Genomic DNA, 72,089 nt, shown 5'->3' with positions numbered 1-72,089 from the left:
GATGTTTTTTTTTTTTCCAGTTATGGTGCTGTTGCATATGCACATGTTTCCGAAGGATTGCAGATAGCAAATAGTGCTCTTGATTGTTTTTATTGGAATGTTGCTCACATTTTAGTGTAAATTGCGATTTGTACAGTTTTCCTAATTGGAAAAAGTGCAGATAATATAACTCCATTGTACATCAAACTAGTGTTTTCTCGTGAGATGTGTTCATGTGGAGGCAGTAACTCCGCCTGTAGGGACTTTTGTTGGGAACCGGAGGGTTGCAGGTTCAAACCGCTGTGAGGACCAAGTCTGTAAATTTGGTTCCTGGAGATGCCTGAGCACTACAGAGGTGCCCCTGAACAAGACACAGAACACTACCCCACCTTGCTGTGGGGCGGCCCCCTCACTGTGACAGCTCTCCATTAGTGCAGGTCCATAGGATCGGAGGCGCTGCGTGTCAACAGGCAAGGCAGGCAACTGTTTGGGCCCCAGGCCAGTAGGGGGCCCCCTGAGGGCTGACAAACTTAAACCGAAGTAGTTTCCCAAAATGTGCACATTTTCCAGGAAACCTCCCTAAGGGCGCCCCATCTAACAGCACACACTCTTGTTACCTTGCTTTGAGTTAAATGCATTATTGCTGCGAAAACTTAAGCTTTTCAGTGAAAGTCAACAAATCAAATTGAAGAGAAATGATCCGTCAAGTAATCGTCTGGGACACTGGCAGACATGACTGTGATAAATGCTGGTTGGAGGGGCCCACAAAGGGTTTTTGCCTATGGGCCCCAACAAACTCTAGAATCGCCACTGCATACTATCCAGTGTGTGCATGTGGGTGTATTTCAATTTATGCATGTTCAACAACAGAGCGTAACATTGAATTTCACCTGCTGGGATTAATAGGATATCTTCTTCTTCTAATCATCCTGAAAAGGTAATCGCTCAACAAGTTGATTTCATTACCCGTCGTGCATTTGCTGCTTCCCACACTCTTTAATTTTTTGCTTTTTTTCTTCTTCTACCGACATTGTAAATGTGAACGTTTATTCCAAAAATTAAATAAGGGCACAACGATTTTCAAAGGTTGGAGGGTAATAAAGTTTCACTTTAGTGATTTATGATACTTCTCTTTCTGGAACATCTAAGAGGATTAATCTTATTTTAGTTTTGGAAAGAAAAACTGACCTCTTCCAACCTCACTGGCATATTGGAAGAATTCCCTTCTTTTAAGCTCATTACCTCTGCCCTGAAAAGGTTTGAACACCACTGGGCACTTGCAAAAATATGATTTCAATGTCACCTGTTACACATGTAAAACTCCTGCAAAGAAACAAAAAAGGAAGTGGAAAGAAAACACACATACAGTATTACAGTGATATTGCAGCATGCAGTAGCAATCACAAGGTGAATTTTCCCACACTGAGGAAAAAAATGTAATCACAAGAGGGAAAAAAAACAAGCTCTCATATCCAAAGAGGGTGTTTATTACAGATCTGCAAGGAAAAAAAAATTGATTTACAACAGCCACAGCTGAATGTGTATGCTAATTTGTCTCAGGGCTTAGCATAGAGGCATTCCATCAGATACCATGAGACAAACGTTCCACTCCTGATATCCTTGATTTACAGTCTACACACTACTTCACATACAGACAACATTTCATGTGTAGGACATTTGAAGACACATATATAAATAGTTATAGACAAATACAGCGTGACAGAGAATTACCTCATAGTGACTGAAGTGAATTCCTTTGATTAAAATGTTTTTAGTTTTGGTTACAACTGTCATGTCTTTTTAAGAATGCAGGGTATGTTGTTTTTAGTGACAATAAGTTAGCAAAAAGAAGTTTAAAGTTCAAGTTCACAGAAATTAATGTTCAACATTGTCTCAAATCACAGAGAACTTCAATCATTTCTTTGCCATTTTTTTTCAAGGATGTGAAATGCACACCCTAGAATTAGGCCCTGTGTCCACCTAGCGCTTTATTTTCTCAGCCCCACTGTCTTTTTTCAATTGTTTTCAATGGGTAGAAAACTGCCGCCTGGATGAAAAGCGCAGCATCCAATATCTTTTTTGTGCGGCTGCTCCGAGCGCTCAAGTTGAAAATCGTGTAACTTTTTAGAAAGGCGCTGTGGAGGTCACCAGCGCTCTTTTTAAAATTTTAGCCTCCGAAAGATTGTTTCTTGTCCTGCATCCTCTTCGCTCCGTGTCTACTGGGGTAAAAAACTCAAATAAAAAACATGCAGTTACATGTCATGGAGCAGTGTCAGTCATACAGTGGCTGTTGCAGACTGTTGTCAGGCAGACAGGACGGACGTGCACTTTTCTTCTCCATGTAAAGAGCTTAAAGCCAGTGCTCTTCTAGCCAGGGGTCATTGCATTTAAAGAGACACACACAAAAGCACAGTTTTCTGAGAGAATTTTCAGGGTCACAAACCTCCTCTGGTGCTTGATTCATGTTATACTTTATCTTAATATATTTATGTTTTATTTAGACCTCAGGGAACTGTTTGAAAAGGTGGAAAGTGGGATAATATGTCCTGTTTAAAAAATATAATTTTCCAGTAGCTACAGTCATATTTTCACATCAATAATTCAATTTGTATACCACTTAATTCCGACCACATTTCTCATGCTGCTCTACGTGATTGCTGTCAAATGACGCTTTATTGTATTCTTGCATACAATGACAATAAGTGCCTGTCCTATTCAAATAATCAATACATGACTTTTGCTACATCCTTTCAAAAGGATCCACGCATTTGTGTGTGGTGAGGGTTTGTTTGCCCTAAGCTCAGGCTTACAGGCTTACTGCAGCTTACTTTCATCCACCAAGTCTCACTGGTCACTTGTTGGAGTGAATGGAGTTTCAATCAAACCAGCACCCCACAAGGATTGAGGCTGAAAAGCTGTTAAAAAGTGGCACCAGTCTCCTGGTAAACGTTCACAGATGTCCCAGTATGCTTTACACAGCGAATGGGCCGCTTGCCATAGATGATAAATGGGGGTGAATTCACTCACCCATTATTACGCCTTCAGTGTGATGTTTGAATCTGGAAATATTTTTACCTATTTGGGGATCTGTGTATGAATTTGTGGATCTACGTACACAGCTATGAAGACTTATGCATGGACAATATCTGCATACAAATAGACGACAAAGACATGCTAACTCAGAGGTAAGTAAGATCTATTTCTTTGTCATTTGGGTGGGTTGACCCTTTACCCACAGGTCAGTTGCTTTCTAATTCCTAATGCATTGATCGTCAGCATTATTATAAAGCTCAGGTGCAAAATGACAAATGAGTGATTACACCCCTCAGATACATTTGGAACAACAAAGACTGAAAGAAATGTATTGCCTTTAGAATAACACTGATTGGCAGACTTATTAAAAAGCTCAGGTGCAGGGTGGTAGTGTTATAATAAATGGGTCCGAGTGGTGTCAGATGCCCATCAGGGTACAATAGAGGGGGGTGACAGGGCTGGGCTGTCCCATCACTCACTGTGTGGCGGGGGGTCAGAGGTGACCCTGGCACCCCATCTGGTTCAGACAACATGTATAGGGAACAGAGGGGGTGTTTTTTCTTCTTTTTTTTTTTTTTTTCTTTTGTAAAAGTGGATGAATTTCATGATATTGGGGGTCAATCTGGCCTTTTGTTTTTTTTGTTACATTTGTTAAAGTTGCAAACACACAAAAGTATGTATCTGTTACTAAATAATAATCCACATAGACACACACACAAGCATAGACACAGTGTCTCTCTGGGTTGGGTCAGGGGTGATCTGTCACACAGCGCTCCTCAATTTTAACAGATGGATAGATGCACACACACACACACGCACACACACACCTACACACACACACACACAACACACACACACACACACTCTTGTATTCCAGTGAGGCTGGCAGGGTCCTGACCTGTGTGACCAGGCTTACAGGCCAGGCAGGCATATGGGCCAGGGCCCTGGGGGCAGTGAGATAGACAAAGAGCTGTTTGGCACTGCTCGAGGATAAACACACGTGGTTTGCCCAGCTTTTAAGGCTGAAAATGAAATTTACACATCCTTATTAACAGCATGCTTTTAAGACAAGTTCTTGGTCATTGTCATGTTTGCTTCATACTATCATAGTTCTCTTCAAAATAAAAATCCAAGCATGACCTGATAAAGATATGAAAGTGTTGTTGTTTGTTCAGGCAGGAGCTGGGACAAAGCAGGTGTTGCTGGTAGTTGGCATTGCAAGCTTGGACGAGGAAGGACATACATGGATAAACATGGCTGGGTCCAAATTAACGTGGGACGCCTCACCTGCTGCAAACTGTGTAATTTATATCCCACATCAGTGAGTTTAATTCCTTTGTACCTATTTTTATGTATAGCCATTTTGTTTTTGCCGCGGGGCGTTAAAACTGGCAGATGGCTGAAAATAATCTGAGCCTGTTTCTCTTTCAGAGGTGCATATGCATGCACACAAAGAGCAGCACAGGAGCATTTGAATTTCAATTTGAACACATTTTGATGTGTCCCCTTAAACATTAAAGTGACAAGATTGTAATTCACAGTCCTGGAATAAAACAACAGTTCAACCTGTCTCACCAACTACTCTTCTTCTAGAGCTCTTTTTGTCAATAAAACGTATTGATTGGCCCAGATTTTAAAAAAAAGAGCTGTGATTACCTTACAATGTCTGAGACTGTTAATTATAAAACCAACACAATTATTTGCAGAATAGTACAGTAGATCATGTAGATAGTAATGAGTACAGTCTTGACTTTGGACACGCAGCGTCTTTGGTAGTTAGAATCTGTCATGATGACTTCATGCACTCTGAGGCAAGGCCTACAGCAGGATAGGATGCCCCCCCGACTGAGTCCAGACTCTGCTGGTGGTGATGAAAGAATTCAGTGTGTTATGAGGAGTGGGCTTCAGAGGTTGTATCTGAACTCTGTTGAGCTGTGAGGTGGCGGAAGGTCACAAGTGATCCCACTGAAATGAGAAACTGACGGTGGAAGACAGAGAGCAGATTTTGAAATTTGACAACAGCAGGATGATTAGTTGAGAGAGGTTGTGGCAGAATCTAAGAGTAAACGTCGACAATCAGCTGATCACAACAGCAGTGAGACAAAGAGAGTGGAAGACAGGTAGTGGCTATGTTGAATGAAGGGAAAAAGAATTAATATGGGAGAGGATAAAAACTTCTTGAATTTAAGCAGTGATCCATTTATTTCAACATTTTGTTTTAAGCTTCTAAAACACAAGTTCCCTAATTAACTTAACCTCTCATTCAATAGATTCCTAAAACTCATACAACATTTTAATTTATTTGTTTCCTCATTTGAATACAACGTATGGGAATGTTTCCTTCATGATCACACATTCATAAGTCAGGTTAACCTTTATATCTGTTTTTACAGTAAAAAGTTGTTGAACATGTTGATAGAATTGTGGAGTTCTGGTCACAGCATTTTATGACCCAATTTTCTGGTATACTAACAGCCGTATAGCTTCTTTGTAAGAATTCCGACTGACTTCTTCAAACCTCTAAACATGGACCATGCTGACTGTTATCAACCGTGCATAACACACAAACTGTTGTTTTTTCAGGTACTAAAAAAACAACTTGGTTCTATTAGGCCCAAAAACCCTTGGCTTATTGGATAAAAAAGATAATGCCTCGGGATGTGTCTTTTGTTATCTTCTCTCATTAGGATGTTTGGTGACTGTGTGACAGTGGTGCAGTTGGTTGTCTATCAACTGGAAGGTTGGAGGTTTGATCGCCAGCTCCTGCAGGCACATGTTTCATGTGTCCTTGGGTAAAGCCTGGTTCACACGGCAGGATAATTACGTCGATTTTGGCCCTGAATCTCCCCTTCCAATAATCTTAAAGATGCCCCAATCATCATATGATAATCTTATAAGATCATCCTGCCGTTTGTGGTGTGTTAAGGTTGCTCTCGTCTGGTCGAAAGAATGTCGGGACAGCTCCGATCTTAAATCAGGAATATTCAACATTGGATTGTTTTGGCCCGATTTCTCATCGTGTGTGGTGTCCCCGGAGGGGAAAACGAGGACGAGCTTGTTGACTGTGATACGTAGCCAATCATAAAGCGAGGTGACGTAGTGGCGAGGAAACACCGGTAGTTAAAAAACAACTACTCACCTCTATATCATCAAGTAGCAAGTACAGTTCATGCCCCCGTTGTCTCCACTCCTTCGACCGACGCCTCTTTTTAAAGCTTTTTTTTTCTCCAGATAAACACACAACACAAACGATCCCTATTACATTCTCTTCGTCCATTTGTTGACTCTGGAATCTCGTTTGATCTCGAGAGGTTTTGCGAGATTATCTGTCTGATCGAGGGACGTTCACGAGTGAAATCGGTTATGTGTGGTGTGTTGATGTCGCCGTGTGGCCGCACACCACACACTGTACGACCAAAACTGTGAAACCTCCGATTATTTATCGCCATGTGTGTGGTCTCTAAAGTTTGGATTATCGGCCGACAATTTTAAAATCCTGCCGTGTGAACCGGCCTTAAGATACTAAACACCTATTTGCTCGAACAGCTTCAATGGTGGCGTAAAAATGTGTATGAATGGGATTAGCTCATTCTTATGAACACTTTACATATCGCCTGTGACATTAGTGTGTGTATGTTTTCCTTTAGGAAACATTTTCACTTGATTTGCTGTGTGAGGGAGAGGACTGACGGAGAATAACACAGACTTATAGTTTTATGAACAACCTGAAAGATTCTGGAATTTTAAGAAAACATTCGAGGATTCAGCCCACTGGGGTGGCCATTGATATACCAGGTCATGCCCCCCCCCCCCCCCCCCCCCTTGATGTCCCCACGGATGAAGGGCCTATAGACTCAGTTCAGCTCAGTGTCTTCAGCTTGGTATACCAATGACAAGTAGGGGGAAAACAACACCCTTTGATTCGAAACCAATATATTGTATAAAAGTTGAAAGGTGTTGGTATTTGATTTGTGAACTTGCACTCAGTAAGCACAAACGGGGATTTATACTGTTTATTATTATTAAATCATAAAATGATCTTACTATATCATCAGGCATGAAGGAAACATGCTATACCAAGTGCTGGTTTCTCTGACAAAAATGCAGTTGTCCTCCTCCAAAATTCCAGCGTGTAACGGTGTTCCCAAACCAACAGGCATTGCAGCAGTGGAACTGAAGGGAACTGGTTGAGATATAACTAAATCCAACAAAGCTCATCTGTCTGTCTGTCTGTCTGTCTGTCTGTCTGTCTGTCTGTCTGTCTGTCTGTCTGTCTGTCTGTCTGTCTGTCTGTCTGTCTGTCTGTCTGTCTGTCTGTCTGTCTGTCTTTCTATTCAATAATAATCAGCTGCAATATGTCATGCAACTTCAAATCATTTATGAGTTTGAATGTGAGATGAATCTTGGGACAGAAACTGATCAAACATAACTAATTAAACGTTGTCAAAATCCCATACAGTTTGGAACCACGTTTTTAACTAATAATGGGCCTTGTGTTGAATCTGCAAAAGTGTTGGATCCAGTGATTTGGAGCGTGACAATAAATTAAAGTCTAGACTGGTTGGTCGGTATACTCTTGAGTCTTAATGTTCGAAAGCAAAACAAGCATTCACACATTTTTGTTTAACACTCTGCCCGACCATGAGGTTCACCTTTTCTGGTTTCATTTGTAACTTGCATTCCCAAAGTCCTTCATCTGCATTCTCTTGATCAGCAACCTTCACCTGTGATCTTTCCTCTCTCATCAATAGAGATTAGCCTTCTCCTCCCATTTACCCATCTATCACTTCATCTATTCTCTGTATCTCTATCTCTCACACATACACACACACACATGCAAAGATACAAACCTATCGCTCCGTGGGATATACACTCAGTCGATCAGCTTGAGCTGAAATCTCTTCACTCCCCATTTACTCCTGACTCCGTGTGTATGCATGCATGCAGACACTCGTGCACACACTTACATGCAGAGGGATCTGGGAGATGTGCACAGGAACAAATCACCAGCTGCCAGCGATAAATGAAGATATAACCACTGCTGGCTGCTACGTACCTTCAGCAGTGCCATTTAATCCTGCCATAAGATCTAATGTGGATGGACTCTCCGTGATGGAGAAAGACATGCACTAACAAACACATCCACTCCAGTTAACAGTGATTGACACAAGCCTGCACATCACTCCTCCTGTCTTTTAGGAGGAGTCAGTCACAAACACAGGAAACAGAAACAAACAAGCATGAGGATAACCAGTGCACACAAGCCTTCATCCACAAATGACACATCTCCACATCTACTGTACACAACATTTACAGAAAGACTTTCCACACCTACAGTACATAGATGAAAGATGCATTACTCTATTCTTCAACTGCTCATGAGTCTTTGAAGCTAGAGACTTAGATGTAACTTAGAAAACAAGACTTTTTTAAAAGATTTATTTTGGGACGTTTTGTCTTTGTTTGATATTACAGTCAAATCGCGTAGGAAATCAGGAGAGAGTGGGGAATGACATGCAGTAAGGGAGCCACAAGTCAGACTTGAACCCGGGCCATTTCACAATTTAGCTGTTAAAAATAATTTTTGTTTAGTTTACGTTATTATTTTGCTGATAGTCCCTGTTTACAATAAAAGGAGCAGCTTTAGCCTTTGTGTCTAATTTACAGTGGTAGTCTCCGGCCAGTTGTAAGTTGGCCACCAAAAATTCATCATTAAAATACAATAAATTACACATTAGATCCAGGATATAAGTCGCACTGGTATATATACAACAAGGTCTGTTTTTAAGGGGTCTCCCAGAGGGACAAAAAAGGTTTTCATTGTCTTCCTGTGTGACGATTTTCAAAGCTTGAAACAAAGTCCAACTGTATTGTGCAGTTTCTAGATGCAGCTGTTTTCTAACACCATCTCTTTTAACCAGTGGAGTTTGCCATCCAGCTAGCTACCCTACTCTAATTGAGCTTTCAGCAATTTTTTATGTTTTCCTGTTTTATTTTGATATTTTGTACTGACCCTTGTCCCTGTCTTTCAGATCCTGTTCCTCATGTTCCTGCCTTGTGTGTCAGCCCCGCCCTGCTTGCCCTTACCTGTGTCTCTTTATCCCCTGATTGTCTGACGCTGTAATCCCAGTGTGTCCTCACTCGTGTTTTCAGTTTTCAGTGTTTCCTTCATGTACCTCGTTTCAGCATTTTTGTATTTGTCTCTTTTGCGTATGATCTCGCCTGCCTTGTTGACTCTACCATTTGCCTCACCCCCTGGATTTGTTGTTGATTATCTGTGTACCGAATTCTGCCTGGTTTAAAGGGCTGTCTTTTGAACATTGCCTCTGAGTCTGCGATCGTTTCCATTATCCGTCTGATATTGTGTCAACGGAATATTGATAGCTGAAGTGCGGTGTGCTGGAAATTTCTGTTATCAATGCAAAAGAAAGGATCTTGAGTCAATCAGTTTCTTTGTTTGGTTTCATTCTGTTTGCAAGTAGAAGGAACAAAGCTTCACAGTGTCAAGACAGTATGAAGGAAAGCTCAATGTAATCACAATATTATTTGGTGCTCAACAGAAAAACCTTAAGGCCTAAATAAGGAGTGTCTATACAGGCGCTGTCAGAAATATATTTTTTGTTATTTGTGAGAAACCTTTGTCCATTCAGTATGGACTAAACAAGAACATGACTGATGAAATTATTGTTGCATTTCTTACTCGGGCTGTGAGGAAAATGTGTCCTTGAAAGTAAAACATGTTTTTCTATCACAACGGACCCACAGCCAGCGACCAATTTACTTGAAGTCGCACCTCCACTGTTCACTTGTCTTTCATTAAGAAGTCTTCTGATTGAGAAACAACATAAACACTGAGCCACAGCTGTACGGTGAATGATTTCATTGGAACTATTCTACAGGAGTTGTCAAATAATACTCTGATGCCAATTATCCAAGTATTCAACCAGACTATGGAATAAGGTCATATAATGGTGAAACTTTAAATCATTTAGTTGAAAAGTTTACGTAAGAGCCAATATGCAGATAATTGATTTGATTACAACTATTTAGTTAAAATTAAAAATGATTCAAATTTGATTTTCAGTAAGTTCATGTTAATTCATAATGTTTAAAATAGTTTGTAAAGTCATAATTTTGTCATTAGAAATTATTTTTTATATTTCTGAATGTTTCGGTCATGACATCACTGCGTAGTTAAATGTGACGTAAGCAGTTGGAGTCAAGTAGTGATGGAAGCTACACAGTTTTTTGACCGTGTGTTCGACTTTCTGTTATACTTTTATTTTACTTTGAAACTTTTTCAGTAAACCTTTTGAAACGAAAGAAAGTTGTCTTGTGAAAAAGTTGAGTGGAGTCTGAGAAATATCAGAAGGATCATTGAGTCATTGAGATTTATCATAGGGGAAGCATGAATGTCTGGACAGAGATTATCATGGACAATGAAATATTTCAGATAATTATAAATGTGGGGACTGCTGGAAGGGATGGATTAAAAGGAGAACAACAAAGACTTTAGTATTTCTCCCCCGGAGACGTTTGCAGCACCAAATGTTGTTTAGATTAAAGAAGAGGACAAACTGACAACTGAAGATATCGGCACCTTCAGAGCAATATTTATACCAATATTTAAAAATATACATATATATATACAGATCCTTAGACAAGGTCCTCTCTCAGCGTCTCTGTCTCTCTCCTTCTGTCTCTCTCTCTTCCCTCCCTCTGCCAGCCTCTTTTGTTCCTTTTCTTCCCTCTGTCGGGGTCTGTCACCACTGCCTCCATCTGCAGAGAGCAGTGATCATCGTTAATGACAGGCACGCTTTAATTAGCCCACAGTAAACAATTACCACAACAGCCAAAAAAAAAACATTTCAAATGCAAATCACATCCTCCAATGATAAGGTGCTGCTACAATATCAATAAATGCATTCTCCTGTAATTAGGAATACCTTCCAGGTTATTTCTGTGTATGTGTGTGCCATCCTGATTGTGTTGTCTTAATAAATCCCTTTAAAACTGTTTTTCTTTCCACTTTGTTGGCCTTTTGTGTGGCTTACTCATTAACACTCATAGAATTGCTATTTCAGTAATGGATGTCTGCAAGTAAAGCCATAGAGACTACAATCCAATGACGCTGAATGGGCTGTAGATGAATAGGAAAACAGGAAACACAAAAATAGCTTTTCTCTGTTTGTCTATCTCTCTTTACTTGACCTCTTTCTAACACTTCCTGTTATTATTTTCATTGTACGGATATGAATCCACATTGTACTAAGTTGACTTGACAGTTAATGACAAAGAGAGCAGAAATGAAATGTGGCAGACTGCCCAGAATAGCACACAATGATACAAGTCGCATTTTATGAGAAAAAACATGTAGCTTTGAAATGCAATTATATTGTTTAGAACAGGGCAAAGTATTACAGACGGAAGGAATTAAGTCGTATTAGTCCATCTGTCATTTATGGGTTGTCAGACCCAAGAGAACGTCTTCTCTCTGTTGGTGATTTGGTATCGTGAGCCTCTCCATATGCAGCACGCTCCCCAGATCCCTCAGTCACGGATGAAATGCTGGACTTCAGCACCAAAACAGCGGAACATGATGTCTGGCTAACAAATTAATGACAGAGAAATGGCATCGATCCTTGAATGCACTGGCTTTGTGCTAATTGCCACAGAGTTAGTAATGGGTGTTGGCTAAATCTCTGCTATAGGCCATTTGCACATAAATGATCAAAGTAGCCACATGGAATGAAACAAGGGGCTGCAGGTATTTTTCACTTTCGCTTCCTTTTTTAACAAGCTTAGGGCTTTAGTAAGTGGCATGAAGTGAAATGGTTCTGCTGACAAAATAAATAATTTGTCATCTTCGGGGCAGTGATACTGTAGCAGCAAGTAAATTGAAATTGCTTCTCTGCTGTAGAAATACCTGCTGATGTACTTGTTACAGACCAGACAGCAGCAGACATGCCATTTCCAGCAAATCCAGCTATTCTTACCTGGGTCAATTACTAGTAAATATGTCACCTTGTTTTGACCTGTAATAGAAGTGCCTCACTGTCAGAGTTGTTGCTTGTCAACAGGCAAAGAAGGCGACTGCTTGGAGCTCTATGGGCCTTATTCTACAATTCTATAATTCACTTAGCAGACACTTTTATCCAAAGCGGCGAACATCTGAGAGTAAGTACAACACAAGCAAGAATCTAGAAAAAAAATTCCTTTGGATGACGACCTTTAAACCACAGCAAATATTGCAATGACAGGCGAAAACCTCCCTGAGCTGGCTCCATGCATTATTCCTTTGAATACCAAAGTAAAAAGAAAATAAGACAATGATGAGATAATAATGATTAAATATAATAGAAAATGACTGGTTATAAAGTGTTCATACTTGAAACACTTCATAACACAATTTCCACGATAGCAATATAATAAGTTGTTTTGTTGTTTGCACAGTTCAGCTCTCAATTGAGCAGCTTTATTATCGGCAACTTTTGGCTCCTAAGGACAGAAGCATTTTTTTTTAGGTTTGGGGCAATCAGCTAAATAATCAGTATCACCTCTTGCACAGACAGTTTATACTTTATTTGTCCTGCAACTGAATGCAATTTGCTTGGATAAACTCGCACTAGTCTATTTTCTGTTTTTGAAGTGCCCTTTGACCTTTAACAGAACCTTAGCTAGCTGAGCAGCCATCAAACTCTGCTGGCAGTGACTGAGTCAAGAGTGACAAAGATAGTGGTTACAGCATGAAGACTGCATAACTGCTCTAAGGCAATGTTACTGAAATAAACATGGTCTTTGCCAAGCTGCTTTTTAAACTACATCATATCAGATTACTTATAACTTTGTAGTGATGAACACTGGTTTGAGGGGCCCACTGTGATTTTGGGGAGTCATGATGGACTCTAGGATCGCCCCTGATATACAGACAGCTTGGCCAGATGTGAAGAACAAGCATCTGGACAAAAAGAAGAAATAGTTTTCAACACAGGAATCTAGCCTTTGTTGAGAGAGAATGTGCATACCTTCATGTTTGCTTAACGCCATATGTGACATTTCTGTAAAAGAAACACAGATTTTTTTTTTTTTCAGATCATCACAGCTTCCAACACCAGCCCTCTCTAAAGTTCAATAACATTTGTTGCTGTGTGACTAAATATCTTTCTCTGCAGGCTTAATCTTCTTCCAACATGTGCAGATTATTATACACAGTCACCTCACCCAAATAAAACTGTATTTTTTGGAAGAATAGACATATTGCATTCAACCCACTTTTCTATCATTTCCCCATTATTTTGCTGTAATGGATCACAGCACAGTACTCTGATACATATGGCTGAATAAAAGCGTACTATGTCAGTGCCAAGATGGGAGTCTGGTTGTTGTCCAAACAAGATTAAAAAAGGGAGTGTTGATGTAGATTGACAAATACATTTGGAAATGGAGGTTAGCCTTGTGCATATGCAAACACTTTCACAATGACTCAGATGTAGAAATCGCCTGCCAAGATTGGATTTTCCATATGTCGATGATAATCTTACACTTATAACACTGTGTTTTAAACATCTCGCCCCAAGAAAAACAGCAGAGATGTGCATTATTTAAACAACCTAAAACCTGTTTAAAATACTTTTTTTTTTTATCACAGGTTGTGTATCATATTGTGAAAAAAGCCAAACCTGTTCTCCTCTGTCCATTTGGATCCCTGAGCCTCCAAATGGATTTTGCATTGTCAAAATTACCACCTTGATTTCAGCCCATATTGACTCCATCCCTTTTAGGGCTAAAATCCCTCTCCCTTTCTCTCTCTCTCTTCATCTTTATTCCATGTTTTTCGTGGTATCTCCATTTTGGCCCTATTCTCCCATTCTATTCCCCCCCTCTCTCTCTCCTGTTCTCTCTTTCTCCATTCTCTGGAGTAATTGCATTGATAGTGAACAGTGCTGCTAATTAATTATGCAACAGCCGAAAATTGAGGTGAGAGCGAGGGATGAGAGGAGGAGAGATGAGGTTTGTGCCAAACGGTCTACAGTAGAGAGAGAAGGGAGAGAGAGAGAGTATGAAGTACTTTGAGAGGGGGAAAAAAGCCAGATTGGGAAGCAGAACAAAGAAAAAGCACAAGAAAATGAGGTAGAGAAGGAAGATGAGAGGAGAAGAACGTAAGAACTGAGAGGTTATGTTTGTAACGAGGATCTGTCACAACGTGAAGATCAGCAGCACCGAGGCAAATCAGGGCTCTCTTACAGAGGAAGATCAGAAGGATGGATGCAAACACGGGTGGAAAAGTCAAAGGGAAATTTGAGCAGTGAAAGGCACGGATGTGTTTCACACACTTACACAGCGCTGTATTCCACAAAGAAAACCATGTGAGACGACTGGTTTTGTTGGACTAAGGAGGGTCAGATGTAAAAGATGTCATGAAAACCTGAGGATATTCAAAGAGAAGACAGATACAATACACATATGTTTTCCTACGTTTGTAAAAGTATTGCTTACTATCTTGGCTACATTTTCCAGCAGCATGTGGTGGTTTAACTATTAAAGCCACTTATTAATTTACAAACCCTCATGAGCAGAAATTGTTTTTAATATTAATGAACTGTTTAACCTACTACCAATCACTTAAGGGTTTTTTTTTTCAATTTTTCATGGGTTTTGAAATGGCCCTTAAAAAAAAACTTCTTGAAAAAAGCGATGATTCAGTCCCCCTCCCCATGTCTTATTGACTGCTATCAGGTACTGTAATAATATTACCAATGTAAGACCAATATTGAAGATATCTACACACCTGCTGTGTTAACTTGAGCCTGTCCTCCACAAAAAACGACTCCACTGGACATTTCTGCAAGCATCACATTACGACCCATATTTACATTTTAGAGTCAAGCGACCTCTAGCGGACGTATAAATAACTTTGATCCAGTGAATGTGTGTTCATCGTCAAACGACGGTTGACCCCTAACCCTAACACCTCCCTCAAAAGAATAGTTAATTACCACTTACCTTGGTAAGCGCACCAAGCAGTGTGACGGTGCAGGCTGACGATTTACTGGCATTTCTCCAATTTAGGAAACGCCCCTATGGGTCGTATTACGTGACAGACGACCTCTACGGTCGTATAGGTTGTAGCACTTGTTGGTTAACTTGCTGTCTCCTCTGACAAAAATGCAGTAAACAGCATTGTATGTCGTAGACGGTTTTAAGGCACCCCACATGGCCATCGTCAAACCAACAGGTGTTTGCAGTGATGGCAGCGTGAAAGCGAACTGATTCTACCTGTTACCTGAATTTATTCAGTTTGGAAACTTTGTGAATATATCATTTAAATCTGCCTACCATCTGAGAGTAACTGATTTTAGGTTTGAGAAACTTGAACTGGACTGCAGTATTCATTTTAACACAAGTTGTCAGAGTCAAATACTGCTCCTTTCGTGAATATACCTATAACTGTATGGTATAATTTCCAACCCTACTGTTTAAGTCGACTAGAGCCATGCAGGCACTGTAGTTATTCAGACATTTTTTTTAGTCCTGAATTATTAATTTCAAAATTTGGGACACATTTCCACCAGATTGGTTGGTGTTTGTCATGCAGCTTGAAGGTTGTGAATGATGCCTGATCATCTCATGAATGATCAATGTTCAGATGGATATCTGGCATGTGAGAAACTTTGGTCAGCTGCCTTGTAATTTCAAAAGTCTGTCTGCTATCATCAGATCTGTTGTAGACTTCAGTGAGTGTTTTAAAACTATTAGAGTATATATGTTGCTGGTGGAAACGACATTCTTGAGTGGGTCTGCTGGGATAGAAAACTAAGCCTCAATGAAGAAAACAGACGCCATATTGCTTCCTTCCTTCAGGACATCTGTGTCTCTAAGAACTGTGTATTTGATCAATTTAGTTGCACTAAGCAATGCAACTTTTCTTTTTTGTCAACAGTTTGAGTATAAATAAACTTTTTTGGAATGCGATGGATAATTGGAATAAAAACTGGGTGGTAGTTCTGAATGTGTACAGTTGGAGCACCCACAACGCTGAGGGATAATTGATCCACGATGTGTAAATATAAAAGTTGCAGGTTAAAAAAACTTCTTTCGGGACTTTCTATCACATGATCTTCATCATAAGATGCTGTTCGCTCATTTTTCCTTTGCCTGCAGGTGATCAAACGTTTGTATATCCTGTTAATGTTAAAGACTAGTTTAAGGTGGCTGATGGACAGCTGGATTTTTCACCTTTGGGTTTGGAATTTGAACTTCATTATTTTATAGAAACATTGTAATTGCATCAGTCATCTGTTGAATGTAACAATCTTTATTGTGTAGCTATAAATGAGCGTAAACATGTAGAACTGGTGTGTATTTCCTAAAAGCATCACATGCTCTGGGAGCCTGTCTCTTTGAACACCCGCCCCTTTTAATCTGTCTGCACACAAAAAAAAAGAAGAAAAATTGCATGCTTTCAAACAGATATGCGGAGCTGTCATCGAAAAACACGTCAAAGAATTTTGGATTTTACACACGTGGCTTAAGGTAGTGAGACCGTTTGACATCTTTGTAACACAGGTAATTTCAAATTGTCACTCAAAAGAAATACGGTGAATAAATCAAACTGATGCAGTGCCATTTGTTTATGCCTTTATGTGTGTTGAGTTTAATAAGGCTGTTGGTGATTTGAAGTAGGATGAGTGACGGCTCTAACCTTTTTTTCCTCTCACTCCAAAATTGGCCATGCTAGTTAGTAGTAACAGTAGAATGATGTAATTTCTTATCAATTCTGTAATATTTTCAAAATCGAGATGCAGTCCTTGCAGCTACGAGTGAAGGTCGCCTCATTTTTGAATATATTGTTAATTAAGATTCCTTTAATTTATATTCTTTCTTTCTTCAACTAAACTCTGTCCAATCAGCAGAGTCCATATGCAAGTTTAAGATAAAGCTAAAACTCTTTCATGAAAACCAACACTTAAAAAAAATATATGCTATATATGTATGTGTATATATATATTGAAAATTCGTCTTCTTTTTTTTTTCAAAGAAACTGTGTCCTGACATGTGTGCTAATCCAGATAATTATACCTATGAAAAGTTTTTCCTCTGCCAGATACAATAAAAGCAAACAAGCCAGTGATTGTAAACTGTTGATTTTCAGCACAAGAATGAGATATCAAACCTAGCTCGAATAAACATTTGTTAGCACAATGCCTTATTGTGTTTCGGTGCTATACAGTAACGAGAGCAGTTTGCTTCGTTTGCTGTTTCACTCTTGGAGTATTATTCAAAATAGGATTCAAAGCTGTTAGTTGAAATAATACTTGAGTTCTACCATGATGTCATCTTTTTGTCCTATTAGAATATTTTGTGCTCACATCAGGTCAAGCCAGGTAAGCGCTCGTCCGACTGTATGTCAGATTTTTCTGCCCTTTGTCGCCCTTATCCTCCATTTTTTATTATTTCATATCAGAAATAATTATATGTTTCAATATTCAATCTCTCCCCTTTGCTCTTTTTCTTTCACTTTCAGCCTCACCTCAGTCCTCTCCGCAGGCTCTCCTCTTCCACTTTCCTTTCGATTTCCTCACCCTCCTCTCCCCCGCTGCCCTCCTTTCCTCTCCCACTGTCTTCTCCATCTCTGCCTCCCTCTCCAGCTGAAGTGCTGGCTCGACTAATTAAAAGCCTTAATCAGGATTCATAATTAGGTCTAATCAGAGCCTTGTACATCATCCCCTTGCATTCCTCCTTCGCTGGTGGTGAAGGCCGAGATGCTTATGAAATAATTTTGGCAACGTAATGCGTCCAAATGCGAAGCTGGGAGCGAGGCTTCAGTGAAAAGGAAAGAGAGAGGAACATGATTAGGACCAGGCGGCTGATTGCTTCCCCCTCCTCTCCTCCTTCCTCCCCCCTCTGCTTCTCGACTTCACACATTTAGATTTTCTCTCCTCCTCTCTCTCCCCTTACTATCTTTCTGCTATATTTTCCTTGTTCACGTGTGTGTTTGTGTGTGGTGCCCTCATGACAAGGCAGTGGTGTAATAAAGCAGACAGCCTACCAGATTACAGCTCCCTCCTCTAACTCCGCCGAATCCACCTGCTTCATTATGGCTGAGGCCGCAGCGCACTAAACCCCGCAACAGCCTCGCCTCTCTTTACTGCCTTCTGTCCACCTGAGCTCTCATCTGTTAGGATTAACACCCAACACAATACAGGACACGAACAGAAAATAATTATACTGTTCATTATGCACAAGTCCTCGGCATAGCTAAGACCACAGCCTCTTGTTTTATTACCATGTCTCCGTGTCGCTCTCATCACCTCCATAAAGTAGCAACATGATCCCACAGCAGAGAAGTTGCTCCTTTTGAATTTCACTGGTGTGTATCACTGTAGCTCATAGAGCTCTGACCGTGCAGAACATTTCTCTTGCGCCTCAGTGCGAGTTTCCTGCCGTCTGAATAAGAAATTGTTGAGGGAAAAAAAAAAAGGCTTCCAAAAAGAAACAGCGAACAGTGGGTGCCTGAGAAAAGCTGCACAGGACATATTTCAGTATGGAGCTCATTCTGTCCTCTTTGTCTGTGCTGTCAGATGCAGACCATTTAAAATACATATACCAGCTGCCCAGGTACGTATTCACGCTGCGCTACACACATGTAATCGCAATTATGATGACAAGGATTTTGCAGTGAGCCATACAGAAATTCGTCAAAATGATGACATGCATTGTTCAGTGCCAGCTATTAGGCCCATAATGGGATGGTTACCTTGACGACCGTGAATCAAGCGAGGTAGTGCAACAGGATGAGGGTTATTCAGGGCAAAGAAAAAGGAGAATTGGTGTCATTTTCTGAAAAGGTTGCTTTATAATCAGAGGGTGCCATGTGATGTCCTGCAGGAGCGGCTTGTGTACGAAGAGAGGCTTGTCACATACACATTTGATTTGATTTTAACATCATTTATCTCACTCTTTTTTTTCTAAAATTAAGAAAGTATATTTTCGAAACGGTAGTCTTTCTTTATCCGTCTTTTCTGGTGCAGCTGACGAAAGGACGCAGCTGGAAAGACAAAACAGGAACTTGTTTACACCAAGCGTTAAATTGGTTAAAAAAAATCTCAATCAATTTTTGATTAAATACCGGAAAGTAAAGCAAAATGTCTCCCAGGACACTTTTGAAAAGGTCACACTGCTGTCTTTGAGAGATCTGGACATTTATTTATACTCGTTGGTTGGTTGGTTGAGAGCCAGCTGTTGTGATCGGATGGACTGAGATAGTAGGAAAGGGATTAAAGCAAAGACTGAGGGATGGATAGCAGCAGACAAACAGACAGACAGACAGACAGACAGACAGACAGACAGACAGACAGACAGACAGACAGACAGACAGACAGACAGGGAGGGAGGGAGGGAGGGAGGGAGGGAGGGAGGGAGGGAGGGAGACGGACAGGGAGACAGACAGGGAGACAAAACAGACAGATGGATAAACTGACAGACAAACAAACAAGGAGACAGATAACATCATTTCATTACTTTGTAATAAAGTCCAAACTATTTGAATGCCAGTTAGGGACCAAATGCATCTGTTCTCAATGAAGAGCATCCATCCATTATTTGTAGCACTTATCCCGCTTGGGGTGGGATTGAGTCTATTCCAGCTGTCATTGGGGGAAAACAGGATGCACTGCCTGCTTGGACACTTTGCCAGGGATGTCATTTAGAGACAAACGAACAGGCACACTCACTCAAGAAAGGTCCCTGCTTGGCTCAGGATTCGGACCAGGAAACTTGTCGAGGTGTGGTGTCACGACCATTGCTGTAGGGCAACCACTGTGTGACAGTGCAGCCCCACTGAAGAACACATTTTAAGACTGGATGTGAAGAAGCTGTAACGAGAGTTTTCATAACACACTTAATATAACTTTACTTATGTCCAATGGTTAAAAAAAAGAGAGAGAGAGAGAATATCCCCTTTAAAAACACACAAAAAAGAAGTTGTTAGGGTGACCAGGTGCCAACAGGCCAAATATGGAGTATGAATGTGGAGCTAAACCCTCAGACCAAAGCATGTTTAAGGCCTCTGAATATGTGTGTGGTGTTTATATGTTATGTTTGTATCTAGTCTACATTTTTTATGATGCAAATGGTGCAGCTGTGTAACATCATATCTTTCTGATCTGTTTACCTTATCTATTTGGTATCCCTCTTTTGGTTTCAGGAGGATAATATCAATGGATTACTTTTTTTGAAGTGAGTCTTGTGAGTCTTAAATGCACTTTGTCACTTCAAGTCGTATTCTCTTCAAAAAAGATAAAACAGAAGACTCTGGGGCCTTAACCCGAGGGTAAATATTTTTCCTCTTGCTGTTGGGGATGCATTTCCTTTAAGTGAGTTAAAATGACAGAAGTTGTTGTTGAAGCTTTCAACAGTGATAAGGGTAAAACCGTTAGGACGCTGTTAGATAACGATGATCACATTTTTTCATCCTACATCCTAAACAGATGTTTTAGTGATCATGTTTTCTAGTTAAAAATAACATTTAAGAAAATAAAGACAAAAAGTGTGCTTCAAGATAAGACAAAAACTTTGGAAAATGATCTTTCTCCGAAAAACTCTCTATCCATTTAATGTAATCTAGAAGATTATAAGAGTTAGCATATACTGCAGTAGCTGCACCATTTAAGACAGAACCATTGATTGGCTGAAAGGTTGTCATGGTCATCAACAAGCATACAGAGGAAAGATCAAAAAGGCTGAGACCCTTTTTGAACGAAGATAGAAGATTTATTGCGACTGTGTTAAAGGTTCATGCTCTTTCCATACTCAAACATCAGCTATCCAATGCGGATGTGCTGCCAAAATCGTAATGAGGAACCAAAACTTGCTTGCTTTTTTTGTTTGTTTTTGGAAGCTTACTCAAGATTTGAAAGTTTGAGATTTTTGCCCATATGGATTTTGGATTTTTTTTCCTGGAAGCTGGCAACGTTTGGATAACACTTCTGTATAAAAGCATTATGTGCATGGGATTTCATTATGTGACAACAGTGCTTCTAAAGCAGCCCATACATGCTCCCTTAGTGTATTATTATCCAGCCTATGTGTTATTCTTTTTGTTCGGTGTTTTTTTGTTTTGTTTTGTTGTTTTAGCACCAACTGAAGGATTTTTGCCCTCAGAATTTGTATTGATGAACTCACTGCCTTTAAGCAAGAAGGGTGTTGGTGCAAGGCAGGATTAGACACTAATAAGTTGGATATCATCACCAAGCCCAAAGCTACTGTTGGATGCAGCTCCATTTCATACCTTTTTTTATTTTTTTTTACATACAGTGTATTTTTTGCTTCAGGTATGGGAAACAAAAGCAACGCTAGAACAAACTTTAGTTGCCAGGAAAAGAGCTAAACTATAGACAATGTGCAAAGTACAAACAGGCATGTGAGTGACGTTTTAAAGCTCCTGTGAGGAAATTTCCACTGTTACTATTTTGGCATCCCAAAGCAGTAGCACTTATATCTTTGCTTTCCATGAAAATGTGTAATTAGTGATTGTAAAGAAAAAATCTCCTCCTGGTTTCTTAAAATAATCAGGCCTACATCATTTATTGAGAATCTTTGCTGTGGAAAATGTAAGAAAGGCACCTACTGTCAGCAATCACTTTGTTTGACACCTACCCTGCTGCTGCAGTTTCACTCATTAAAAATAACAATGTAGAAATAATAAATGTAGTCCCTGATGGTCTTGTTTGCTTGTGTAGGTCATAAAGATGCTTAAACCTTAATCTCAGCTTGTTTCATAACCAGCTCGAAACTCCTCACAGGAGCTTAAACGACTTCAAGAGCTGTCAACCAGCCCACTGTTGCAAAATAATGGTGAAAGGACTGTCCTTATTACCTTCTTGTTTTTGCAACAGGGTTCTGCAGAGTTGGAAAATATGTACGTACATTTAATATTTCATCTTTGTGATGTGCAGTTTTCTCAGCTTCATCCCACTTTAATATAACATGTTGAAATAAAAACAGAATCAAGAAGTTTGACATATTCACCAGGTCTAACTAGCCAATAGGATACACGTGTTAGCTTTTCTACCAACTTGCTTTTTTTTAACATGCAAGCTGAATAATGCATCAATAATGTATTAATCCAAAGGGGGCCCTCTTCAAATCCAGTACATTTATTTTCATTTGTAACCAGAGTTTTGGGGTGATTCCTCCATGCTTTAAGTTTTGATTCAGGACTCTAAAGCATATTTCAATTTTGGTTTTGTTCCTTTTCCTTTAACATTCTGAATACTTTTCTTTTAAGGAATGGCAGTGGCTCAGTGGTGGAGACGATTTTCTATCAACCAGAAGATTGGCAGTTTTATCCCCAGCTCCTTCAGCCGCACTCTGCCGAGACCTTCAGCTAGATACTGATCCCCAAATTGCTGCTGCGTCAGAATTGAATGACTGCTTATGAATGGGATTAATTAATACTGATGGACACTTTACATAGCAGCCTCTGCCGTTTGTGAATGGATAAATGGGTGAACGTGAAGTGTTAAAAGTGCACTGAGGGAGAAAAGAGCTACAAGTCTTTTTTTCCATCTGTGATATTGATAAAATATAAAATACAACATTTTAATTAAGATATAGATAAAGCAGTAGAGCTATTTCAGCCTAATATTTGAATGTGTTTACTCCTAAGTTACTGCACTTAAATACAGATCAAACAATGCTCCTTAATCCTCTTCAATATTGTCCATATTCCTGACACTTTCTTAAAATTTCGCTACAATTATGAGAATTTGTCCCAATTTTCCTGCTGTTACTCCTTGTTGCATTTCCCATCGTTGTATTATTGAACATGGAGGCCTCTCGGGTTGCCATTTCATTCAGCGTCGATGTGTTTTTACACTGAATTATTCACGTTAGAATGTTCAACATAACTCCTTGCGTTGTTGGTCCCAGTCCCATAAGTCCCGTAAGGAAAAATCACAAACGCTACACAGTGTCTAAAGGTCCTGCTCAGAATGGGTGCAAAGTGTGCATGCAGGTTTATCTGTATGCGTTTCTTTATTACTCATCACAGCAAGAGGGAGAGCAATGAAGTGAATCTGCTGATCAGCTTCACAAGGCAAAGCAATCCAGCAGTTTGAACATTTAAATGTACTTTTAATAAATGCATGAGGGCTGCACCTGTGGCCAATTTGGAATTTCAGTGAAGTAATATTTACAAGCCTCTCTGTGTACATCTTTAGACTTCACGCTGGTTAAGGCTGAAACTAATGCAAATTTGATGAATGCAAACTGAATTAATGCATGTTTGCTCTTTCCCTAAACACACAAGCATACTTCGACTAAACGGCATTAAATGTCTTTGCTTGTTTTTAATTTAACCTTTGTGGTACTTAGGAGTAGGTAGAGGGACCAGAATGGAACCATGACGTCAAAGATAGCCAGTGCCTGCTTCGGATTTTTTTTTTAAAATTGTTAACACATGACTCACAGCAAGGTGGTCTCACAGCCTCTTGAAGTTACGCACACACACACACACACACACACACACACACACACACACACACACACACTTTGTGCAGCTGTCTGAGCAGTCATTTCCAGGGATATTAGAGGCCTTCTAACACGGTGGGCCATTAACAGCAGAATAATATCACAAGTTGACCCTTGACATTCCTAGCAGCTTATATCTCCGTGCTGATAGATGCAGGCTCTGCATATAGCACTCTGTTCTGGGAATGAACTGACATGCAGGGGAAAGAGGGCAAAATCCCTCCATCTTAAGCCTCGCCGGAGCGAATAGCAGAGCGGCTTAGGAGCGAAGGGGGGTGTGGGGGTGTGGGTGGGAAGAGAGAGAGACAGGGACAGAGAAGCTTTGATACATGGAGAGAGAGAGGCAGGCATGATGGGATAATGACCCCCCTCTCCATTTCAACTCTGTCACCCCATGATGGCGTTTCATGCAACAAGATGACATCACCTGTTGATCTGGAAGCAGAACTGTGGTGGAATATTATACCTCTCTCACTTCTGTTTGCTGTTTTATACATTTTTATGCTGTCCACGCATGCCACTCTTTTGGCCTTTCATTCCTTTGCATTACTCAATTGCTCCCATTTTGCTTTTTCCTCGTTTCATACCAGAATTCCCCTGTTTTTCATTTATCTTTAAATTTATTGCTGTGATTCCCCGAAGACTCTCACAACCTCCACAATTCCAGACGTGTTGATAAATGAAGCAGTAGCACTATTCATTTGCATTTCTCATTTATTCTATTCCCCACCCCCCCTTGTGCCTCATAGTTTGACCTTTTACCCCTTACCCTTCTGCCTTACCTCCCTTTCCCACATTATTTCGACTTCCTCCCTCCATCTATGTGCCCTTAAGCGGCGGTGAAACCAGTTTCCCATGAGGCTGAGTGGCAGCCTGACCGACAGGCTACCTGACTTCATCTCCTCCACCCCTCCCTGCCCCTGAATTTTCCACCCATTTCCCCTTCATCCCAACACCCGCAGATGACTCAGTGCCCACCTGCCCTGCAGCGATCATCTATCAGTCAGCCTGAATCACACACACACACACACACACACACACAATGGATCCCTATGTGTGCTCCTTTGGATACACGCGTATACAGTAAGCGCTGTGAAGGACTAAAATGACAGCTTCCGCCTTAAGGGACAGCCTGAACTTCTGCATGCACTTTTGTGTACGGGTGTGTGCACATACTCAAAGGTGTCCGTGTACATGTAAATGTAGTCATCACCATAAATATGTATGATAATGCACGGGGGGAAAGATGGTGAATAAAACATGTGAGCAGGTGATGGGAGCTCGACTCTACTCTTTATGGAGGTTAATCTCTGAGGCCGTTACCTGGCCGTGAATGTCGGCACCTCACAGATTGCACTCAAATGCCACTGTGCTCTGATGTTGTTCTAAAGTGAATATGTGCTGTACCACATTTCCTTATATTAGGAATGACTTAAAAATATAAGCAATATTAAAAAGTTTTGCATCCAACCTTCACTTTAATAAAAAAAAAAAAAGGACAGCCACAAGTAACATTATATAACTTCAAAACTTTATGAAGGACATTTATGAACAATTCAACTACTTTAAATTCCGGATACATCCCTCATTTGGATTAACTTGTGTTTGTTGGTTGAAGCATGTAAATAACCAGCTTATGACCCAGATATCTCTCAGTTATGAAAAATCTGATTAACATATCTGGGATACAATTGTATTGGCCTCAAAAGTGAGGCAAGAATGCATATACTTCACTCCTCTTTTCACATTATTTGTATCACCTTAATAAGGTTTTGGAAAATAAGGTACAAAGGTGCATGCCATATATGATAATTAGTCAGTAAATGTGTTGACTGAGTCGCTTGAGGAAGAAAATGAAATAAAGCTTCCTGAAGACTTTCTTAAAGCTTATCTTGATTTCATAGGTTTAAGACTTTGTGAAATTGCATGTTTATTCAGAGCTATCATTATCTTCCTTATATATGTAGAATTGTATTAGAATTGTACACTCAAATATCTGAATTCATTAGAAATGGACTTCACCTATGTAATATCTTTTTCTTTGTTTCTTTGTTGTCTTCTGACATTACTTAATATTTCCATCAGTAAACGAAGCCAGAAAAATGCATAATTTTAAGTTTGCTTGGTGTCTAACAGACTCCACGTGTATTGTTGTTGCCGTGGAAACACCAGATGTTTCGTTAAAGGCCGCTACATAGGGAAGCGGGAACTGCGACTGATAGCTCCCGCACTATTGCTGTATGTGCTGCTGTGATAAACGAAAGTAATGTCTGATACATTTATTGGTCAGAAAACATATTCTCTTGTTCAAGTTTGTTTCACCTAGTAGCCCAATACACAAAATGATAAGAGTAACAAGTTCTTTATATCCAACTAATTGAATGCAAACAAAGAAATTAAAAGAACAATATATAACTCAAGAAAGCAATATCACAGCCAGTTTTTAAAATGGGTACTGCAGTCCAATTAAAAAACATTGAAGAAATCTGCCTCCCCCCGCCCCCTCCTCCCTAGAGTTGATTTTCAAGTAGGTGGCAGAAACTGAAGCTTCAGTGTTTAGCGAGCTCTGCATCAGTCTTAAAACCATTATACTTTCGAACTTCTCTCGATTTTTCAAAAAAGACCTCCAACATTTATCCCAGTTTTACCATGTTTCTTATTGTGGAGCTTTTTAGAAAATTCAGAGGCTTTTTTAGGTTGGGTAGAATCAGTTCTATCTCAGACTGTTTCTCTTACCTACTTTCGTCGCTTTAACACCTGTTGGTCTGCAGTATGTCTGGCAAATCGAGGGATCATTTCTAATCTTAGAAAAAGCACATACTAGCTGCTGCATTGTTGAACAAAACAGCACTTTAACAGATTATAATAGCATAAATTGTGTTTTTTTATTTTTATTAACAAAAAATAACCATTTAAAGCTAATGTTCTTGAGATACTTTGCTTATCATAAATGTATATAAAGCCATTGGTAAATTGCTGTTCAACACTGATTATCTCAAATGGGGCAGATTTCATTTAGGTGCTGTGCTCAGCTGCAGTCAAGCTGTGTTAACGAGAATAAATCAGTTCCTGAAAAAAAAGTACAATTTTAAGTGATTTAATTAGCCATAGCAGCATTTCAACATTTCTTACAATGACTAAATGAGGGAAAGCTAATACATTTTAAGACACATTCCCTATCCCTTGAAGAGAAATCCTGATTGTAACCTTTTTCTCTCGTGACCTATGCTGGTCAAGGTTTCCCTATTATACTGAATTCTCTTTGTGACTAATCTCAGCAAGTTAAAATAAGCCGTTGAATAAAGTGAACATTACAGTATAGCACATCTTTGCATTTCCCCTGCGCCCACAAAAGCCTCGCCGAGCTGCTATCATTCCACTTTATGCCTTGTTGAGTTTTATTTGTCAGTCAAGAGGAGTAGTTACATTTTGGTAGTCTTCATTACCGACACACTGCAGTGTGTGGGAGTTTTTCACTCTCTTTATCAGACTAAACATCATCCCCTTCCTGACATCCGTCTCCATGTCTTAATGATGTGCCACACATTTCTTTTTCTATAGGGAACCAAATGGAGGAGATAGCTTCCCAGGTATTTTTGTCACAGATTTTACAGGCTTTACTCGTAAACATCTCGAAAGAAGGAAACGACTTAATAGCTCTCCCAGACAGTCTAAATGTTCAGATCTAATTATATAGGCTGCCAGTGGTGTAGTGGAGCCTTGAGATGTGGCTATACTCTCAATTTATGCCAAAAACAAATTTGTTTTTGTTTTTAAAGTGACCTGTGTGAACAATGACATGTAAGACTACTTTTGCACATTTACATAAAAAAAGGGTCTTTACTTTTTGTACATTGTCATGTCACTTCAGGAAGAAAGTATCACTATGAAATTAACATTAGCTACAGAACAGGTGCAGATGACAAAAAACTATAGACTACAGGGTGAGACAACTACATAAATAGGCATTATTTACACACCGATGGCAGAAGCTGCTACTGTATGTAAAGTGGCCATCAGTATTAACTTGTCCAATCATGCACCACTGTCAAAGCAGTGGGAGCTACTGAGGGTTAAGTGACTTGCTCAAGGACATCAAACCCTGATTCATTGGTCGAGAGATGACTGAGCTGCATATTATTAATGACAGTTAACAATATATTTTCATACTATACTTGATAAACTTAGTGTTCATTGAAATAGTCCATCAGCCAATTACCTAGCTAGCTATTTATTTTTTGCTCACCCAGTGAAGACAATTAAATGAAATTCATCACACAAAATCATTCTCGCACAAACCATAGAACTCTGTCATCACTTGGTATATTTTGGACAGGACAGACACAAATCACATAGTTTAGAGCAGTGGTTTTCAACTGGTCGAGCCTCAGGACCCAACATCAACTTCTTAAAGGTCCCATATTCTGCCCTTTTGGGGGTTCATATATCTAATTTATTTGTCTACTAAAGTACGTTCACAATCGCTAATGTTTGAAAAAAGTGCATTTATTTTCAACTCTCAGAATCCCCCATGAAGAGAGAGAGAGAAAAAAAGGCTCCCCACGGGTGCCAAGTCTGATCTGATTGGTCAGCCGATTTGCTCTCTCGAAATTGGTCAGTCGCTATGTTCTAAAATATTTCCCCTTTTACCATATTGGGAATGCTACAGTCAGTCCAAGGAGTACTTGTGCTTGCTACAATGAGCCACTGAGCTTGGATCAGTGACGTCTTTTGTCTTGTGATATCACTCCACACATTTTTAACGAGGGGGGCTAGGGATCAATGTGGCTATTGCTACTGCTAACAGGAGATATAGGAGAAGCCGTGTTTCTGCAGAATTTTTTGGAACAACTGGAAAACACACTAAAGAGAATTTAAACCAGAAAAAGCAGAATATGGGACCTTTAATGAACAATCATGACCCAAATATTCAATCTTTTTCATCCAATCAGATTTAGCTAATGAAGTACGGACATCAGACGGTAGAGAACTTATGACTGAACAAGGAAAACTGAACAAAACAGAAGAGCTTCATAGTCTTTTTGACACTATCTTCTCTTCAAGGCACAAGCTGCTCTGAGACCCACTTTTGGGTACCGACCCACCAGTAGAGAACCACTGGTTTAGACGAGTGTGATAAGAGACAGAGGGAGAACTCCCCATAGACCTGCATGAGACAGTGTAATGAGTAGCCAGGGTTTGATACAGTTTGCTCCGTCTCACTAATGCATTCTGTTGTAGATATTTTCCCAGCTTGCCTCCCTCCTTCCTTCTTCCCTCTCCCGGCTTCCTCTCCGTCTCTGTCTCTGTTCCAGCCTATCAGACATGACAGTACCAGCTGGCTGCTGGCAAACTCACAGCCAGAGGATATAGCTTGTGTGAGTGTGTGTGTGTGTGTGTGTGTGTGTGTGTGTGCTTGGGTGGGTGAGGGGTGTCAGCCTATCTGTCTTCTGAAGGTGTGTGTCCGTATTTCTGACAGCCTTAGGTGCATTTGTGTGTATGTGGTTGCGCGTGTGGCACATTATATATGTGATGCGTCAAAAGGCGAACATGTTGATTTAATGTCATGGAGTCTGAGCCTGAGTGATCTGAGTCACAGGTGTTTGGCGGTTACTTGGGGTGATGAGAAGAGCAATATTTAATTCCTATAAAGATAGTTGTCAACACTTGCTTGGAGCAGCTGTGTACTCTTGTGGGTGCTTGGCATTTGCTTTTCTGCCTGAGTCACTGAGCACATTAAAAGCCACTTATTTGCTTTCCTTGCTGTGTGTCGATATGAGCCCATAGAGGTGTGTACCTTTGCTTTTGTACTTGTGTGCATTTGACACAAGTTTTAGTAATTTATCGAAATGTCTCGGCAGAAAAAAGGTTGAGAGACAACCTATTTCTTCACACACAAAGGAAATCAAACAACTACTCCGCCATGTCTTGGCAACTCGGGACACATTCACAGGACTGGAGGAAACATTTAAAGCTTATTGGAAACATCCATGATGAACAGCAGATGTGTCTGTGATTTTGGCCCTGTTCAACATGTTCACCTTGACCCCCGACTGCTACTGATCCTCCTCACCTTTCTACCGCAGCCCCCCTCTGTCCTCCCCTACATCGATTAAATACACATACTCCCTTCTTTCCATCTGTCCAGCCATACCTCCCGTTGCCTTCTGAAGTTTTGCCCTAGATTCAAATCAGGGAAAAAAACACCCCAGTCAGGGGACAAACTCATCTCCCATTCCCTAAATCCCATCCAAATGTGTATTTTTAGATCTTCAGTTAAACAGACCGTAAGATCCTTTGTAGCTGATTCTGTATTTGCATTGTTCAGAAATTAGTGCTCTGTATTTTTATCTTCTTTTACTTTTGTTTCCTACTTTAAATACTTGTTAGTATTAGTAAACATGTTGGGATAAAGGGAACACAAAAGCATACTGTTTTTTAAGTGTCATGCATATAAATGTAAAGATCTGGTCAAATTTAAAACTACACTAATCATGTTTAATGCAAGAAATAATTCACTTCCGGGAAACATTAAAGAAATCTTTAAAAAAAAAAAGAAAAGAGTTAGTACGAATTAGAAGAGTGTGTATTTCAGGGTGCTGGGTGGACTTGTGGAATGGGTTTGGTGAGGCTAAGGCCCGACCAATACTGGATATTTGGTTCTGATACCGATATATTGGCCGATATTTGCCACTGATCTATCTTCGATCTGTAGAGATAGATAGTCAAACATATTTTTAGCGTTGATCCCTCAAATATAGTTATTTAACACTTGTGGAAAAAATAGATAATGAAGAAAAGATGGTCACTAAACTGGAAAGTAACTGCTCTTGTGCATCACTGCTTGACAGTCTGGAGAGTGATGATTCTTGTTGTAATCTATAGAGCACACTCTGCTGGAGAAACAGAACTAGCTAGATCAATACAATGAAATATAAATCAAATATTTTTGACTTCTGACTAAATCTTGTAATATTGGGGCATAACTCTGATTAAAGTAGCCGATATGGATAGACGACATTATCGGCTGATATTATCGTCTGGACGATTTACCCGTCGGACTCTCGTGAGAAGTTCAGAACAGAACACATATATAATTCAACTAAAAAAACTACACAAAAAAAAGAAGAACATTTTTGTGTTAGGGTTGTTCCCATTCATTTTGAAACACTGGGTGGATAGTAGGATTGTAAATACATTGGGGTTCTTATTTATATATGTATTTATTTAAGGGGAATAGAGTAAAGAGGGAATATTTAATAATAATAATAATAATAATAATAATAATAATAATAATAATAATAATAATAATAATAATAATACATTTTTTTATGGGTGCCTTTCAAAAAACCAAACAACACCTTACAAGCAGAGTTAAAAAGATAATTTGTATTTTTTTCTTTTTATTATATTATCTTTTTATAATCTTATTTTAATTTTGAATAAATAAAGTCATTCATCCATCAGTTATTTTTTTAAATGAAAAAAAAAACAATATTAGAAGTTTGCTCCAAATGTCATGGTCCCAGTGACCTTTTACTAAAATGCTGGGATTTTATTTGTTCCCTGTTGGTTTGGTTTAGTTTGGTTTGGATTGAGCCAGAATAAAGGTGAAGTTACAGTACGTTTCAGTTAAAGTCAGGGTAGCAGTTAAGCAGCTTGGCCAGACATAAAGTAGGAGCCCTTATTTGAAAGAAACACAAGGGAACGTAACGTAAACCAACAGGACTCTAAGTGCCAGTCCAGACGAGGTCTGAACTAGCTCTCTGGTAGCTGAAATGGGCCAGATGACAGACAGGCAGACGAGAACTGATGAGAACAGAGGCTCATATGTTACATGCTGTGTGTTCTGTACAGACTCCAAAATCTGTAAGACACGGGGGGGTGAGTTACAGTGTTGGAAAAGGGATAAGGAACAGAGGAGTAGGAGTCTGGGTGAAGGAATGAGAGGAGGTGAGAAGAAAAGAGGAAATGGGTTGACAGTGAGTAAGAGGAGGTGGGAGAAGGTGGTGGAAAGGGAAGGAGAGGAAAGAGCGCTGTGGGAGGGAAGTTTAACATATTCATAAGAAAAGTTTCAGATTTAGTTTTAGCTAGGTTTTATGATTTAGATGTTCTGTCTGCTTTGTTATGTGCTATAACTTAGAAAAGTAACCTGTCTTCCAGGAAACACAAGAGGAGGAAACAAATATGTACCCCATAGGCAAGAGGTATACAGAGGTAAAAGCTCAAACCTGCTAAAAGCCCAGTGATAAGACAGAAAACAGGAAGCTATTGTGTGAAAAGGAGTCTAAAAAGGCAGCACTAATGTAGTGCTAAGTGAAATATCTTATTCTGCCCATTCTGAAAAAAGCAAAGAGGAAGTGACTGGAGAATAAAATAAATGTGTGGAACTGTGAAAGTGTGTTGAAGAGAATAGGGCACGGGCGTGTGAATATAGCTCTAGGCCACTTGGCAATGGTCATAACGGCTTTCATTGTAAGGTGTTGATTCTGTTGCTGAGCCCTTGAGCCACTGGCGTTTAACCCGAACAAACAGCTAAGAACAATGGCTAAAAGCCGCATGAACGGATAAGGTGTGAGGTGAAATGCAACATTTACTGCCCACAACCGTGACATCTGGAGCTGGAAAACTTAATCAGAGCTCCAGGCTTGGACAATGTGCGGAGGAGTGTGGGGGAAAACAGGGCGGGGATGCAGGTGGGCTTGTGTGGGAGCAGGGTAAAAGGTAAGATGTGGAGGTGCATCGTGGGTAAAGTGCATCCCGTTATAAATCCTCTGATGCACAATCCGCTGACTGAGCCGCTTCTCGGATTCTCTCCCAGTTCCCCGGGGGACTCGTTTGACTTCAGCGCACCCCGTGCTTTATATGAATCACCTGCAGTGTAATGTGTGTCGCTGCTCATTACTGACAAGACTGACTGTGATGTGGTGCTGGGGGGGTCCCAGGAGGGGGTGGTGACTCCCCTGGTGAGGGTTAAGACCTCAGTGGTTGCGCACATCGACTCATCACCACCACAGAGCCTTCCTGTGTAGACTCAACATCATTAAGTGGAGTACGCGTGCAAAGTGTGTTTCTTTTAAGTGTCCCTGTGGTTTGACATGTGCTGGTTTAATGTTTCTCTTGTTTGTGTGGATGTCCAATAATTAGATGATTTGTGTCTTACTTCCAAGGAAGCTTAATAACTAAGTGTGAGTGAGGGAAATGTCTGTGTATGTGTGTTTCCTCAAAGAGACAGAGAGCGAAAGTGGCAGTGAGCAGAGTGTGTTTGTGCTTTCTGCTGTGAATGTGTTCCAGATAGTGCTGCTGATGGTTATCTTTCGCAGAGAGCTCTATTGATTTGGCTGGGGTAAATAATTGGTTGGGTCTACAAGCTGTCATGTTCGGCCTGATTGCTGAGCATTGGTGGTCTCGAGCAGTTATCTTCCTCCATATCCCTCTCTGATCCTTCTCTAGCCTCCTTAGTCTATCTCTACATTTATTGATTAGGACCCTATATATATGGCCATTCACCATTCTTTAATTTGGGTAATAATCCCTGCTCTGAAGATATTTTTTGTTTTAAGTCATCTTGTTCTGCTGTGAGGAGAATGCAGGTACAATTTAGCCAGGCAAAAAAACAAGGGATGAGACGAATACAGAATGAGGACATTTGAAAGGGTCAGACATAATGCAGGCTTGCATGGTCTGCCCTACTTTTCCTTGACAGTAGACTAAACTAGTCCAGCTACTGCAAAGTGGGGTGGACTGAGATTGTATTGGGGCCTTTTTCGAATTTGTTTCTAGTCCTTTAGAAAATAAAGAATCTTAAAGGGGAGGCTGTTTCATGTATTAGTGTTACTTCTCGTCCCATAATTAACAGGAAAACCCGCAGAGTGATTTAAAACTAAATCAAATTAAAAAAGAAAAAAAAACTGCTCAGAGGGATTTGCATACAAACTTCATCTTCATGCTGGCTTTGTGGTCTGTCTCCTATCCACGGGGAGGGCAGGGTGTCAAGTTCAGCAGGCCCTGTCTCACTTGCTCTAGCCTCTCACAGGGTCACTGAGCTGAGGCAATGAGAAGACCATTAGCGACCCCGCTTGAATGGCTTTGGGAACTACAACTCCCACGGAGCCAAGAATAAAAGGGGTTTATTATCCGAGCAAGCCCGCAAAGATTGCCTGTGAATGTATGCAGAACGCCTCATTTACTGCAACTGGTGGATTTCTTCTTCTTCTTTTTTTAATTTAAATATCAACCAGGCCCAACATTTCATGTGCAAAATCCCTGCCAAAGTTACAGAGAACATCCAAAATATAGCCTTTCACTACTGGGACTTTGGGCTATTTAATTATGGTTTTGTAAAGCATAAATGGATTATGCCTGCATAAACCAGCTGCCACAACTGACTTTAAAGCTGTAGCTGGATATTTGTCTCTGATGTCGGCCTTTATTGCCCAATCTTTCAAATAACTTGTACACTTTTAACATTATCAGGCTGTAGCCGGCTATTCTAGTCTATGGGTTATATAATTAGTGAACCATTACAACAAGAAAAAAATAATAATTAAAACGTTGGCTAATTTAAGGAACAACGAAATAAATCGAAACTCTAATGGAACTTTTTGCCTATGTGGATGTTTGTCTTTGAGTAAATCGGATTTTCTTCGCGATAAACCAGAAATCCACGGAGTTTAGGCATTTAACTCCACGGTTCCTCTATGCGCTGTTCACGCTTCATGGGACGCCTGGAAGTTTCGAGAAAAAGCACTGAAGCTTTCCGGGGGTGAAGCTGAGGGGAGACGGTGAACTTCCTCTGAGAGCTGCCACGTCTGAGCTCACAGCCTGACCCAGCCTCACGTTCTCACAGGACAGCAGCGGAGGAGAGAGGGATACACTTGAATAAAAGAACGGTAAATTTGAACAAACACGCCTTTCCTTCTTTAATTTTCAGGGAGGAGGGGAGGGGTGTTGGAGAGGTTCGGATATCATAACAGAGTAGACCAGACCAGACAGCAGATGTTTCCCGTCACCCGTCTATCACCGCTTAGACAAATCAGTCGGGGTGAGCGTAAGGCGAAGATGTGGTCTCCTCCTTATCAACAACTGCAGAGCTTTCTTTTTAAACTTCGTCGAAGTTAATTGTCACGCTGTTGTTTTGACGCAGCGGGTGAGATAATAACAATGTCGTGAAGTGGGGAGGAATTGACAAAATCAAGTTTACTGCTGTGGCACTGTATGAGCAGAGGCTGCTGTTTGCACAAGTAGGAGTTTAACAGCAAAGAGCAAACCCTTAGGCTGTGTTTATATTGCTTTATCTCAAACATGAACAGTGCAATAACAGCATGAGCAGCTATTACTCTGTTTGAAATCTGTAAGAAAAAAAAAGTGCATTGACTAGAGCTACAGTCTTTGCATTATGAAACAAGAGGAAGCTCAAATTGTCATACATAAACATAACGTTTCCTTTTTTTCCTCTTTTCTCTGCTTTCTCAAACAGCTGCCATGCTTCTCAGGATTTCGTTCTATATCCTAATTTCTTCGCCAGCTCTCCTGGTGCAGGCTAGCGCTGCAGATTCATCCAAGAAGAGCCCTGCTGCCAGCCCTCTACCCCACCCACCTGCCCCTCTGGGTGACCCCAGCTGGGCCCTGGGTCTGCAGCTGTACCAGGCCATCCGCTCTGATTCCAGCTCAGTGAATACCCTTTTCTCCCCTCTGCTTGTGGCCTCCTCACTTGGTGCGCTCGGTGAAGGGTCAGCAAGCACCACTGCCAGCCAGCTCCAAGACCTCCTGAAGACTCCAGCCCCTGCCAAAACTGGAGCAGACACTGGTGAGGTTTTGTCTGGGGCGCTGAAGAGCTTCACTAATGCCAATGGCTCAAGCTTTCACCTCCACACGTCGTCAGCTTTGTTTTCCAAGCAGGCTCCTCAACTCAGCCAGAAGTTTGTGAAGGACATCCAGGCTCGATTTAGATTGCAGCATCAGACACTGGGAAAAGGAGACACCAAGGCCGACTTGAAGCAGCTCCACAGCTGGGCTAAAGCTGGACTCGGTGGGCTTGAGGGAGCTTCTTTAACAGCTGACATCCAGGCTAAGACTGGAGCAATGATACTGGCCAATGCACTGCACTTTAAAGGTGAGTAAAACAATGCACATATACTGTACACAAGTAAAGTAGATCCCACTTGGTCTTTTCTATTTGAACTGACTCAATGTAATACCAATTTAAAGAAATAAAAAATAAAAATAAAAAAATCAATCATTATTGTACTCCACTGCACTAAAATTTAGCCAAAGTAGCCAGTGATAATCCTGACATATTGTGCTGAAGACGCGTGCAGTAAGCAACTTGCTAGTGGAAATATGGAATTGGAATTGGCACATGTGTAAAGTTAAATTGTTAGTTATGTTATGTTTTCTCTCACCTTTTCTCTGCTAATCCTGTTAAGAGCGCTTACAGGAAATACATTAGTCACGTCACATATATTGGCCTTTTTTCATCTGATAACTAATTCGAAAAAGTTATCTTTGATACTTAAAGCAGCATGATAATATGTGGCTATCACGACAGAATCTGGGTTTGAACAACATTTATTTCATGTGTATTTTAACTTTACTATTTAACTCATGTTCCAATTGTTTTAATGCAGGAAGGGGGGTTGTGGCTAATACTGCAGGGGGTCAGCTGTAATATTTTGAATCTTCTGGTGGCTGTCGCTCCATCCAGTTTTCTGGGATAAAAAATAAATATTTTTTACAACGGAAATTACTTGAAATAATGATTTATTCAACAAATAATTGTCATAAATATATGTTTTATTCATATCTTTTATTTAAACAAGTTCTTGTGAAGAACTGTAAATGACAGCAGTGGAGCACAAACAACTGTGATGAGATATTATCTATTTAAATTTTTACGAGAAAAAAAGCTTTCTTTTATTAGTAAAAACATAACCCCAGAATGAAAATCAATTGCATATAAAGAAAGGGATATCTTGTATTTTTATTGTCAAAAAACATCATTAATATAACCTGATATATTCTTTAAAGGTTTCATATTATCCTCCTTTTCAACCCATTTAAATAAGTCTCAGCGCTTCACAAAACATGTGTGTGAAGTTTCTTGCTCTAAATCCACTCTGATCCTGTATTTGATCGTGCCTATAAACCCTTCTATTTCAGAACAGGCTGTTTCTCTGTCTGTAGCTTTAAATGTAAATGAGCTGTGTCTGACCACGCCCCCTCTCTGAAAGTGCTTGGGGGGATTAGGCCCAAGAAAGGGAAGATGAAATGTTCTCATAATTGGTGTGTTTGTAGACAGGCTAAGTGCACATGTTTGTGTTTGGGGAAAAAAAAAAACATGTCAAAGTGTATTTTGAACAATATGTGACCTTTAATTGCCTTCAATCTCCTGTCTTCATACAACAAAAAGACACTTATCTTGTATCAAATTGTGAGTTGAGTGTTTTGTTACATGCCTGTGGAGCAATAGTCAACTTCATCTTCAACTTTCTGGTCACAGAGGGGAAATCTGTTTTGCGCAGACAGATGAATAGAGAAGGAACATGAAGAAAGACAGGCCCAAAGACTCAGACAATAGAAACAACAATCACAGTGAACATTAAATACATACATTCTGGCATTCATCAGGAAAACTCCGTCATCATTGGAGTTCAGTCATTTGGTGCACTAGTCGACAAACATGTCATAGCACTCTAGTCAACAGATTATTTCATCATAGTGATTATCTTGTGGCATAACTGATGGGATGCCAATACATTGCATAGAAGCCAGGCTGGTCTGCTGAAATAGACTGCTGTGCTCTGTAATTGTGGCGTCATTTGTAATTATGCAATGTTTCTGTGCTGATGTTGTGTGCTGCATTGCGTGAGAAGTCTTCCAAGAGTACACATTTTCAGTGTTAACACAGCAGTGAGACCCTACACGCCAATTTGGCCCGCCGCATAGTGTGTGCCAGCATACCCGCCGGCGTGCACGTCTGCACTGTTTGAGGGCGTGTGTGCGTGCATGCGTTGGGACTCCAGCTGGTGGACACAGCAGATAAAGGATGATTCTGGGGTCCATCACTGAGAGCTTATTCATCTTCCATTGGGGGTGATGTGTCATCTTAAATAATTGAGTAACAAGTGTCCAGACTCTCTCCCTCGGTGTCATGCCTAACATCTGTGCATGGAGCGCTCCAAGTCTGCGGCGACACAGCTTGGCTCGGATCCGTTCTTTGTGACGGTCTGCAGCGGTGGAAACTCGTCAACGTGTCATTTTGGGAAAGCAGTAAGTCAGTCACCCCATCTGTTATTTAACAGTTGCATCCCAAAAATATCATCCTTATTTGAATTTCAGCGTTTCATGTAAGTCTCATTTTGCAGTGAAGGGTGTCAGTATTTGTACAACTAGAGTCACACAATGAGCCAAAGACGTTGCTTTTTTTGTATTCATTATAACTTTTCAGGAATGTAATCTTCCATCTCTCCGTCTCCCTCAGAACACAGCCAACGTTTGCCTGCTGACGTCGAATCTCGTTTTTGTTTGCGGCCGTCACAGAAAGATTATGTGTTAAATATAGCCCTCTGTTTCCCTCGTTCTTAGTGTGGCGTTTGTCACCGTTTTTTTGTGCTTTTGTCATTGTTTATCTGGAGTCTAATCTACCCCCGTCTCCTCTTCATCCCACATGTCTCCTGTTCACGTCCTTATCTGCCTCTATCTGCCTCTATTCCTGCTGTTTCCTCCTGCAGGTATTCTTTTTTTATTACATGCAAAGAAGGCTGCTGAAGTGAAAACAGGTTGCCAAGAGATAGACAGCCCTTTGAAAATAACATTCCCTGACAGACTATATATTTGATAAGCAATTTAATTAATTTTCTTTGTTTGATGTTTGACTTCATTACAAAATGAGTTTCTCTGTGAAGCGACCCTCATTGGTCGGTTCATTAATTTTGTGGAGGAAATATACAAATTCGATTACACAGCAGATTGCAGCACACCAATTAGATTACTGAAAATTGGATTCCTTTAGTTTTGACTCATAATTTAAAAGTAGTCGATAGTTTGCCGCTTGCTCTTAAAGCCAACTCTGGTTTGTTCAAACTTTTTTTATTGTCTTTCCATTTGAGGGTCCTGAGGCAGTTGATTATATACAACGTTCAGAGATTGGTGTTGAAATTCTTTTTGGCACTGAAAGGGATTTCACCTGGTTGGCCGTTTCTATTTGTTTCACTTTTGTACTCGTCAGTTCATTAAGATGAACGAAAAAGAAAAGCTCTTTTTTTTCTGCTCTTCACCACTTTTAAAAAGGAGAAGGTCAGAGGAAGTCGGTGGTGGGACATGTTTCTCGGAATGCGTTACAAGCAAGAGGACTACAGAGGAAGAGGAGGGTAATGAGGAAAAAAAAAAGAATGGGCGAAAGTGCAGATTACAATTGGGAGAAATGTAAAGAGAGAGAGAGTGGCCTTCTGAGGGTGAACGAGATTGACAGACATAGAGGAGGGATGTGAAAAGGCCTACCTTGGGAGTTCCGGTCGACACGAGTTAATTAATTCAGGCTTTGTTCCTGTTCTAGACAAACAAACACTCGAGATGGAGGAAGAAAAATACGATTTTTGAAGGCGGGGAAAAGAAAAAAAACAAGAAGAGAGAAACTCATACACAAGATAATACGACAACATAGGGGACTTAGAGGAGGAAAGAAAAGCACGAGAGCACAACAAGTCCCCCACATATTTAACCTCTAATAATAGCCTCTGATATACCACAATTTCTTGTAATCAAAAGTTGATGCGGGAGGAGAGGGAGCGAGTCAGCCTCATTGATTTCTCCGCTGGTCTTTGCCTGAGGTTTACAGTATGAACTGGGGAATCTGTGAGCTATTGGATTTCTCAGATTTGCAGTTGTTTCATTGTTTATTGTTGATGGACATAAATGAATTCAGTTTCCTGTGAGCCTGTAAAATGAGATGATGTCACGGAAACCTGAGCAGGCCTAGTCGTGTAGACGCAGAGCCACACACAGAGATCACACACTGGACTGCTGAGGTCATGAAATCCCTTCCCTCGTAGCACTTCTCAGCATTTGAACGTAAGAGTGAGCGCACACGCACACGGAGGACAAAATGATCCGCTGGTATGACTTCATTTTCAACAACACGGCTGCCACTTTCAGGTAACCTTCTTTCGCCTGTTGTTTTTGAATTCCTGCGCGATCGCATTTCACTCTCTGATCTGAGATGAAGTGGAGCGAGTGTCTGAGACTTGCGCTAGCATGCCTGGGAGGGAAACTAGCACGTCATTTTACAGTGACTTGTGATTGGCTGGGATCCAATTCGGCACTGGGTGGTCTTTAGAAAATACTGAAACAGCAATTGAAAGTATTGATCAGCATAAAAGCTTCTTTTTGAGGAACAATTAAAAGATTCACAAATTGCGCACATGCAGTTCAATTTACTTTTCATCAAAAGTGCCAGACAGCCAATAAGAGCACTTTTCGGATCTGTTTCATATCAAATCATGCAAGAATGGATGAATAAGTCTTTATCATTTATTGCGGCCATGATGGCATTTCTATAGTGATAGCCTCACTGTCATCATGGTCGATTTCTATCACACCAGCATGTATGCCTTCTTTCACCATGGTGATAATAAACAGACTCGTATAGCACTTTTACACCACGGGTCACACCCACCCTTTCACACACTGATGGCAGAGGTTTCTATGTTAAATGGCTATTAGTGTTCACTAATCCCATTCACACACGTGTATATGCCACTAAAGAAGTGTTTTGCTCAAGGACAAATTGGACTCTAGAGAGAGAGACTCTACCGACAGAGCCACAGCCGCCCAGGGCTCAAACAGACTCGACATCCACAATGATCTTTTCTGTCACCACTGAAGTTGATTTCAAGCTTTAATTGTCAATCAGTCAATGGGAAAAAAAGAAATACTGTTTTAACATCGCAATCTCAGAAAGCCTAGACGAGGCTTTCTGAGATTGCGATGTTAAAACAGTATTTCAGCGGGCCTAAATTTGTTTTGATTTTAATGTGAAGCGTCACACCGCCCACCAGCTTGGGAGCACTCGCTGTGGGCAGTCTGACATCTCTCCTATTAGTGCAGATCCATAGAATCCTGTTGTGCATGTTGTCGAGGAAACGATCAAGACATGACTCGACACAGTAAGACTCCTTGGACTCACGTTGATGAATCAGTTCCTACATCAGATGAGAAAGCCTATGGGAGGAGAACATCGCACTTGAGGTTCAGTGTCCAATGCAACTGCTGGATTCTTCCAAAGGCTCTGCAATATATTCCAAAAGATGTTGCCATTATCCGGGTCGTGTCACATTGAGCGGCATGTAGAAGAGCTTGGAGCGAACAACGAGTTCTATCAAACATCCGTGCAGATATCAGGAAGAGCTGTTGAGCTTCTCTAAGCTGTCTGTGGTCTGTAGAAAAAGCTGAGCTGTATGAGCTCTGACTGACATCAACAACAGTGATTGAAGTCATTTAACTTTACTCATTGAATGAGTAATGTTACCCCCCCCCCCCCACACCATTCCACCACTGCATGCTTTATGTCATGTTGAAGCGTGCTCAGTTTACAAGCACGCGGACTCGAGAAAGAATACATTTCAAAAAAACGCGGCTGAGTCTGCGTCTGCACATCGGAGAAGAACCCGGAGAGCATGACAGCTACTTTACTTTACTTGAGTCTCTTTAATCAGCGACAGCCTTAAATTAATCTGTTTGAAAAAAAGAGACGCACGGTTGAGTTTGCGTCCGCACGTCGGAGAACATGGCCGCTACTTGGTGACTTATTTTGAGTGATTTTTTGGGATAAAACTCTGGATTTCTCCATTATGAAGACTGTCAGCGTTGTGTGGCCGCGTGCTTGTGCTCGTGCTCGTGCAAGAAGTGAACCGTGCCTGGGTACAGGACGGAGCGGTCAAAGTGCCAAACACTGAAATCATTTTATATTATTGGTGTTTGAAGCTTCACAATGCTTTGTGTCAGTTTGAATCAGGATCTTTGTTCGTTTCTCCAAGCCTTTCAAACATGCCACTTTGGGGTTTTTAAAACTTGCCGTGGGTATAATTGTAATTATTTAGTGATATTCTCAGGACTAATTGACTATTGATGGAATGAAGAATACAAGGCTCTTCACCTTTTGTCCTTTTTTTTTTTTAATATGGCTATCAAATGATCGAGCAAAACCAATCGGTCACTGCTCTTCAAATGAAGTGTTTGGCCTTCTTGCACCTTAGTATTGTGTGATGAAGGTGCTTGATCTCTTTTTAAGGGATTAATCAATAACGAAAGAAATCGTTTTCATTTTTGGCCCTCTCTTGGGTGTCATTCACAAAGAGACATGAGTGCGAGTCATAATCTTTTGACCTCCTGGCTCAATGCGGCGTCCCCTGCACTATTGAATGGAGCAGGTGGCTTTGTGAAAGTCTGCGAGGTTACTACAACAGTAATCCCACTCCTCTTTAGACCCTTTTCAAATTGACAGCTGTCAGGGGGTTTGCAGGACCGAGTGAGATGTTGTGAACGGTGGATCGGATGATGTGGCCTTAAAAACCTTATGACTGCCTCTGTGTAGCTCTCTCCCCACATCAGCTGTGAAAGCAGAGAGACACCTTTTAATGAGCAATGCACAGCTCATGTCACAGTACATCAGGTCCATCTGTATTTATGAACATGTCGTTGTTTCACCTGATGTCAATCATTTCACCTCCACTCATCGTTCAGTATTGTCTAACTGCGGATCCACGTCCACAGTATTCACAATGACTTCTTCCTGTTTTGTTCAGGGCTGTGGGAGAGAGAGTTCAGCCTGGAGAGCAAAGATCTTCGTACTTTCTTGGGGAAGAAATACACCAAAGTGATGATGATGCATAGAGCAGGTAAAAAAAAAGAAAAGAAAAGAAAGAAGCACAGTCTGTCGCTGTTGTACTCCATCCAGAAAAATAAGTGCAGCAAAAAGCAATTTAGTCCTAAAATGCCTGGAACATCTGTAAGGTCCAATCTGCTTCCTTACTATTTATCACTGTGTACCTTATGACTTATTTAACATGCACTTCATATTTTATGAATCGCCTTACAACAACAACCAAGCAGAGTCTGTTTCTGCTGTAACAGCAGTAAAAGATGTAGGAAGGATAGAATGTATTTAGCCAACTATTATATCATAATGTCTTTGCTAATTTATGACAAAGTTTATTTCAGTGATTCGTTTAAATCCTGTCCGAGAACTTCCACCAGGTACGTGTATGTCGCGTGTCTGCTCCGCTCCGTCACAGATCCATGATCCCTGGTCTGTCATCACTCAGAGGCAGCACGGAGCAGCACTGCTGGACGGCTGGAGTAGCAAGATCAAGGAGTTTCCTCAGTAATTACAGAAACAGCGCAAGATGATTTGTGTGGCATAAAACACAACCACTGTACAAACACACACACAAGGTTGCGGGTGTGAACCCTCAAAACGAAGCGATTTATTCTGAAATTAGTTTTGAAAAGTTCTGGCGTGTGACTTCCTGTCCCACTTAATCTGCTCGGTATAAAAATTGATGTGGCGTGTTATGTTAAATTGACGCCAAAAATAGAAGCCTGGTGTCTCTGCTGAGGAGGGCTCTGTCTTGCTGGAGCTGAGTGGAGCAAGTGGAAGCACACACATTGACGAAAGTAAAAACAGCTCCACTGTTGTGGCGGAGCAGAGACGGACTGAACAAACATCTGGTGGAATTTAGCAATAAGGTTTCATTTGTTCAATGGATTTAAACCATTAAACACCATTAAACTCTAAAACCTAAGTAATGTTTGAAATCAACCTCCCAAAACCTGAGGGTATTCAGAATTTTATAGTTTACTAACATCTTTGTCTCTGTATCAGATAGAGACCTTAAAAAACGTAAAACTTTTTGGCTTTAACTGTCAATTAAAATATCCTTTGCACTCTTGTTAATGGCCTTACAGACGCAGACGTCTCATCAGGTTTTTAACCCTCAATTCCACCAGATTTGTGTTCGGTACGTCTCCGCTCAGTTCAGGCAACAGAGCTGACAGGTTTCACTTAATTCAACGTATGTGCTTCCACTGCGTCCGCTGCCCTGCGTCTCAGCTCCGGCAGTCCCCTCTGGAGCCGATACGCAAGGCTTCTATTTTCGCCGGAGCACGACGCAACAATTCAGCAGAGGAAAGAAAAAGCGGGACGGGAAGTCAGAAACTGATACAACATTAAAACATCCAGTTTATTTTTCAGAATAAAACACTCCGTTCGGAAGGTTCAGGAAAATAACTCTTGCGCTGTCGCGAGTGAATCTGTTTAATTACCGCGGGAATTCCTTTGTCTCTGCACTCCAGCTGATCGGCTGTGTTGCTGACGGAGAACGCAGCCAGTGGGTGTTGACGGACGAGGGTGCACGGAGCCGTCACGCACCGAAGCAGACACACAATGTACACGGATCTGATGGAACTGAGGGGTCAAAGGTAGAAGCACATCTTTGTCTCAACAGGTCTGAAAGGGTTAATAAAACCCTGTTGGCCTGTCTCCTGTTTTTAATGTCTCCCTGAGCAGACTTCAAATATAAACTCAAAAGTCAAAGGTTGACTCTCCTTTATGTCTTCATCACGTTGCATTCCTCTGCCTGCCCTTTCCTTCAGGTTTGTACCACCACCATGAAGACATTGAAAACATGGTGCAGGTTCTGGAGGTTCCTCTGTGGGGAGGAAAGGCCAGCGTTGTGTTCCTGCTGCCCTTCCACGTTGAGGGTCTGGAGAGGTTAGACAAGCTCCTGACCCTCGAGCTGCTGTCCAAGTGGCTGGAAAAGACCAATAAGACTGGTGTGATCATCTCCATGCCCAAGGCCAACATCACCAACACATTAAGCCTGCAGGTCTGTACAAAAAAAAACTAGAGAAATGATTTAGAGAATCACCAACTCATACATGTTCTAGTAGAACGTTGACTCCCCAAACTGTTTTGATGACAAGAAGTTTTAGCAACCTCGAGGCTGACAAGTTAGACTGATTGTTTTTTTGCAACATCATCCATTCATAAAATTGACCAAACCAGGATGGCTGACAATCTGTTGGAAGTTGGGTAGTTTAAATTTAAGCTCTTCCCCAAATGGTAAAGATTGTTCAGGGTAGGCTTGGGCCTACAAATGTTTGATTAAAGTGTGACAGATTTAAAACTGTAATTACACCAATCAAACGGTGGAAAATGTGTGCGATGATGCGCCTTATATGTTAGATGCCACCCGACATTAAAGAGAAGAAGAAAAATATGACAAACAGCCAATCATGTTGCAAGGATAAGGGTTTATAAGAAGGACAAGAAAACGCTGAGCCTACCAAATCAAAGCACGGAGAGGCTACTCCACTTCAGAAGTTTGGAGATATTTTGGCTATTTACACTCAAACAGATCAACACGGTCTGTTAACTGGGCTGACACCATGAACACCATGAAGCCTTTTTATTATTTCAAACAATATTACCGGTGAGAAAGCACAGAGGGACAGAACAGACCAAACGAGAGCAAGCACCAGGACAGTAAGTGTGTCTCCACGCCAGTAAACGTTTTCCGTTTTTTTTTTCTTCCTTAAAGTAGCTCCCTGTTTGCAGCCTAATGCATCATGCCTGTTTTCTATGGCAGGCAAGAGTTGTAAGTCTTATGTGTTCGTATGAAACACTGCTGATAGCTTGTTGCTCACCTGAGAGGTAGAGTGACTTCACATGGAAAAGTGCTGATCAAAGAGGTAGTTTTCGCTTCATGTCACTGACTACACTGTGTAGCACATTCTGTGACAGCTTGTTCCATGTCAGGATTATATCTTAATGCGTGGTATGCGCTCTATGTTTGAGGTTGCGTCCTTTTTTCCCTCTTCCCATTGCTATCATTATTCTATAACCTGGCTTAGGTCAAACCTTTTAAAAGTTGAAGACAGAGAATGAACTCTGTATTTTATCTGCAATAATCTGACAGTCAGGTACATCAAGATGAAGAACAAGCTAGTCTTCATTAATCCCTAACAGTTTAAGAAAATCACAAATCTGCGTGAGAGCTTCTGCTCCTGCTCGCATGAGCTGAACATGCATCGGAGCGAGCATGCACGTCGGAGAGCTCAGCGTCAGACTCAGCCGGAGTCTTTGACAGTATACGGCTCACAGAGAATTACCCCTGACGGGAAGCAGACAAGAGGTATGAGTTAGCGTTTCCTCCTCTTCTGACATCAACAGATCGGGCCGACGATGGAAGAAATGTAGCATAGAGATGACGGGAAATAAGAAAAACAAATGCTGGCCGACCTTCATCTCTCTGCCCCATTAAATACTCAACTTAATGTATATCAGCAAAACATATGTAAGTGAGGAGTTAGTCACCTGCTGTGCTGCAACAGCACATAGTAGTGTTATGAGCGGCTCAAGTTAATTTGCTAGTTACACGATGACAGCTGCTTCAGGTGGAACGTAGGAAAGATTGAGAAATGAAAACAAACTTATGTTAGAAATTAAATCATCTTACCTACCCTGGAAGTCAGTGTTGTTTAAGTGTTCTTTCAAGCAATCTATCAAAGTAAAAGTCTTCAGATGGACACATCAGACTGAGGTAAAGATTGGATTTACAGTTCATTAGATGATCACAGAGACCTCTGGGTGTTCAGCGGAATTTGACAGATTCGGTCCTATGTGAAGCTTTAAATGCAGTTTTATTCAAATGACAAGGTGTCTCACATCTAAAAACCTAGTCATTCAAATGTTTTCTTCTACTTCTTTAGTTTGTCCTTGTCTCGTCCTTTTTGTTCTCTGCTTTTGTCTTGGCTACCTCCACTTTCTGGCTTTTACTCTTGTTATCTCAGTGTTTTTCGTTTTGATATCAAGGTAATTTTATTCTCTATTCATGTCTTTCCTCTTCCTCCTTTCATTGCTCGGTTGCCTCCTCTCACTTTGTCCTTGCTTCGTGTTGCGCTGCCTCCAAACTGTTTGGTGTGCGCGTCACTCCTTGCTCTCTCACGGCTTCCTTAAGGCAGCCTTCACCTGTGACCTCAGTTTCTTGTGTCTTTTTCTGCCTCTTTGGAGCTTGTTGCTACTGAACAAGTGGCCTTGCTCGCCCTCTTCGGTCATAGTGGATTCCGACTCCGCTGAGTTCAAATGTCACCCATTGACACATATCTCCTCTATTCGTTGAAGCATTGGACATCCAGCTGTAATCACAGCATTGGCTGTAGCAGCTTTTAGCAGTGAATCAAACGCTGGCTGCTTGGAGGTTAAGAGGGGCTCTATGTAGCTCTGAAACCTCCCACAAACCCCCTGTGCAGGAGGAAGGAAGTTTATTCCACAGCCCTGCTGGTAGTCTGGCTGCTGTTGACCTCAGAGCCAGCTGGAAGTCAATTTCCACAAAGTCTATACGTAATGTGTTCTGTCATCACCGTCAGATGACATGTCTCTAGTCCCACTGAGTCTGTTTTTTGTCTCCCCAACGTTGATCAGCTGTTCCTTCAGTGCCTGTTTTGATGTCATGATCAGACCAACGGGAGTCTGTTTATTGTTTTATTTTGACATTGACCAGAAGCTCTGTGCGTTGTTCTGGTCAGACTTCCAGGTTAAGGTCGATCTATTCTGACTCTGTCTTCATTAGACTGGGTGTGTATTTAGAACAGAGGAGAGTGGTGCTGCTAGCGGGTGATTTGGAAACAGGAGCAACAACTAGAGTGGCAGCACACTGAACGACTTGTTGGTTTTTACTGTATAGAGTCAATGTGCTGACTTCAGATAAGCTTAAACTAGCTAGCAATGTACACAATGAATGCTTATGTGGAAGGTGTCTGTATTCATACTGCATGTGACAGCTCAGACTCTGCAGTCTCTTTATATTAACATTTCCTGAGCCATACAAACTTTGGATCAGCACAGCATTTTTTTTTTTCTTCTTCTTTTAAATTCAGCTCAAAACGTTTGCAAATTGAACTTTGCCGGGACGCATCATCAACTCGCTTCCCACAACTGACGCTGAATTAACGTCTTGTCTGCATCCTCTTGAACTCTCCCCTTGAAGTGCCTTGAACACACTGTTGTGAAAATGTGCGTCACATTCAGTCTGAACACTCCGTTTGAGTCCAAGAGACACACCACAGGTTGTGGTTTAACACTTGTGAATGAGTGAGAAAGACTCGGGCTTAGAGTTTGATGGAGGAGAGGGTTAGTTGAACCTGACAGTTACAGAGGGCACGCCAGTAAAGCCCATTTCCCCCGAGCAACGTACACTGACTGAAACCTATTACCACATCCTCTTTAGATGTACATTGTAACCTCATCATGGACTGATGAAATCCACTTTGCCCTCTTTTTAGTTTAAAAAACATCTCTGTAGAGCTGTGCTGCCATGTTATTTTGCTAGCCATGCCCTGAAGAACAAGCTTTTGACATTAACATTGTCGGGACACTCTGGGGAGAAGGCTGTAATCTAGAACTGAAGCTTGAAACAACTCCCCTTGACACGGCGTTGACTTTGCCAGCGTAAAGAGCAGAAAATATTCTGTTGCATACAAATGCTCTCTATGTCTCTACAGGAGAGATTCCCCGACTTAAGAAAAAAACTAAAAACTTTTCGTCCTGTTAATAAGTAAAAGTAGCTGTACTTTGCTTTCATTATGTAACCTGATTATGGAAAAGCAGTTGAATGTTTTGGCTGCGGTTCGTCTGACTCGTCACGAGTTGTCTCCCTCCGTTTGCTCTCTCAAGAAAAAAAAAAAGAAGAAGAAAAAAAGTGCATTTGAGGAATCATTATGAAAAGGCCTAAACTCTGAGTAAACCCTCATATACCACTCCAATCTTATTTTGTCTGTCATCCCAACCCATTTGGCCAGTGACAGCCCGCCATATCTTCAGCGACAATCATTTTTTCCAATTGGGTCAGGCAAATAATTGCTCATCACAGTGCGTTAATGCTGTTTACCACTCTGTCTGTCAGTGCTTGGGACGGCCATGGACTCCTGAGATTAGAGGGCGGCATCTGGACAAGCAGAAGATCATAGAAGTGCGTGCCTCTGTGTGTGTGTGTGTGTGTGTGTGTGTGTGTTTGTGTGTGTGTATGTCAGCCAAAACACAAGTGTCCACTGTTTGAGGCAAACGAGAACAAACAAAATCCGACACCTCTGAGCCTCTGCCTGGATTTGCTACATCGAAACACAACCCACTCCCTCCTTCACCTCTGTCCTTTTTACCAGATAAATCCCAGAGATCTAATTCCTTTTTGTAGGTCTCACATGTGACCGTAATATGCCATCACTCAGCAAACGCACACTGGCTGACCTAAATAGGAGCGACATTCTGCAGGCAAGTGAGCAGGAGAGGTTGAGGAGGACGAGTGGGGTCAATGATTGCTCGGGGACAAGGTTGAGAGTCACAGAGAACTATATTTAGCTGTTGAATTCTCCACTGCTGCTTCTTCTCTATTTGCTGTGTTCTCCTCTGGTGAAGGGCGGGACTGTTGGAGTCTGTAGCCAAAGACGGAGAACCCTCTTAACAAGCCTGGCCCAGAGGTCACGGAATAAACCACCCTCATCGCTCTCCCCCTCTGACTCTGATCCAGTGCTGACCAGGCCACACGCACGCACACACTAATGGCCGGGCTTCAGCTTCTTCTTCTTTCTTTTTTTTCCTGACTGTCTCTGTAGTCGGTGACTAAGACATATGAGTGTGCACCGGAGAGCTCACTCAATCATGGCTAATGAGGTCAAAAGGCCATCAAATATTTACAAGAGCACACTCCACAGTATACAGTGCAGTGCCTTTTTTCCGCTGCTCCCACAGCCCTGCATCCTTTGAAATAATCAAATGTGCTTCACGGCCATTACTTAAACATCTGACTAATGCTACGGCTCCCTTGTCCTTTTTCATTTGTGGTCAAATTGCCTTGAGGAAAAAGAAAGAACTAGCGAGTTTGTATGTGAGCAACAGAGCACGAAGAGGTAAAAGCTCATGTAAATAAGACATCCAATAGTGCTAGTGCTGATGAGACTCCATAAAGAGAGGAGAGGCTTTGAAGCCCCCGAGAGAGCTGATAGAAAGAGAGATGTTTTTTTTCCCTTTAAAAGCCTGCATCATATGTGTCCATGAAATGGAGCTGTGATGATGCCAGCGCCGCATACTGCATACTTGAAACCACCCACGCGCGATGTTAAGGGCAGTATTGAATTAAGCAGAACATGTCTGTAGCTGTTAAATGTGGCAACAGCTTAAACGGATCATTTGGCCAGTGGGTTTGGTAAGCTGGAGAGAACAGGAGGAGTGAAATGTGCAAGAAGACTCTCACCCCCTGGATCTTCTTATCGTTTGACAATTAAGGCATCGATTGATTGGAGCAACAAAAGATTTGGGATGGGCTTGGTCAAGTTTAACTATGAACTGTTTTAACATGTCGCAGGTCGTTTCAATGACATCACCCTTTGATTTTGAAGAGGTGTGATAAAGTCCAATGATGGCGGTCACCACAATGAAAATTTTATATCTACCTTGAGACCCCTGACAAACCAAGCAGACGGCCCCTAACCATTTTGGTGCCCGAGTCAAGATTTCAGCAGTCGCCCCTTAAATTTGCCCACCAAAGACAATATTCATACACCTTTAGAGAAGTGGCATTCAACCTTATATTCAAAAGAATTTCTTAATTTTAAAATAAAAAATGACTCCTGAACAAAAATGAACAACATGGTAATAGTTCTTGTAATTTATTTTGTTATGTACAAAACAAAATAAATTAAAATCTCCAGTGTAACAGAACAAACAATAACAAACAAGCGGGCACAGGAAAGTGTTCACAGAGGGGACAGGGACAGCAGGGGACGGCTGTAAATGTTATCAAATTGTACCTGGAGAGAGAAGATGAACATTTGTGAAACAACACTGTGAACACAAAGTATTATTTTTTTTCTCTACAGAGCAGTACACACACCTCAGCAGGGTTTTTCAGGTGTGCCCAAGCGTTTTCATTACAAACAGACCTACAGCATTCATGTACACATTCGTGAGGACTTCTCTACAAAATGCATTTGTGCTCTTCGACATTAATACTCTAAAGGAAAGAGCTTCACACTGTTAATGACAACAGGAGGTGGGAAATAAACATTTCAGGATGAAAGCTAACTAAGTACACAAAGATGTCAATAAATATGGAAGTAGGTTTTGAGCCCAGAACAACATGATAGCAAAATAGGTGTTCTTCTTATATAGGTTATTTTATTAATCGCCAAACGATCGCCATTGCATCCTCTTCGTCCACCATGTTTGTTGACTCTGGAGTCACGCTTGATCTCGAGAGGTTTTGCGAGATTTCCTGTTTGATTGGGGGATTTTCGTGAGTACAGTTGATGTTGCCGCCTGGCCGCACACCACACACTGTACCAAAACTGAAACCTCCGATTATTTATCGCTGTGTGTGGTCTCCAAGGTTTGGGAAATCAGCCGACAATTTTAATATCCTGCCGTGTGAACCGAGCATTAGGCTCCTATCATCCATCCATAACAAGCTAGCTTAACTCCAACAGATAAACCATTGACCGGTGCAGCTCGTTACCTCTGTGTCTTCTTCACAGTCTCCCTCCTCTTCTGCGTGAGAAATAACTCTCCATGCCAGCAGTCGGCTGTAGTCCGTTGTTCTGATACAAGAAGACACCTGCCCTTCAAATCGAGAATAAAGTCTGATAAAAAAGTTGAAAATGGCACCTTTGTCTTTTAGTGGGCAAAGAAAAGAGGCGAAGGTGAAAGCATGGATACTACAGTGGCATGCTCAAGAGGCTTTCCCCAACCTGTGTCGAAAGCTGGAGATAAATGATCCAGCTAAAACCAACAGCTGACTTCTTGGTGTGTCAGGGCCTTTACTTCTAGTTAAACAGGCAGAGAGGTGTAGGCGGGCCCTGAGCTTCCTGGCAAACAGCAACATCACACTCACCTGTCAGCCAAGAACTTTTGGGCTTCATAAAATCAAAACACATTAGTCACCAGTACAGTGTGTACCAATGTAGCATTGATACTAAATGTCTTCTTTGTACAAGGCTGTGAACATGTTTATTTCTGCTGCAAAAACTGATAATTCAATATTTCACCAATCCTTTCCAGGCGGCCTCCAGTGGACACTTGAGGGACTGCATTTTTCTGCATTGGCTTCATTTTATAACATCAGAGTTTGTTGCTTGGGTTTGACCCTGGCTCTTCAGGGCTAAGGCAGTGTTTCACTTCTTACCAAAGGTTCATGGCATTAGTTAATCATGCTGCTCATGTTTGCAATTAGACATCAGCCCGTATAAAAGCGCTAGTGCCTGATCGATCAGTGGTCTTAATCCTGGAGCTTGAGCAGATCATGAGAGGGGAGGAGGGCAGGAGTGCTCAGAGACACAGCATTTAGGCTTCAGCAGCTGATGACAAAGAAAAGGATATTTATTTAGATAGCATTTCTTTTCCAGTAGGCTACAATCCTACAGTGGAAAGCTGTCTAAGCACATTGGTAAATGTAAATCTATTCACAAACTGAAGAAGTATTGTCCACCATAAGGCATCAAACGTTTTTTTTTTTTTAACATTCCTTTTGCTGCTTTCATTTAGTTTTTATTTGTTAAAAGTGAATTTTCCTATGATTCAGTCGTCTTTGTGTCCTTTGATCTACCAGAAGGTCAAAACAAAAACAGGCTCAAGTTTAAAAAGCAAGTCAAGTACTCTCAATTTAAGTTGGGAAATTCAAAATAAAATACGGAACTTAAAAAACTGCAATAAAAAAATGGGATTAATCGTGTTTAAAAAAAGTAATCGTTTGACAGCACTCATTTTTATTGTCTCTTGTCCTGTTGACACTACCAGGGCTGTGTTAGACTAAAAGTTAAGTACTGCTGCATCACATTAAATTATTGGAAGACAACGTTTGAACAACATTCAGATTTAATCATGCACTAATAATGGAGGAGATTTAGACAGTCACATATGTTTGCCAGCTGCCCTTTCTTCATTTTGCAAGTCGCAGCTGTGTTGCCTCAATCTGGATTATATTTTATACCTCTTTATGTATATAAAGAAGAATAGTAACATTGTTAGATTCTACTTCCAAAGACTTGTTGCACAAGGTGATTTACTGCAAACAGAGGCCCTTTCATGTAATCACAACATGAGACAACTTCTTCATTTACCAGGTTCCTAACTGGTGCCACGTGATCCAGTGATCAACCCTGGTTTCATCATTCCTGGTGGATGGGGTTTGTTTAGTCTGGGTCAGGTGGTGTTCACATTGTTGAAATACCACTAATAAATTTTGTTAATCCAGGACTTAGTCACCTTTTTTTGTGAAGTGATAGGTAGATAGTTTCACTTCTTTTCCAGCTCCGACTTTGTGACAATTTTAAAATAATGAACGTCTAAAGCCTTCAATAAAGTATTACAATGTACCCTGTCATTCAAATTATTATTATTATAATCCTAATGGACTGGTTATGCTACGCTTCGTTTCACTCTTCTGCCAGCACTTCCATTCACAGAGTTTCTCTGACTCTATCTTGAAAACGTAACTCTCCTGGAGGCCATCATCTCCCCATTCACTATCTCATCTAAATTAAATCTCTCTCTCTTTATCTCTTCATAGCAAATTTCAGCAATGATTAGCAAGTTGGACTGATTTGACAGATTCTGCATTCGGCTTTATTTATTTTTTACATTCTTACAAAATAGAAAGGTATACTTAGTTGTACCGGGAAAATGTGTCTTGGCTCTACTGCATTTTCAAAAGTCATAAATTGAGGATGCAATTCACAACACAAAAACATTACATAGTGATACGTTCCATGTGTTTTTAGAGCTTCCATGGTGATATCTGATCTGGACTCGGTCGTTGTGATAGTTAGGTGGGGTCTTTGTTGGGGTTAATCGGAGTTCATCGTTGCATCATCTGCAAGCAATAACTGATAAACTGTATATAAAAAACAGATGAACTGTTAATGCGTTATCCTTTTCTTTTGTTCCCATCATGATTAGTACTGCTCTGTCTTGTAGCATCAGCCTCTGTGTCTCCTCACACATAGAGCTGTAACATGTCCTGGCTGCCACAACCCATCCTCATAAAACCCCCACAGGTACTCCCAACAAGCTACTTAGTGGGCTCAACCATCGAGCTGAAATAATGTGAAGTGGAGTGCTGCACGCCTGAGGGTTCATGCCATGCTACCTCATGCCCGGGGTAGAATGGGCTGCTGTAGGCCAAGTAAGCCGTGCACACACATTGAGGAAAGCACCAGCTGACAATGCCTGTGGCTCTCACTCGCAGACAAATAGCTCGCTGATGTTGTGTGCGAGGCATCAGCAGTCCGCCCCTTGCTGTTCCATCCAAGATTCATGTGGTGCTACAGAGAGAAGGGCAGCCAAAGAGCACATCCCAAAAGGTTGTTTTTTTTTTCTCTCCATATAATGCAGTGCAACACCTCTGTGATGCACAAGACCTCTGTGGACTCCTCAAACACACATGGCCCATTTTTCCCCCGTGCAACCGCAGGGTTGTTTAATTTTTAAACATGTTTCAGCATCAAATAATAAAAATTAACCAGGTGCTTTATCCTTGACAAGCAGAGAGAGAGAGTCAGCTAGGGAAGCTAGGTCAGTTGAGGTTAGCAAGTACTATTTCTATGCTTCATATAAGCCCCTGCACTGCTACATTACATGTGAAGAGCCTGAGAGAATGGAACGAGCTGCAAACTCTGGTGCCGAAAAATGATGCAAACGCAGACCATTATAAACCAACCATTATAAAACTCAATCAAACTTTGTTTCAGAGAAGGCTGTGTGGACCGAGGAGAAATAAAAAGACGTAAACAATCGACTATGTGTTTAAACACGGCGGGGTTTTGTTTGCTGCTGTTACACGGGAAGTGGCGATTCTTTTTTGTACCAATTGTGGGACTGCAGTGTTTAGCTCCACCTTTTAGGGTCGGATCGATGTTCTTGGCACCTTAACAGAAGAGTAACAAAAAGAAGAGTGTTACGGGGTCAGTCATTTGGGAATCTTTCCAGGCCGAACCGAACTGAACCGCTCAGTGGAAACGAGGCTTATGTAACTGTTGGTCAGGAGGCTTACATCCCGCCTCAGCTCCAGGCAGAAAGTTAGGCTGTTTGAAAGTTCGACATCGTCCATTCATATTTTCAGTCTATGGGATGGGTAGAAAGAATAAAGAAACCAGCTGCTGTTCCTCACACACATTTGTCTTCTACAACTCCAGGAATCTGCCACTGTAGCTTGTTTTTGTTTCCTTTTCAGATAAGGAGCCGAAAAAAAATAACACAAACAGAAAATGATTGCCGATGGAGATTGAGAAGTCGAGAGAGCGCTGTGTACAAGGGCGGCGAACTGGCCTGTCAAAGACATAAAGGATGAAGCTGGGAGGAAAAAAGACTGAGTTAGGGGCAGAGGGAGAGAGAGACGCAATGGGATAAAATAGAGGCACACGTGGGGCAGATGAGGAATGGGGATGCCAGGCGAGTGGCAGAGCAGCAGAGGAAGACAGTGATGTAGTGGTAGCGAGCGGAAAAAGAGAGGAGGAATAATGGATGAGGACAATAGAAGTGCATTAGAGCAGGAGGTGGCATGTGTGGATGGGGAGCTAAGCATGAAAACACTAGAATGGGAATGACAGATTGCTGACAACTGTATATACATCTACTCATTTCATGTTTAGCCAATAAGCTGACATGATCCAGTTTAACCTTCTCTTTCATGCACAACTCAACCTTTAAGTAGAAAAGCAGCCATTCTATGTGGATTATTACAATCGTCCATTAGCGTGTGGTTTTGTGAACTCAGCAGAGCTCTAACAATGTGGTTTGAGGAAAAAAGAAAAGCCAGTCAGCCAAGCAGCACCCACAGAACATTTCCATTCACTCAGACAACTCATCCAAATGATTTTGTGTTCCTGTCAGCCGGTAAGAGATATTTCCAATAAAGAGTTTAATCAGCTGAAGTTTAAACAATGCTCGAAAACAATATCTTCACCCACTGCAACTTCTGTTCTTTTCCCCCAGCGTTGGCCTTCTGCGCATCCACATTAAAGTTCACACCGTCACACACTCACACCTCCACACACATGCTCTCATCTGGCCCCTGGAGAAGCCTGTCACTGTGAGTGTGGCCCTCTGCCATTGGAGGATAAACTACCTGTCATGCCGACGACTTTCTGTGGAATTCATATCAGAGGCAAAACAAAGGAGGTGCTGAGGTCACGGGGCATCACTCTTAAATTATTCATCCTCCTGCTTCCTTCCTTTTGAATTCCTCTCTGCCTGTCGCCCACTTTGTTCTGCCAGCTCACAACAAGGGCATGTGTCAGCCTCGGTCCCATTTAGAATTTTTACAGTAAATAAACACATCTGTGAGAGAAAAAAAACAACTTATTTAGTGAAGTTACTGATTGACTGTTCAGTAGAGCGTATTTATAATCCTGTTCGGGAAGGGCAGCGAATGTCTCCCACTTCTGAAGGTCACAGCATCATGAAATTTTAAAATGTGCTTTCCTTCCCACTCGTTGTTTTGTCGTCCTGCGTGCATAATTGATCAGCGTCCTGGCGGCTGTTTGTTCGCACACCCTCTACAGGATGTCTCCATGTTGTACGCGGACAAAATTGAGAATTATTCAAGGCACTTCATGAATTCCATCGCTCTGTCTTCCCCCCACCCCCCCCAATTTCAGAGGCAGTTGTCCACCCTGGGCTTGACCAACGCTTGGGACCAGAAGCTGGCCGATTTCTCTGGAGTGTCGGAGAAAGGTAAAGGGAAGCTCCACCTGGGCGACGTCTTGCAGTGGGCTTCCCTAGAGCTGACTGCTCAAGCTGGGAAAGGCGAGGAAGAACTTGAGGAGGAACACATGGAGAAGCCCAAGATGTTCTACGCAGATCACCCATTCATCATCTTTGTCAGAGACAACGCCACGGGCGCCCTGCTGCTGATGGGAGCTCTTGAGCATGCCGAGGGAGAGGCCCTCCATGACGAACTCTAACACCCTCTGACTTACATCCCTCTCTCTGTCATTTCTGGCTTTGTCTCTAAAGACACCTCCTCTCAAAGACTACACATGGTTTCTAAGTCGAGACATTGTCATTCACCGTGGCACCCTATCACATCAGACTATGGCTGGCTGTCACACGTTGACATTGCATCGTCTCACGCTGACTGACACTGACACTGCCAAACCCGACACTTACACAGGCACACACACACATTCCAACACCGACATGCAAACTTAAATGAAAAATACTGTAGGAGACATTACTGAAGTCGACAGACACAGAAAGGAAGAAAAAAAATGTGGCAAGACTGCCTGCTTTTTCTTTGTGCACCCACACACATTCAAGGTCTCAATGATCAAGTCAACACCAAGCAGAACGGCAAACAAGAGTGCAGTGCCAAACACTGAGATGCCGACAAGCAAAAGTGGTTGCACTGACACGACACTTACGAAAAGCATCAAGAACCTGAAGAAGAGCGTGACACTTGAATCCTCGCTGTCAGGCAAACAGCAGGCCGGGTGTGTGTGTGTGTGTGCGTGTGTGCGTGTTGACCCTGCAGATCAAAGGTAGCCGAGCTCAGAGTCCCACAACTGGCGCTGGGCCTACGCCTGAGTCCCCTGGGTTGCATCTCACCAAGACTGATGGATCAGCCAAGTGCTTATTGATGAGCAAGCTCAATGCTAATGGCTGTAATGAGTCACAAGGCTTGTCAACAACACGGAGAGGACGGGGAAACCTTTTAATCTCTTAATGCCATCAGGGATCGATGTCGCTGTTATGCCGCTGGATACAAACATCTCTAACATAGTTCGACTTAAACTTCTCAGCTTAATATTTAGAACGATTAGAGCATTTTTAAGAGGGTATTGATTTCCATTTGTACATTTTGTTTCTCAAAGCAACACAGTGAGTGGTTGAGATTTGTAAATAAAGTAGATACCGCTGACATCAAGGTTGTACGTTTTATAAGATGAACTCGAATGTCAGTATATTTGTCATTGTTTTTTTCCCTTATCTTAAACCACTCAAATCTCACACAAGGAAAAAACAGGAAACCTATTTTTTTTTTTTTTTTTTATAAATCTCTACTTTGAAGCAATTTGGCTGACATTGAGCCTCAAGGTTCTGTGGAGGCATATTTAGAGACCTGAACTGGGATTATTGTGGTTATTACATTTTGAAGGGCATGTTAGGCTCCCAGTGCTGCAACCGTTCTGCCACACTTTCTGATCGTCCCCAACAAAGAATAACCATTCCACATATGTACGCGAGTCCCTCAGTGTCACATCTTTTGAACATTTGTGAGTGTGGTGTTCATTTCTGTTTTAATTCTGACAACAGGATGTGCCTTATTTTGTAGGTTTATTCACATTTGTAACATTCTACAGTTTTAGAATCGGCAACATCTACCGTGCATAACATGCTGGAGGAAAGCAAACTGAGTCTTTCTTGTGACTGCTACTAAGCAATGTCAATAAATGTACTCTCACACCTGTACGCTGCACACACTGGTGTAGTGGTGCCTGAAAGAGTGGGTATACTTTTTTTTTATTTCAGTGGCCCATCCACCAAAGGAAAAATAGACTTTTAAGATTGCTCTTCTACTTAGTTAGTGTGTACTATAAAATTAGAAACAGAAAATAGGGAGGCTCATCTCAGGTTCTTCTCTGTGATGCTTTTATTTTTTTCACCAGTTTTTGTCAAAGTCATCTTTATTGTCAGTTTTTCTACATGTGCTCGACATACAGGAGAATCGAAAAAAAAAAACAGGGGGGGGGGGGGGGGGGCTCTCTTCACCATTCTAGGAAGGAAACAAAATGCAGCATACTACAAAATATTGTCAATAAATCAGTGGTGTGAACCAGAGGAGATTTTTAGAAGTGGGTGTACTCAGGGGTCTCCAACCTTTCTTCATCTGAGAGCTACTTTGAAAAAAGATACGCAACCAAGAGCTACTTACATTTATGTACTGTACATAGCACACATCCGCTGAGTTCAGCTAATGTTTGTACACTTGTGAAATTGCTCATCAATTATATTGAATTCCCTTCAAGGTCTTGGAAAAAAACATTTTACACTTGTTTTTGTGGGCGAGATATATGAATAGTGGGAGGAGGTCATTTAATGTCAGATTTCTTTTTAATTATTTTCAACCTATAAGCTACTGAAAACCTGCCAGCGAGCTACCTGTTGGAGACCCCTACTCTATGAAGACTGAAAAATAAGTGGGTATACTCTGTATACCCTGCACTACACCACTGGTTGTACATCACTTTTTTTTTGACTGTCAAGAAAGACAGTTGTCTAACAGTAAACACCATACACACGTCACTTTGATTCACATACATTATGTGTAGACCTCAAGGTGTCCCAGTAAGTGTTTTTGTGTGTGTTCCTGTTTATCTGTGACACAGACAGCTGTTGACTTCTGAGTCTGACGGAAAGTCTAGAAATATTCTTAACCCTTTATAGGGCACTCATTGAAATACTAAGTTACCATATGTGGTTCAAATGCACAATAGCAGGATCAGTGACGTAGGCTGATCTCTTCGGATTGGCTGAGTGAGGATCACATGCTTCTCAACCTCAGGTGCAGAAGGATGGCCATTTGTAATGTGTACGGAAATGACCAAAAATAGTCACTTGCCCTATAAAGGATTAACAGCAACTGAAAATTCTTTTGAAGATATGTTGAAAAGTATGCAGATGAGAGAGAAGTTACAAAGGGTGTTTTGGTGTTCTCACTTTTTACAATATTTCTTCAAAGCCACTGATGGTGCTAAGTTTCGAAGTGTAGACTCACAGCTGGTCTGTCTAATGCACAGAACATAACGAATCTGTTGCAGTAACACCTCCGCCTTGTTCCTAATTTAGCCCTCTGTACAGGTCTGCTCAGCAACAGCATTAGCGTGCGTGTGTATGTGTGTGTTCATGGACTGTTCTCGTGTGCATTCATGTGTGAATAAAAGCTACTACAATGACCTCTCTGCAGTGGCCTTCTGTGCAGCAGAGACTTGTAAAGGGCACAATACCGCAGGTATACTTTGCACTGAATAAACCCGGGAGCTCAATTTAGACATGCTGATGATGGATCCGAGGGCTTCTGCTGAGAGCACATCAATCCAGCTCATTTCAAAACCTGTTCCCCGCTGATTCGCCTTCACATTTCATTCAGTTTAGAACACGCACAAAAACATGCATGTCCATATCTGCTCAGAGGTAGCCACATAATCTACTTAGAATGGGGGGAAACACCCTCATTGTTGTGTAGAGCAGCCGTATGCACTGAATATACATCTATGAGGCCATGCATCAATGTAATAACTGACTATGTTATGACTTCTTATCCTAACTTTCAGTACATTTTGCGTTTGTTAAGATTGTGCTTGTTAGGTTATTTAATATGTTTGTTTTTTTTCTGTCACAAGTGATCCTAAAGAAGAAAACTAAAATATATAAAAGCATAAAGTTGCAGCTGAAGTAAATTGAGATTATACAGAGTGTCAAAAATAAAACTTTTTAATTCCTTTCATAGAAAACCCATGAAATCAAGATCCCTAAAGAATTGAACTGTACGGGGGTTGATTTGTCTTTGCCTCAGTCACAACTGAAGGACTTTAAAGCCAGAGGGGGGCCTTTAGTGCAATCAGAACTTTATTTTGGGGGATTTGTATGTGTTTATCAAAGAGAAACATGAGAGTATTGGTGTAATGTTCTAAAAATAGTTGACATTTTTAACATTCATCCAGCAGACACCAATGATATCGTAACCTATTAAATCGTTTAGTAAAGACATTATACAAATAGAAGGGCTGATGTTTTGTTTTTGGTTCTAATTGTATTGCTTGTTTTATTACCTGTATTCTATATCATTATTACTTCCTAAATTATTGCTATAATTTGTTCTGCTTTATTGTGTTAAAGAGCAAAGGTAACAACAAAGTATTTCTGATTCTGATTTTGCTGGTTGTGCTGTCGTGCCAGTATGTGTGGCTACTGTAGAGCCCCATTTCCTCACAGCAGTCCGGTACGGATCGGTACAGTTTGGTACAGTTTGGTTCGATTAAGCCTGATCCTGTTTGCGTTTCCACAGCCACCCGTGCCGTATTTGGTTGGCGGTGTGTAAGATAGATAGATAGATAGATAGATACTTTATTGATCCCGAGGGAAATTCAAGTAAACCGGATGACGATAGCTTGCTATGTAAATAGTGTCGTATGATAGCAGCTAACTGACAACAGCTAACCGCTAACTAATAAATTCAACAAAGGAGAAAAACGCGACTCAAACAAAACCAAAGCTGGAGCCATCCAGCAGTTCATTCACTTTGTCATTGACTCTTTATAACAAGAACTCGAACAAGCTTTGTTTCAGAGTAGGCTGAGTGCCTCGAGGAGAAATACAGACGTAACCAATCAGCTGTGTATTACAGTCAATGGTTTAAACACGGCGGAGTTTTGTTTGCCAACGTAACACGGGAAGTGACTATTCTTTCAACCAATCAGCGCACTGCAGTGTTTAGCTCCACCTTTTCGGGTCGGCTCGACATTCTTGGCACCCCAACGGAAGTGGGACGGTACGGATCGGTTATTTGGGAATCTTTCCTGGGATTAGTCTATGGAAACGCCGCAAAAGGTGTGCCATACCGAGACGAACCGAGCCAGACCGCTTGGTGGAAACGGGGCTTAGGTCGTCATGGGTTGTGTGGCAAAGAGAGGCCATGTTCCTCTTTCTTGTTGTTCCTCATCACCATACACATCGTGCATACACACTTACACAATTGATTGTCTTCCACAACTCATAATGCTTCTAAACTTTGTTGTAAATGAATGAAACAGATTTCTGCGCCATGACAGTGTATGTTTATAAAAAGGTTCAAACATTCTTCATACTGTATATGTTGTTTGCATATATGAACTGTTTGCATTAGCATGTGGGGGAAGAAGGGTAGCCCCATTCACTCATGGGCAAAATTTGTGTGGTTATAACAAGAAAGTGTTGCAGAAAGACTACAGGGGAAAGAGGACCAACAAACTTTACAAATCCAAGAAAAGACAAGGGATAACCAATCAACTTTGAGATGCATATCTGAACAGGGTGTCCCTCAAACTGCAAGTTGTACTCTTGGGTTGGTTGGCCTGCTCTCGGCTCTTACACTGCTTCACCTTTATAGGGCCAATCTTGGTCTGCTTCCTCATGCTGAAAAGTACTGGAACAGTATGTGTTACGATCTCAGGACCTCTTTCTGCTCTCTGTCCCAAACGCTCGAACAGAAATTGTGAAAGGGCCTTTTGGGTATTCTGCACCTTCAGCCTGGAATCTGTTGCAGAATGGTTTAAAACTCAAGAAATATCAGATTTTTGTTCATTGTGTTCTCTCATTTTTTTTCAGACAGTCTTTCCATATTTGCTGACTTTTTTCCCCTCGGCACACATTGTTTCTGGGAGCACTCTGAGGCAGCAGTATTTTGGACAAGTAATTGAGGTGAAGTGCATTATGATGGCTGTGTAACTTGACACTCACCAACGTTAGTGCTTCTGCTGTCTGCTCGCAAAAAGAAAAAGCATTGACTGGAATTTAATCTTTAATCTCTGTTTTTTAAATAAAACATGATAAAAGAGGGACCGTGAACTTTGTCTCTCTCTTGCTGCCTTGTATGATGCATTCATCTCTTGCACAATCCGAGCTGTAGAAAAAAGGGTGAGACAGCGAAAGAGCACTCAGAGCAGAGTCACACCAGTTACAGTACTTACCCTTTAGAGCGGATCATAGAAGTGGCTCCGTTCAGCTACAGGGGTCAACTTGCTGATAGGGATACTACATGGGCCCGACCATTTTTGCCTTGCTCCTAAAAGAAAGGTTAAAAGTAAGAGTCAGAAAAGATGCCTGGAAAATAGCAACATTTCATACGTGTTGAACTGTAGGGACAGCTAACTAACACACTTAAACGCTACACAAACAGGCAAACAGTTTCAGAGCATTTTCTGTCAGATATGGATTGAAACTCATCAGCATGGAGACACAATTTTAACGACTATATCAATATCTGAAAAAATAAAATAGTCCTCACATCAAATCAAGGAGTTTAATGTCAGCTACTGTCCATGTCTTTATTAAGGCCTGACTGTTAGGTTAGGTAAATTAAGTGATTGGTTTTATTTTGCTATATTGAGAAGTATAACTTGGTGTCATCTGCATAACAGTGACAACTTGTTAAGTATTACCTGAAAATTTGCCTTGAATTAAACTGATGTCAATGTGATTAGTAGAACTTAAACTTTTATTACGGACATGTGTTTAAACTGACCTTCCAGTTGAAAGACGACAGACTCTACCACTGAGCCTAAATGTAACATTTTCTTCAATGCAAACTAACTGTTCCTGTCGCTGTGATAGGATGTGATGGTCAGATAGGTTTTCTGCCCCTTTATTAAGAGATGATAGACTTTAGAATTTAGAAAAAAAATACATAAAAATCAAACCATGATGCACCTGGCGCATCACATTCATACATCCTGCTGCTGTATACGCTGGGTTGACCCTGTACATGTCTGTTGTTTTCCAGTTTCTAAATGTCCATCTATAAAAACAGACAGCTGATTTTGATAAAGTAAAGAGGGTGTGGACAAGGGCTTGGTAAAAATGTCGACTCATCGATGCCTTGCAATTATTTTATTCCCAATTCAACTTCGATTCAGGCAAATCCTGAGATGGATTATTTTGCTTATAATATCATAATCATGCTGTGCTTTAATGATTTATTCTTTGTGTATTAAAGAATAATGCAAACATAAAATACATTTAGTTAGTTTGTGTTAAAAAAAAAAGTTCCTTCGCTTAGCTATAGAGCAATATCTAAATTCATTTCTTTTCTTTTTTTTGAACATTCATTTAATCAGGAAAGAAATTTGATAAGATTAAAAATCTCTTTTTCTAGTGTGCTAACCTCATGGTTAATAGTCCACGTTGTAGTGGCTGTGGGTTTAAAGCAGACTCAGCCCTTTGCTGCATGTCATCCCCTAATATGTCCTCCTCACATTCCCAGTCTCTTTAGCTTTCCTATCTAATAAAGGCAAAAGGCAGGACATTTTTGACAGGAGGAACTACACCCCAGAACTAAAAGGTTCAGGGACTTCTTTTTCAGGAACTATGTGCGTTTCCACCAGATCTACCAGGGTAATAATGTAGTTCTGGGGTAGATGTTTACCCCTAAAAAAGACCCTGCTAGGGGTTATGTACTTTATGAAGATCCAGGAACTTTAAACAATAGATAATGGAGCCCCTGCAGAGCTGAATGGCTCTGACTGGTCACTCATAGCAGCAAGCGAGCAAGAGAATAGTCAAAGATTTGATCTGGATTGAAAACCGTTCTCTTCGATTTGTTTAGTTTTACTTTAAGTAATTTACGTTATTCACCTATTCATCGAGATAGAACTCCTTGATTTGACCTCTACAAAAAAATTGAAGTTTATGTTAGTGTAAAATAATTACCTGTATAATTTTGCTTTCTTTATTCTCCATAGAAAAAAAATAAAATCTAACATACGAACATATGATTGAAAATCTTTTTCAGAAATACAATTTTAAAATGATCCCTCCAAAGATCTTCTGTATTCACATTCAGATATTCAAAGGCCCCCTGAACCTTTAGTTCTGGTGGCCTTTGGTCCAAACGGGGCTCAACACATCAAGGAGAATCTCTACAGCCAGATGTGACTGCCTTCAAACCATACAACATCCTCTTAAAAGAATCCAACAAGAGCTGCACATTAAGTTTAAGCTCTTTTTATAACTCGTTTCAAGTCAAGGGAGCGGCAAACACCTTTCTCTGTCATGTCTCTCATCAGCGCAGCCCCTCCTTCTACCATTGCGGGTTGTCTGTCTTTCCCTGTCTGCTTTAAAGGGATACTTCACCCATTTGCATGAAGCTTTGTATCATTAGAAACATGGTATTAGTGTTGAATGGTTGTGAGTCCAGCCCTCATTTTGCAAAAAGCGTCATATTGCATCACATGAAGAAAACTTCCAGGCAAAGGAAAACATATTTTTCTCGTCTCTGGGCAAAATGAGGGCTGGACTCACAACCATTCAACACTACTACCATGTTTCTAATGATACACAGCTTCATGTAAATGGGTGAAGTATCCCTGGCGAGACACTACAGGTGAATAAGGTAAAAAAAATTAACTCACAGATATCAACATGAAACTTCTACAGTTGATTACTTATGTTAGGACAAATATTTTTAATATTACAAGTTTTCTGAAATATTAGATTTCCCGTCTGATGTGGGGATGTTCGCGTGTGAAATCGGTTCGTGTGTGGTGTGTTGATGTTGCCGTGTGGCCGCACACCACACGCTGTACGACCAAAACTGTGAAAGGTCTGGTTATTTATTGCCATGTTTGTGATCACAAAGGTTCGGCAAATCAGCCGACAATTTTAAAATCCGTGTGAGCCAGCCTTATTCCTCATGTTTTCTCTCCCTGGTTGTGAGTGTGGTGGGCGTGGTTTCTCTCCTCAGCAGTCACCAGGTGTGTCAAATCAGCAATCAACCCAGGCTGTTCAAAACACCCAGATTATCTCTGACTCTGCGCCAGATTGCTCCGTCTACAGTGTGTAGGAATTCAACATCGGCCAACAAAGTTACTATTATCTCTTTTTGGATTAGTTTGTGGAGCGAACTTTGTTTTTGTTTTCTGCCTGTCTCAGATTGCCTGTTGATCACTCACTGGAGCGCCACGTCTGGATTCTCAGACACTTCACTTACCGGATCTTGGGACTTCTCTGCACCCCTCCCTTTGGCACCATTTTTGAATCACCTTGTAAATATTCCTGTTCATGTATTCCACCTGTCTCTGTCGTGCATTTGGGTCCAAATCAAGACAATCCGTAACATTTCTCCCCAGCTCTGACCCCTCAGTACTGACTTTTGGACCAGACAGTGCCATACACCAAAAGAAAATGTTTTTCCTACACCAAAACAATGTCAAATTAGTGCTAAGAAAAGCATCATTGTCATCCACTTAAATAGTGTGTTGGTAATATAATAATTAAATATTTTGTGCAACTATCTCACATGATATGTTGAGTCATGGCAGCATATACACAGGGGTAACAAATAAAAGAAATGATCCCAACCTTCCAATATATTCTGTCCTTCTTAAGCATATAAATAATCAGCGTGCCCTACGAAATGTTCTTTATAGCACATTTTTGTGCATGAAAAAAAGAAAAGATGCTTAATCTATTCCTCTTGGGAAAATTTCAAATTGCTTTTCAAAATAGCAGGAAACTCACAGTTGTAATGAATAAAACAAACAGTACATTCCACCAAGGTGAGCTTGTTTCAGAGCCTTGATTTCGTAACACGTGGCCTCATGGGGATCTTAAATACGAGAACTGAGAAACTTAACAAAAAGTATTTTGTGTAGAGCCAATAGTGGGACAAACAACAATTTTACATTTGATATGGTGGCAAGACTAGTGGGTATATTAAGTGTGAAATGTGTGAGTGTGGGATGGAGAGGGGGTGAGGTGTGAGGGGCACTGCACACCCTGTAAATCTGGGTATGCTGCTCAGTTCATCCAGAGAGCATCTTTATAGCCATCAGTGCCAAGTTCAACTGTACTTCCATTTTGTTGAAAGTGAGTGTTCCTGACTGAACAGAGTTTAAAGGGGCGAAAAAAGGTGGAAAAAAGTCTAGTAAGACAAAAATGAACAAGCAAACTTTCTACTACTATATGTGTCACATGGGCTACAAACCAAGCAAAGAAAGAATCTTAAGAACCACTTCAAAAGAAAAACTACCAAGATAAAAGGGATGTATATATCTACAGCTACCAAATAAGCTAGAGAGCAAGAGGCCAGAAGAAGGCCCCAGGTGTCGTATAAGCCGGCCTGGTTAGGAAGCTGGAGGAAGACGGGTCAGGTAAGAGGTTGTGTTCAATAACTGCACAAAGCTTGAAAGAGGGTCCATTTGAAAATTCCAACAGAAGCTCCTCCCTAAATAGTAAATTCACTTTTCCTTGACCGTAACGAAAAAGGTCACAGGACAGGAGAATATCTCTTTTTCATAGCTCATAAAAGTCCAAAAAGTTCCCCCTAAGTCCTCGCCTAACCACTTTTTCTTGACCTTAATACAAAAGGTCACAGAGTCAAGGAAAGGTGTGAATAACAGGATTGGAAAATACATTTGTTTCATATCTCTAAATTTGGAACTAACGTCATCAATCTTTATCTGTAAAGTGTCAATTCGAAGTGTTATTTCAAGAGACTACAAAAAGCAGGTAATTGACCTTACTCTGTGTCTATTAAAATAACTTGATGTCAAAAAAGATTTCATGGATGATTACTGAAAAAATTCTAGAAATTGATTAGTGGTTTCACCACAAGCTCACAAAAGAACCTCTGAGTCTAAATAACGTGCAATACCCTGTCCCTGCAGTCTATTGTCTTTTTTCAGCAGCAGGTAGTTAATCTGCCTGGAGCACACTGTCTGTAGAAACCCATATTAATGTTATTGATCACTGTCAACTTTTGTGCTTCCTGGAAACTCAGATCCGACTCTAGTTTCTAGTTTCTTGGTCTATTCTCTCAAGTGAAGGATTCTTTTTTCATTAGTCCCTCGCTCTGTTCTTTTCACCAATAACCTGTCTCCTTTATTGCACACAGTCCTTAGAAAGTGACAACTTGGGAAACTGAATCAAATTTTCAATAAAGTCTGGACTGCTGTGGGCTTTGACAAGTGAGGTGGCTAGAGTGGAACAGTACAGAATAAGTCTGAAGGAGGAGGACATATCGGTTCCAGAAAGATAAATAGTTCATGAAGCTGTTGACTTCCCCATTTTATTACTTTTGTCTCAGAATTTTCTGGCCTGCCTACAGCTCTCTCTGCCCACAAATTATTCATCGTGCTCCCCACAGGCCCCAGCTGTCAATCCTAGGATTAAGAGTAGGGAGCGAAGATGGGAGTTGTAAGTTTGTCATGAGCTCAGGTGCATGCATATTTGCCAGGATCTTGATAAAACTAAAAGCTATCATGATACCATGAAATCATTTCAGCTTTACGAAGAAAAAGACAAAGCTGCAGTAGTAAAGTTTCTTAAGTTAGACATGGCAGTGTCTTACTTTCCTTGATAGTTTCCACTTTTAGTTCTATGACCTTTTCTCAACTCTCTTTTGGAAGCTGACTCAGGAAGAAAATGTGCCTGATAGTTCCTCGTGTTGACTAAATGTGTCTAACCTGGGGGTAAATAGTGAGGATGGCTCATCCCCATCCTCGGCAGTCATTCAGGGTCAAGTATGACTGGCTTCCTTCTCGGTCCTTGTGGGTCTTCAAGTGGCTGAAAATACATATATTCTTAAGTCACATATTTTGGTGCAGTGTGGGCAGGGGTGAGCGGAAGAAGTGACCCTTTTTCTTAGTCTCACTGCTCAGTGGGTGGTGAATCTCATCATCAAGGTTAGGTTTCAAGATGCTGCCATGGTATGGTGGTCCACACTTTCCAGTTGGATATCATCAACAGCGAAGAAGATGATGATGGCTCAGGCAGCTTACATAGTATATCTGTCAAACATGACTCATCCAGTAGATCAAGATGTTGTCTTTTAACCATTATTCTTTATTATAGTTTTAAACTATACCTTATTTTATTAAAAGTTTTCAATTGAGCCATGGAATTAAATATTCTATTTCACATGAAATTAAGCAATATCAGTTTGTTAAAATAGTAGACTGTTAGAAGTGGACACCATTGGCTTGCCATTTAACATTTTGAGGAGTGGTGTTTTGCATTTTTGTGTTCGTAAACTAGATTTCTTGAAGCGAGAAGTGTCTCTATCCAGGTGGCCGTGGTGCAGACCTCACAGGAAGCCAGAGCTAAAATATACCCTGTTCAGGCACTTGACTATTTAAGCCACCAAGAAGAGGTGCTTTCCAAAAAAAATAATACAAATTTTACAAGAAAGCTACATTTACACACCTTAAAGATAATCTATAATTTCAAAGGCAACACAGAAAGGATAAAAAGCTCCAAATTATGATTAAAATAAGGACAATAAAAATCAAGAACTTGAATATCTATAATGAAGTTATAGAAGGAAAGAATACATTTCTCTTACAATTATGAAGTTGGCCCTAAAACCACACAATTATTAGCAAAGAAAATTCATTAAAAATTTTTTTTAAAAAAACAACAGCAACAGATTGCCCAGTCTATTAAAATAATGGACCCTAAGACTGGGAAAGTTGAAAGTTACTTAGATTTTATTAATACTGTATTTCAAACATATTTCCAGATCCTTTACTTACAACCGAAACCAAACAAGTAAAGAGAACATAAAGACATTCTTGGTAGCCCTCCGATCAATTGGAGAATATCAAAATAAATATCACAAATACAGTAACAATAAAATAATTTGAAACTGTACTAAGAAATTAAAAAATATCAAGACAACAGGAAGTGATTGTCTCCCAGCTAAATGCTATGAGATATTTAGAGAAGAACTGGCTCCGGTACCCCTCATCTTCTTTAACTGAAAAAAATGGCAATACCTCATTTTTAGGATGATGTTCTCACTTCTGTTATCCCAAAAGAGGGCAACAATAAAATGCTTTGTAGCTCATATAGACTAATTTCAACTTTAAAACAGTATGCTGGGATCGTCGGTGGCGCAGCGGCAGGGCGCGCGATCCCATGTATTGAGGCTATAGTCCTCGCGCGCGGGCGGCCCGGGTTCGCGTCCGGCCTGTGGCCCATTTCCCGCATGTCTCTCCCCACTCTCTCTCCCCCTTTCCGACTCTATCCACCTTCCTCCCTCTATAATAAAGGCATAAAAGGCCCAAAATAAATCTTTAAAAAAAAACAAAAAAAAAAAAACAGTATGCTGCATGCTTCAATCATATCCAAGAGGCTAGAATATATTATCCCTGAATTAATGGATAATGACCACCAATGCTTGGCCACCAAGCGCACTACTTTGACATTCTCTTCATATAAGAATAAAAAAAAAACAAATACTTTGTTAGCCAGACTAGATGCTGAGAAAGCTTTTTGGAATATTTGGTCTTGGTTTTTTAGAGTTGCTGAAGAAGTCATTAACTGTAATAAAACCTTATATACAGCCCCATCAGGAAGAATCAAGAATAACCTCACAGATCATATAAAACTCAAAAGATCCACTCATCAGTGATGCCTCCTCTCACTAACAGATACATAGAAGCTGTGGCACAAGCAACAGAAAATAGCATTATACGCTGATGATGTTTTGTGCCATATTAAAAATTGAAATATCTGCCTTACTGCCCTTTGAGACTTCCTTGATATATTTGGCACTTATTCAGGTTATAAACTCAATATACAACAAACACAGTTACACATATTTAACTGTAGATCATCATCTGAGCTTAAACAAAGACTTATTGCACATAGTATCAATTAGTATCAATTATAATAGAAATTGAGCTAAAGAGGTTTTTAACGATACTGAGGTGGATTTATTACAGGTGAACCACGGTCAAGCCAGCATGTCCCCCCGTGTTTTTTAAGGCCCCTCTAACGCACAACACTATGGGTTTTAGATATTTAATGGTTGATCATATGAATGATGAGACAGATGAATGTTTGTTAAGATAATTGTGATTGAAGAGGATATTGTCAGTTGGCTGGTATCGATGGATGGACTGACTAGGCCATGGGAGACTTAGGATGGGGTCACCGTCTCATGCTTGCCATGCAGATGAAGAGTGAATGGATGAGAGTAAGCGTAGGCTAAAGAACTGAGACAAACAGGGTGGAGTAGGGTGGCTCAGTATAGGTAGGCTTGTCGGGTAATGAAGTTGTGATCCCAAAGTAAATGTGTTTACTTCATATCAAAATAATCTCCAGTCAAAGTCTTAGCTGTAAAGGTGAATTCGATGCCAGTCCCTGCCACCATTTTTCCAACTCACCTCCCCTATCTATTTTAGTTTAATCGATCATTCTTTGAGTCAGTCTATTTTTCTTACATATAGAGAGTGTCACGATCGAGCAGGCAGGAAACAGGGAGGAGGACCCAAGTGCAGAATGACAAATTTATTAACAAAAGATAAACAAAAACTTACGAGGAGAAAATAAAATCCAAAAACGAAGAACATCCAAAATCCCAAACCACGACGGAGAAAACACAGGGAGCAGGGAGATGAAAGACATTCCAGGAACAGACCACGAGACATTGACAATGAACCGACAAGAAACTGAGGCAGACACAGAGACTAAATAGACATGGGGTAATCAGACACAGGTGAGACTAACGAGACAGGTGAGGAACATCAGGGTAATCAGGAAGGCGGGAAACACAAGGAACAAAGAACACAAGACCAGAACACTGAGGACAAGTACAAAGTAAAACCCAACACTGACACCACCAAAACCAGAGCTACAAAATAAAACAGGAAACACTAAAGACTACACTTAAAACACAAGACAGGAAATAAACTAACAGGCAACATAGAAGAACACAAGAATACAGGAAAACACACTAGGAACATAGATACACAGAACACAAGGGAAATAATGAAAACTAAAACAAGATCAAATACAGAACAAAAACCAAACCATGACAGAGAGTTTGAGTCAGATTCCATGGAAAGACCTCATGAATACGTTGAAGCTGGATTCAATCCGACAAAGAGAAGAAGTAGAGGCAGGAACGTCATGGGTCAACGAGCTCCCTGGCCACAAGGTTGAAATATAACACTTTGTGCTGCTTTAGGTAATCATGGAGTTCATCCCCAACATGCCACGTTTAGGCCCTATGACACATCTCCTCACACTTCTGGGTGGTCTTCAGTATGTTTGGTTTGGGCATGTACAGCAGGATAACAGGCAGGAAGTGCATCCTGTTTATGTCATAGTTCTGGACAATGTCAGTTTTTACACATTGTCCTGTTTTTACACATTGTCCTGTACCATAATTTCCTGGTAGAGGAGTTATTCAACATGAATTAGCAACAATGTTTTACAGGCCATGGCCAGGCATAACTTCAACAGGTTGTTTCTAAGTAAGGGTATTTTATCAGATAGATTACTTCACAAACATGTTCATAAAGGTGTCTTATAACACATTAAAAAAACATTTAAATCCAACTCCTCTAGGAAAATCCGTGAGAGCGGCTCAAAGTCGGGGTACTGGAATAGTACCTTATTGGTACAAAAGACTTTTGAAAATGTTAACTTTTGCTTTTGGTATCTTTTGAGAGGTCAAACTAGGGGTTCTTTAGGATTCTGAATCCATTACAAACATTTGTATTGCAAAAAATCCACTCCTTGGTGGAGAAATGGCCACACCCACTTTTACATGTCAATTTACAGTAGCTTTATATGTTGATTTTAATATCTCGAATACTAGTCAAAAAATATACTGCACCACATTGCTTAATGTATTAGGGGTCCAGGTCGAGCTTTCTTCACACTCTACTGTTCTTAAAGTGGGGACTGGGACCCCCTGGGGGCTTATGAGACACTGAGAGGGGGGTCGCAAGAT

The 72,089-nt window shown here is 40.9% G+C and overlaps 1 protein-coding gene across 3 annotated transcripts; it reads left to right on the top strand.

Annotated features, from left to right (window-relative positions):
• The first annotated feature begins 34,285 nt into the window (after positions 1-34,285).
• serpinh2 (serine (or cysteine) peptidase inhibitor, clade H, member 2) lies at positions 34,286-58,094 on the top strand. Of its 3 annotated transcripts, none has more exons than XM_079371423.1 (5): positions 34,286-34,436; positions 35,024-35,659; positions 42,348-42,440; positions 44,197-44,429; positions 56,248-58,094. In XM_079371423.1, the coding sequence occupies exons 2-5, from the start codon at positions 35,029-35,031 to the stop codon at positions 56,551-56,553; spliced, it is 1,263 nt and encodes a 420-aa protein (XP_079227549.1). In that variant the 5' UTR covers positions 34,286-34,436; positions 35,024-35,028; the 3' UTR covers positions 56,554-58,094. The 3 variants fall into 3 exon arrangements, with proteins under 3 accessions (XP_079227549.1, XP_079227551.1, XP_079227550.1); XM_079371425.1 differs by lacking the exon at positions 56,248-58,094 and adding an exon at positions 51,653-52,402; XM_079371424.1 differs by lacking the exon at positions 34,286-34,436 and adding an exon at positions 34,551-34,588.
• The last annotated feature ends 13,995 nt before the right edge of the window (positions 58,095-72,089 follow it).

Source organism: Symphodus melops, assembly GCF_947650265.1.
Source record: "Symphodus melops genome assembly, chromosome: 20".
Lineage (NCBI taxonomy): Eukaryota > Metazoa > Chordata > Actinopteri > Labriformes > Labridae > Symphodus > Symphodus melops.
The sequence above is the reverse complement of the archived record's forward strand: the minus strand, read 5'-3'. Positions and strand labels throughout refer to the sequence as shown.

Bases quoted from the DNA above. Each gene is read 5' to 3' on its own strand.
- serpinh2 (XM_079371423.1), top strand. From the start codon at position 35,029: ATGCTTCTCAGGATTTCGTTCTATATCCTAATTTCTTCGCCAGCTCTC. The intron at 35,660-42,347 runs GTGAGTAAAACA...TGTTTTGTTCAG, and splicing joins CAATGCACTGCACTTTAAAG to GGCTGTGGGAGAGAGAGTTC. The intron at 44,430-56,247 runs GTCTGTACAAAA...CCCCAATTTCAG, and splicing joins CCAACACATTAAGCCTGCAG to AGGCAGTTGTCCACCCTGGG.